Source organism: Zeugodacus cucurbitae, chromosome 5 (genome assembly GCF_028554725.1).
Source record: "Zeugodacus cucurbitae isolate PBARC_wt_2022May chromosome 5, idZeuCucr1.2, whole genome shotgun sequence".
Classification (NCBI taxonomy): domain Eukaryota; kingdom Metazoa; phylum Arthropoda; class Insecta; order Diptera; family Tephritidae; genus Zeugodacus; species Zeugodacus cucurbitae.
This window is the reverse complement of record NC_071670.1, coordinates 40,649,757-40,710,704: the sequence shown is the minus strand read 5'-3', so window position 1 is coordinate 40,710,704 and position 60,948 is coordinate 40,649,757. Positions and strand designations below refer to the sequence as shown.

The 60,948-nt window shown below is 37.5% G+C and overlaps 14 protein-coding genes across 15 annotated transcripts in view; 1 reads left to right on the top strand and 13 right to left on the bottom strand.

The window, feature by feature from the left end:
• Positions 1–4,000: 4,000 nt before the first annotated feature.
• LOC105214656 (estradiol 17-beta-dehydrogenase 8) lies at positions 4,001–5,656 on the bottom strand. The gene is made up of 3 exons (XM_011188206.3): positions 5,172–5,656; positions 4,855–4,974; positions 4,001–4,791 (listed from the first exon to the last, which is right to left on the bottom strand). Exons 1-3 carry the CDS (start codon positions 5,203–5,205, stop codon positions 4,205–4,207), a joined length of 741 nt encoding a protein of 246 aa, XP_011186508.2. The 5' UTR covers positions 5,206–5,656; the 3' UTR covers positions 4,001–4,204.
• A 2,219-nt stretch (positions 5,657–7,875) lies between these two features.
• LOC105214657 (uncharacterized) lies at positions 7,876–8,810 on the bottom strand. The gene is made up of 2 exons (XM_054231889.1): positions 8,594–8,810; positions 7,876–8,532 (listed from the first exon to the last, which is right to left on the bottom strand). Exons 1-2 carry the CDS (start codon positions 8,658–8,660, stop codon positions 8,057–8,059), a joined length of 543 nt encoding a protein of 180 aa, XP_054087864.1. The 5' UTR covers positions 8,661–8,810; the 3' UTR covers positions 7,876–8,056.
• Positions 8,811–11,901: 3,091 nt separating this feature from the next.
• LOC105214683 (uncharacterized) lies at positions 11,902–13,019 on the bottom strand. The gene is made up of 2 exons (XM_011188239.3): positions 12,808–13,019; positions 11,902–12,741 (listed from the first exon to the last, which is right to left on the bottom strand). The coding sequence occupies exons 1-2, from the start codon at positions 12,908–12,910 to the stop codon at positions 11,996–11,998; spliced, it is 849 nt and encodes a 282-aa protein (XP_011186541.2). The 5' UTR covers positions 12,911–13,019; the 3' UTR covers positions 11,902–11,995.
• Positions 13,020–15,903: 2,884 nt separating this feature from the next.
• Positions 15,904–17,752, bottom strand: LOC114804279 (prostatic spermine-binding protein-like). The gene is made up of 2 exons (XM_029041937.2): positions 16,485–17,752; positions 15,904–16,413 (listed from the first exon to the last, which is right to left on the bottom strand). The coding sequence occupies exons 1-2, from the start codon at positions 16,540–16,542 to the stop codon at positions 16,043–16,045; spliced, it is 429 nt and encodes a 142-aa protein (XP_028897770.2). The 5' UTR covers positions 16,543–17,752; the 3' UTR covers positions 15,904–16,042.
• Positions 17,753–18,186: 434 nt separating this feature from the next.
• On the bottom strand, positions 18,187–19,504 carry LOC128922184 (uncharacterized). Its single transcript, XM_054231888.1, has 2 exons — positions 19,241–19,504; positions 18,187–19,181 (listed from the first exon to the last, which is right to left on the bottom strand). The coding sequence occupies exons 1-2, from the start codon at positions 19,308–19,310 to the stop codon at positions 18,664–18,666; spliced, it is 588 nt and encodes a 195-aa protein (XP_054087863.1). The 5' UTR covers positions 19,311–19,504; the 3' UTR covers positions 18,187–18,663.
• A 1,506-nt stretch (positions 19,505–21,010) lies between these two features.
• Positions 21,011–22,349, bottom strand: LOC114804278 (WW domain-binding protein 11-like). Its single transcript, XM_029041936.2, has 2 exons — positions 22,177–22,349; positions 21,011–22,108 (listed from the first exon to the last, which is right to left on the bottom strand). The coding sequence occupies exons 1-2, from the start codon at positions 22,247–22,249 to the stop codon at positions 21,075–21,077; spliced, it is 1,107 nt and encodes a 368-aa protein (XP_028897769.2). The 5' UTR covers positions 22,250–22,349; the 3' UTR covers positions 21,011–21,074.
• A 1,127-nt stretch (positions 22,350–23,476) lies between these two features.
• Positions 23,477–24,614, bottom strand: LOC128922183 (uncharacterized). Its single transcript, XM_054231887.1, has 2 exons — positions 24,403–24,614; positions 23,477–24,325 (listed from the first exon to the last, which is right to left on the bottom strand). The coding sequence occupies exons 1-2, from the start codon at positions 24,464–24,466 to the stop codon at positions 23,547–23,549; spliced, it is 843 nt and encodes a 280-aa protein (XP_054087862.1). The 5' UTR covers positions 24,467–24,614; the 3' UTR covers positions 23,477–23,546.
• Positions 24,615–28,098: 3,484 nt separating this feature from the next.
• LOC105214681 (uncharacterized protein DDB_G0284459) lies at positions 28,099–32,531 on the bottom strand. The gene is made up of 4 exons (XM_054231772.1): positions 32,407–32,531; positions 31,345–32,324; positions 29,028–29,130; positions 28,099–28,950 (listed from the first exon to the last, which is right to left on the bottom strand). The coding sequence occupies exons 1-4, from the start codon at positions 32,462–32,464 to the stop codon at positions 28,169–28,171; spliced, it is 1,923 nt and encodes a 640-aa protein (XP_054087747.1). The 5' UTR covers positions 32,465–32,531; the 3' UTR covers positions 28,099–28,168.
• A 4,068-nt stretch (positions 32,532–36,599) lies between these two features.
• On the bottom strand, positions 36,600–37,945 carry LOC105214680 (E3 ubiquitin-protein ligase Topors-like). 2 transcript variants are annotated; one of them, XM_011188236.2, is made up of 3 exons: positions 37,749–37,945; positions 37,371–37,672; positions 36,600–37,293 (listed from the first exon to the last, which is right to left on the bottom strand). In XM_011188236.2, exons 1-3 carry the CDS (start codon positions 37,819–37,821, stop codon positions 36,700–36,702), a joined length of 969 nt encoding a protein of 322 aa, XP_011186538.2. In that variant the 5' UTR covers positions 37,822–37,945; the 3' UTR covers positions 36,600–36,699. The 2 variants fall into 2 exon arrangements, with proteins under 2 accessions (XP_011186538.2, XP_054087860.1); XM_054231885.1 differs by having other exon boundaries at positions 37,371–37,684; positions 37,749–37,939.
• A 667-nt stretch (positions 37,946–38,612) lies between these two features.
• LOC105214679 (protein zntA) lies at positions 38,613–40,548 on the bottom strand. Its single transcript, XM_011188235.3, has 2 exons — positions 40,329–40,548; positions 38,613–39,723 (listed from the first exon to the last, which is right to left on the bottom strand). Exons 1-2 carry the CDS (start codon positions 40,387–40,389, stop codon positions 38,768–38,770), a joined length of 1,017 nt encoding a protein of 338 aa, XP_011186537.2. The 5' UTR covers positions 40,390–40,548; the 3' UTR covers positions 38,613–38,767.
• A 6,364-nt stretch (positions 40,549–46,912) lies between these two features.
• Positions 46,913–49,818, bottom strand: LOC105214678 (probable serine/threonine-protein kinase kinX). The gene is made up of 2 exons (XM_029041934.2): positions 49,443–49,818; positions 46,913–49,382 (listed from the first exon to the last, which is right to left on the bottom strand). The coding sequence occupies exons 1-2, from the start codon at positions 49,573–49,575 to the stop codon at positions 47,041–47,043; spliced, it is 2,475 nt and encodes an 824-aa protein (XP_028897767.1). The 5' UTR covers positions 49,576–49,818; the 3' UTR covers positions 46,913–47,040.
• Positions 49,819–55,383: 5,565 nt separating this feature from the next.
• On the top strand, positions 55,384–57,391 carry LOC105214653 (uncharacterized). Its single transcript, XM_011188202.3, has 2 exons — positions 55,384–55,545; positions 56,513–57,391. The coding sequence occupies exons 1-2, from the start codon at positions 55,482–55,484 to the stop codon at positions 57,313–57,315; spliced, it is 867 nt and encodes a 288-aa protein (XP_011186504.1). The 5' UTR covers positions 55,384–55,481; the 3' UTR covers positions 57,316–57,391.
• Positions 57,289–59,827, bottom strand: LOC105214677 (alpha-protein kinase 1-like). The gene has a single exon (XM_054231886.1). It carries the CDS (start codon positions 59,186–59,188, stop codon positions 58,292–58,294), a length of 897 nt encoding a protein of 298 aa, XP_054087861.1. The 5' UTR covers positions 59,189–59,827; the 3' UTR covers positions 57,289–58,291.
• Positions 59,828–59,981: 154 nt separating this feature from the next.
• LOC105214652 (uncharacterized transmembrane protein DDB_G0289901) overlaps positions 59,982–60,948 on the bottom strand; it is a 4,749-nt gene continuing 3,782 nt past the window's right edge. Inside the window, exon 2 of the mRNA XM_011188201.3 lies at positions 59,982–60,948. This exon is cut by the window's right edge and continues 755 nt beyond it. Coding sequence (XP_011186503.1) covers positions 60,091–60,948 — 858 coding nt within the window. The 3' untranslated portion in view covers positions 59,982–60,090.

Here is a 60,948-nt window from a genome sequence, read left to right as displayed (position 1 = left end):
ATTATTCCCTTGATTTTAGCCTGAAACCCACCTAACCTTTTAAGGGTTGTATGGCTTCAAAAAGTAAATTTTTTATAGTCTTTATGCCGCGATGTCTGAATTTGGTATCCCTGCAAAACTAATACGGCTATGTAAGCTGACGTTGAGTAACACCAAAAGCTCCGTCAGGATCGGGAAGGACCTCTCCGAGCCGTTCGATATCAAACGAGGCTTCAGACAGGGTGACTCACTATCGTGCGACTTCTTCAATCTATTGCTGGAAAAAATAATACGAGCTGCAGAACTAAATAGAGAGGGTACAATCTTCTACAAGAGTGTACAGCTCCTGGCGTATGCCGATGATATTGATATCATCGGAAGCAACAACCGCGCCGTTTGTTCTGCGTTTTCCAGACTAGATAAAGAAGCGAAGCGTATGGGTCTGGTGGTGAATGAGGACAAGACGAAATATCTCCTGTCATCAAACAAACAGTCAGCGCACTCGCGTCTTGGCTCCCACGTCACTGTTGACAGTCATAACTTTGAAGTTGTAGATAATTTCGTTTATCTGGGAACCAGCATTAACAACACCAACAATGTCAGCCTTGAAATCCAACGCAGAATCACTCTTGCCAACAGGTGCTACTTTGGACTGAGTAGGCAATTTAAAAGTAAAGTCCTCTCTCGACGAACCAAAATCAAACTCTATAAGTCGCTCATTATTCCCGTCCTGATGTATGGCGCTGAAGCGTGGACGATGACAACATCCGATGAGACGACTCTTGGGGTTTTCGAGAGAAAGGTTTTGCGCAAGATTTATGGTCCTCTAAACATTGGCAACGGCGAATACCGCAGACGATGGAATGATGTGCTGTACGATTTATACGACGACATTGACATAGTTCAGCGAATAAAAAGACAGCGGCTACGCTGGCTAGGTCATGTTGTACGGATGGAAGAAAACACTCCAGCTCTGAAAGTATTCGATGCAGTACCCGCTGGAGGAAGCCGCGGAAGAGGACGACCTCCACTCCGGTGGAAAGACCAAGTGCAAAGTGACCTGGCTTCACTTGGTGTTTCCAGTTGGCGCCAAAAAGCAAAAAGGAGGAATGAGTGGCGCGCTCTGGTGGATTCCGCTATAATCGCTTAAAGCGGTTTCTACGCCAAATATATATATATATATAAGATTTCAAGTCGATGCGATTAATAATTTAGGGGATACAGTCTGAAGAAATTGCGCACTATAGTGCAGTTGTGTGATTCAAAGCGAATTCTCGAGAAATATTCAACCGATTTAGATTTAACTTTGGTCAGGTCTTCCAAAATTAATTTACAAGAACTTAGAAGAAGGATTACTTGTTTCAATCAAACTCAGCCAAAAATCCAAGAAGAAAAGACTCTTCTGACTGCAATGAACAATTTCATTTTAGCACCAAAGCACATTGTACTTCAGAACGACTGGAGGGTATCGTCACATTCGCATATTCGGCCAATTACTACTACTACTACTGGATCAGAAATCTATCATTAAGGTAGTTACACAGTAATTAATGATATTATATTCGAAAGTTAAGAAGATTTCGCATTCAAAAAGGTATTTCATCGAAGGTTTACTTGATTGCCCAAATTTATATTTAAAAAAAAGCATTTATACCGAGTAAACAATAAAAATAATGACATTGTTGTGAATAAAATAAAAAAATATATTACTTATATCACATAACATATTCAACACACTCAACTATTTAAAACAACTACCAACACAGTACCGAACACAGTTATCGTTAACAGCTCCGCCCATAATTACTGCTACCCAACAGAGTGGCCGACACGCATCGGCTATCACCCGCCAAGTGCGCGTGCTACTCAGTTAGTTTTTAAGTGTCAATCACTTGTTTGTTTATGTGACGCAACATAAAGTTTGTTGATAAGCGTCTAGGGTATAATGTTTAACCCCCTTTGATACGCCTTGAACCGCCTACTACGACTACCCTTCGGCACTGCGCACTCCTACATACGCATACACACAAATGTGTGTGCCTAGTAATATTAGCCACGTCATCTGGTGACACTGACAAATATTTAACCCAAACAATAACAGCAACAACAACTACAACAATGAGGTGCATGGCAACATGCTGCACTTTCACCCGTCGCACTTGGAAAAGCGATTTAGTAAATAAATAAATAGCTAAGAGCAATCGTCAAGGGGCAAGCAGCAGACTGCTGCCAGCGCGCAACAAACTAGTAAAAAAGTTGAGAGCACTGAAACCACCACCCGCTAAATCTACAAATAAACAAAAGTTCACTTAGTCAGCGCTAATCACCCTCGCACGCATTCAGGCACCGCACCGCACCGAAGAGTACGGCGGGCAAGTGAACAAAACTGTAAACTTCCGGTTATGCGTCACCAGATGCAAGCAAATAAAGCTGATTGCCAGCTGTTCGGCTACTTTGGCTGGCGGCAAATTTCAAGTTCGCGTGTTGGTCGCTATTAGAAGAGTTCAGTTGCATTCAACAACAAATATTTATGTGGCAGCCGTGGGAGGTTGAATACACCCCCACTAGATGACTTCTAATCAGTGGCAAAGAGTCAATGCTCCGTCGTAGAAACGTTGCGCGTTCGTTTGTGTTTTCATCAATCGTTTAAATGCGCGCTTTTTCGTCCCTGTCAGCTGTCATTGCCATTGCAACCCACTTTCATTATTCTACTTTGGATTTTGTTTTTGTTAGTGAGTAATTACTCACTTTGCGTTCAAATGTCCAATTTATTCAAAAGGTATGAAGTACATAAATATAATAAATACACGGCAAATGAATCATAATCCGACAATTACACCACACACAAGCTACTTAAACTATTTTATTAGTTGTTCATAAGGAAAGGAACACTTAATTTGTTGAGTAAAAACCATTTAATTATTAAAAAATATTAACGTTGTCCCTCTGAATCCTTTCATGGTGATCTATTCCGTTTTGGACATGATTGCGAGGTTGCCAATATCAACAGTCGGACAGACGGATGGATGTATGGACGGGCAGATGGATGGATGAACGGACGGACAGACGGATTGATAAAAGGACAGACGGACAGACAGACAGACAGACGGACGGATGGATGCACGGCCAAACGGATGGATGGACGGATAGATGAAGAGATGGATGGATGGATGGATGCACGGACAGACGGATAGATGGACGGACAGTCGGATGGATGGACGGACAGATGAAGAGGTGGATGGATGAATCGACAGACAGATGGATGGATGGACGGACAGACGGATAGATGGATGGACGGACAGACGGATGGATGGATGGACGGACAGACGGATGGATAGATGGATGGACAGACGGATGGATGGACGGACAGACGGATGGGTGGATGGACAGACAGATGGATGGAAGGACATACATATGGATGGATAGATGGATGGATGGACGGTGAGAGAACTGAACATAAAATGTACGGAGACATGCGAACGTACATACGTAAATCTTTACACTGCTTTTAGGTGTTACAAACAACCGCAAGGTGAACTAAACTTATATTGCGAGACAGCAAAAATGTTTAAGTTTAAAAATTAAAACAATTGAATATACGATATGATTAACCCTGGAAAGTCATGCCTCGTCGTTTCGACGACGCGAGTGTTTATTTTGTACAAAAGCCGAATGAATCAGAGCTGTGAAAATTTTATTTATTTAATAAAAAATGTAAGAAAAACTGTTTGATATTGTTTAATTTAGAAGATATATAAACCAGGTAATGTGAATATATTGATTTTAGTAGGTTTTGATAGGTAGGATAATAAATTAAGGATTTTGAGTAATGCCGTCGTCGAATCGACGAGGCGGATTCTCAACGTTATAAAAATGATGATGATCTTCTAGGGTTAATAAGGATTAATAAAGCTGCCGAGATAATCAGCAATTCCCGGTAACCACATGCATATACATTTGTCATAAACAAATGCTTGTTATAGGATGAATTTTTGTAATAATAACAATAAAACTTCAATGAAAAAAATTTAACAACAATATACAATGTATTTTTTAAATTTTGACACTAAAATTTGAGAACAATAAATGCACAATTCTTGTATGAATATCAATTTCGAATATCACTGAAATAAATCATTTTATACACTTTACTGAAGAACGATCATCACTGCAGAGTTTGTTAATTTAAAATGCCCCAAAAAGCATCAAAATCTCTATCACTTTTTTATTTTAATCCACCGGTTACCTCGATCGCTGAACCATTTACATATGACGACTTCTCAGACGCCAAGAATGCAATGACCTCGGCAATCTCCTCAGGGCGACCCAGGCGACCCATTGGACAACGCCGCATAACATCTTCCTTAATCTTATCCGGTACTACTTCAACCATGGGCGTATTAATAAAGCCAGGCAATATCGCGTTTACACGTATGCCAAATTTGCCAAATTCCTTGGCCGCAATTTCCGTAAGTGAAATGACACCAGCTTTTGTGGCCGCATAATTAGCTTGGCCGGGATTACTAATGCGTGCCACAATACTCGATATATTCACTATGCTACCATTACGCACATGATGTTCAATCATGGCGCGCGCAAATTGTTGAGCCATCATGAAGGTACCCTTCAAATTCACCTTGTACACATCATCATAGTCCTTCTCGGTCAATTTGAGCAGATAACCGTCACGTGTGATACCCGCAGAATTGACAACAATCGAAGGTGGTTGCTTGAATTGCGCAATGGACGCAGCAACCGCATTGCTAACGCTCTCCAATGACGCCACATCTACCTCCAATGCTACGACATGATCTGTGCATGGTGAAGAAATGTTTAAAATATTTAGCATACTTATAGGCTTATGCAGATACTCACCAATGCCAATGTCTTTGGCTGTCTGTTCAGCGGCTTTCAAATTGTGATCAGCTGCGATCACTCGAGCGCCATCTCTTGCTAGCACACGACAGGTGGCGCGCCCAATGCCAGAACCAGCGCCTACAGAAAATTACATGCCGTACATGTGTGTGTGTGTGTGTGATATTTAACACATGTGCCGGCAAAGCGCAGTGCGAATTGCATCGAAAGTAATGAAACAAAACAACAATATATTACAAACATTATATAAAAGATGAATTCGATAAGAAATTTTTATATAGTTATCCTTTTTGTTTCAATTTATTTTCAATACTCACCAGTAACAATTGCTAATTTTCCCAGCAACACCATGTTGGAGTCCAAAAACAATGCTCAGCTGATCGCACTCGTAAACAAATGTAAGAAGACCAAAACAGGTTTAACTCTTACGTACGTATGTATGTATGTGTGTGTGTGTGTATATTATCGCTGAACACTCCCACTTAAACGCCACGAATATTCTATTATAAAATGTAAATAAATGCCGAAAACCTTTGCCAAAAACGCCAAACGATAAAAATTATGGGTTGACACACACAACACAACAACAACAATAATACACGACGGCAGATATTGTTTTATAAAAGTAATCGCAAAAAGCAAAAACAAACAAATCGCAGTGCAAAGCTCAAATTTTGGCGACAAGAACTCAAACAAAACACGCGACAAGCGTACCAACAATCAACCAAACACCCGAATTCGGAACGGCACGAGTGTCGAGTACTTTAGTAGATAGCGAATTGTCAACTGAGCGACCGTAGCTTTTGCTAACTAATATCAATCACAGAGATAAGCAATGTGGAATAAACTTTTTGTATAATCACTCACTCACTTATTCACTCGGTATTAAAGTAGCTTATTACTCAATGTGTGATATATTTGAGCTTTTTTCTTTTAGTTATTCATCAAAATGTGCTTTAATTAATACACAAAATGCCCAAAAGTATGCTATGAAATATTAATGTCGAGTGCCGAGCATAACAATAGCTTTTTCTAAGTTAACTCAAGAGCTGTAAACCGATCGGCAACGATCGAGTAAAGATATGTAAAATGTTTTTGTCTTCTTAAGAGGTTAGGTGGATTTCAAAGGTTAAAAACAAGGGTATTTTTAAAAACAATTCAGCGTATCTAAGATACATGTTTAAACAGTATTTTGTGAAATTTTTATTTAAAAATTCCGTAAACTCCGTAAATCTCCCATGATGTGTCCAAAAAATGTCTTTCGGTGGACATCATAATTGGTTATGATTATAGGTTAGTTAATGAACGAAGGAAAAAGAAAATATTCAAATTTGAATTTTTGACATAATTTAAACCAAATAACTCCCTTTCGCCATATATGTATTTGCTCCAAAAAAATAGTTATAGTTACAATAAAAAAAATCCTTCGTTTATTAACTAAACAATAAAATTTTGTTTTCTTATTTTTAAACCCACCTAACCCCTTAATTTGATAACGCAGTCTCTGTGATTGATAGCACTGAATGTATAAAATGGGTTTGTACATATATATTTTTTGATTATTCTCACAAGATTATGGAAGATTTAAGACAGTTTTGCTCACATAACTGTTGTTTGTAACACCTTAAAGTATTCGAGATAGATATATATATGTATATGTTCATTTGGTATGAGTATAAAATGATCAAGACAATGAGAGAATAAAATCTCCGTCTATTCGCTTATTGAACCTAATATTTTTTCAGAGGATCATAGTAGGACGGGACATCTAAGTAAGTAAACATTTCCACAAACTTCTAAAACGGTATCAACATAACCTTCCGAAAAAATTTAATTTCTGTACAGTGTGAAAATTCGTTCAGGTCCACACATTAGGCCTATAACTATATTCTGCATTTATTTTCAAAAGCGTTCGGGTCTGCATAACAGGAACAGATCAGATTTTTTATCCGACCATGAACTATTAACTCGGCCACATTGTTCAAACGTGTTTGGAATTTTTTTTCTGTCACTACAACAACAATAACCGTATGAAAATTGGTGAAAACGTGTAATAACAAAAACAAATAAAATGTGCTGCCTGCTGAAAACCCTTAGGAACACTCATTTTAATCGACAAAGGGTGCCTATGCCCTCTATTTTTTAGTTACATTTTGCTAATATTATAAAGATTTAGCAATTTCCATTTCATAAGGGATCGAAATCGGTAGTACCCACACACGGAAAATGAACACTCCTTACTGCCCATAGCTGATCTTATTATATTACAAAAATATCGGTCAATCTGAGAGATATCCAAATAAAATTAAGTGAATGCCTTTTCAACATAATAATAAGTCCATGAAATATTTATTTTTATTAAATAAAAAAAAATAGATTTGTAAGAAATAGAGACGTTAAAAAGAAATTCACTGAGAGGAGGGACAGAGAAATGTTTAACGCAATCATAGTGTATTGTAAAAAATATGGTATAGTATTGTATTTCTCAAATTTCACCTCACATCGCATCACATCACATTACACCATATCAAATCATATCACATCACATAACAACACCTCACATCACATCACCTCACCACACACATCACTACCCATGGACGCATCATACACAGCACCTAACTTAGCTCACCACCCACATCACATCACATCATATCGCATCACGTCATATCATAACACATCATATCACAACACATAACAACACCTCACATCACATCACATCACCTCACCGCACACATCACTACCCATGGACGCATCACACACAGCACCTAACTTAACTCACCACCCACCACACCACAAACCATTTAAAGATGTCGATCCGAACGGGAGCACTCTCTATTCGCTTCTATAAGTGAACCAAGAGGTTCAGTCGTTATATACACGTTTATCGTCTTTTTACAAGGATTCGCAGTCCGTCCATCAGCAACAATAAGGATGCGGAGAAGTCTTTTCGCGCTGTGTGTGGTGAAAACCACAAACCCAAAGTTTTATAAATAATTTTAGAAACAATATTGTATATTGAATAAAAAATTTGGCTTCTAATTTCAGAGAGAGTATACATGTGTCACATAAATATGAAGGATATTCAAAAGGGAAAACAAAAACAATTACATAAGTTAAAAAAGTCCTTTATTTTGTTGTAAATAGTTCAAAAATCCGTTCCCCCTTACACTTCATCAAAATACGCACATGTATTCTCCGTCGCTCAACCGATTTGATGAGCAATTTTTTTGAAATAACGCTTTGGCTGCTTCAACAGCTGTCGTCGTATAATACGTTGAATTTTACGCCAAGGACGCTTTTTCGAGCGTTCATCGTCAGCAACCCAATCGTCCGCATCCTCATTGTACACCTGTCCGACTGAGCTGGCACCAGCATTCTCCACTAACTGCAGTTTACCGCTGTCAATAAGTTGCTGCAATTGCGCTTTGTTGAGCTCAACAAGCTTGAAACCGATTGGTTTATGCGCGTCATCAATTTCTTCATCGTCTTCTTCGCTTACTTCCATATTCGTTTCTTCCTCTGCTAATTCTTCATCGTCTGCTTCGTCCAATGAGGGTTGTGACACACGTAATAGCACGAGCGGTTTTTGTAATGGTTCTGATTGTACAGCTAAAGGACACTTTGGTTTCGCACTGGCATCCTTCATGAAGGCAATGTGGGATATAGTTGCGGCGTTTACTGAAAAGTTTATTCTGTTTTGTTTTAATTTATCATTAAAGCTTTAGAATTATTTAATTACCATCTCCTGTCAGCGAATTAAACACACAAAGCACTAATAAAAGCCACACACAATTTCTTTTATACATATTTTTCTGTTTTTGTAATAAATTTATTATTATTATGGTGATGTTCCATTCACCTTTAGTAGTCGTTTTCAAGTGAGAATCAAGCGGAACGTTTACAGAAATTTATAGAAAATCAAAAAATAAATTTCTATTTATCTTTTTTGCAAATCATGTTCTTTGCACGTGGTTCAAGTACTCAGTCGGACACTTGTCTCTGTATTTTTACATTCAAATATGGTACGTGTAATAACGCATGTTTAACACTTGGAAGACAGAGCTGTCAAATTTTGGCCACTGTTTTTCTCTGATTTTACGTTATAAAGGTTGGCGACTGTAATTTCACGACTCATATATCTATGTATGTACTCGTATGTATGAATATATGTATATCTGGAATATTTTTTATTTCAGTCACTTATGAAACAATGTACTTGTATTTTACGCAACTGTAGTGGTGGCTATTGACCTATATTTACGATGAGATTAAGTAGCAATCAAGTCAATTATAACATTGAGTATTTTACAGATTGCGTTAATTTTGAATATTTTTATTTTATTCTGGAATATACGCAGGGCAACAAACATTTTGACCGCACCGAGAGAGAGAAAATCTCCAACCGACCTAAATAAATTGTCCTAACAACCGGAGGCCCAGGAAACGAGCTGTTTCGATGGGGTAGAAACAAAGAGAAAGGAGTTTTAGCTGATTAATTAGGCATGCCAAGAGGTGGTTAGAACCGGGTTCTCCTTGCATGCAGAACATATATTGGATATTAGATAGGATTTTAAACTGATATAGCATCCAGAACGAAGTTGCAACTCCAAAAATAGCCGGTTCTACTATACAGAGCGGTATTGACCCGGATTTTATCCGGCCAAAGACTTTTATATCGACGATCTAAATCTGTTTGGATCGGTAAGTCATAGATAAATTTTGCAAAATTTCTTCGTAACCGATCCTGTAAAATCGCAATCGTTCGAATATATCGCGAAAATGTATGAAATTATGCTGGATAGCCGCAGAATTAAAATTAAAGGATCGCGTAGAATTTTTACAAATTAAAGGGCACTGGGTGTTATGGTTATCGCGTTTCTTGAAATCTTGAGAAACATGTCTCCTAATCCACTATTTTCGCCAGATTTGTTTCGCAGCCATTATTTGGTCTTCCCAAAAATCAAAACTGGCTCGGTGAAAAAGTAGTTTCCTTCCGCCTGTTCATATTAATAATTAATAATTAAGTAAACGAAAATATCTTCATTAAGCTTGGCAATAATTTTCTCACTGAATAACAAAAGAGCAAGAGGGCGAAATGGAATAATTACCACGTCCTTAAAACCGTATTTTTCAAATATACATACATACAACTTCATCGGCAATTAAGTTAAGTTAAATAAGATACAAAGCGACACAAATTAGAATATACAAACGTGAGATTAAATTTTTGGAAATGTGGGTGTGGTTGTGTTCTTTCGATTTTATAAAAATATAAATATATATGTTCAACAATTCGCTAAACAAAACAAAATAAAAAATTACATTACTTAAAATGTTGATATATAGGAATATATCCATAATCCGAATCACAATTGGTATATCATCATATCAAGATATCATATGATATCTTCCTAACATAGTTTTTTCCCAAACATACTACAAAACTATTTCGAAGCAATCTACTCGATCTTTCTCTAGGTTACACAAGCACCAAGAAGAACGACAAAACAGGATATAGACCATATAGCTCAGCTAGTATTTGGCAAACTTCTTCCTGACTTCAAAATAGATTCGTTGCACCCTAAATCATATGAAACACAAGTCATGTTTTTACACCTGGCGATTATAGTTGTTTTCAACAAGTGAATTAAATGATAAAACATCTAAAAAATAATATATACTGATTTTTCAATAGATGTCTCCAGGGTCAAGCACTGGTCGATTAAATGGATTAAATCGTTTTATATCGATCTTGGACATTTATGTCAACCCAACAAAATATTTGTAGAGATCTGTTTGCATCCCACTTATTCTCGACATTTGCAGGAAATTTTGCTTATATTTTTTAATTCCAAGAAAAATGCGGCCGAGGCTCATCGACATTTGTAACCGTTTTTATACAAAAAAAAACTTAAATTTACGACAGAAGCAAAGTTTTAGACCTAATACATATATCACTTAGAATTTATGCCATATTTTATCAAATGATTTTCGTACTTTGTAGGATGCACATGAATTAAAATGAATTCAATTGAAAGAATTACTACTTAGCGTTACGTCTTGTGGAAATTCGTTATGGTTATGAATAGATTTAAAAAATGAAGAATTGAAGAATTGAACTCACCCTTTTCCGAAAAAAATGTAGCAAAAATGTTATGGAAAGGGGACCATCAGTGTTGATATGAAGTCCTGGAAGAAATAAATAGAAAATGTTTAAATAATATAATAAGCATTATACTTGGATAACATAATGTAATAATTGTTTAATATCTTTACTAAGAAATAAGGTAGTAAATAAGAAAAATTAAAAAAATATAGGAATAGCAAAGAAATGCTAAAATTGTTTGGAAGAATGGAAGTTAAAAATCGAACAGTTCCTGGACGAGTTTGTCCAGATGTGAAGTTCTACCACATCGGAGATCGGCAAGTTAGGAATTACACATCGCACTGTATGTATACTCGAGCCCTATTACAACTCAACTTCATATCAGTAGTAATTGTACTATTGGCTATTAACCATAAATATCATAATAAAGAGCTAGTGCGGTTGTTCATCAGGTAAAAAACTGACAACTCATTAAATGTTGAAAAACATAAAATGTGTTAACAAACCATTCTAAGCTACTTTTAGTGCTTCAAAGTTTAGTTGTTTTAAAGTTGAGTTGTTAAAAAACAACTTCAACTTAGTCAAATTGTAAATAGTAAAAAATTTCAAATATTTCGGAAAACCTATATTACCTAAATCAGGTGAAGCGATTAGTATGAAACAAATATGTTAGAATATTAGTACATATTTGTCTCGTACTAAGCTACAAGTCGGATAAGTTTTCGAATATTTTTAAAATCATCAATTACGCCAGCAGAAACATGTTTCTACAACATGAAAAAGTATTTATATTCACTTTATATAGACGATTACGAACCCAATTCGAAAATATTTTGAACCCACCACTACATAAAAACTTCACGTTTACTCTAAAAATTATTAATTTATTTAAGTTTTAATACAAAATAATAAATAAGTTAATCGCAACATTTCCAGAGCATTTCATTATACACTATAATGCAAGATTTTGACTCCTTTCTATAGCATTTACTCATATGTACGTGTATTGTACACACTTTGATTGATTGCTTGAATTTAGTTGTTGACGCGACGTCTTTTGCCGCCAACCTTGCGCCTGCGTACACGATTGATGCGTTTCTTCTGCACGCCACGTCGCTTGTTTGGCCGGTTGCTAGTGTTCAGCATCACTTTCTGACCGTTCTTGAAGTATTTACGATATTTCGCTGGAATGCGCACTGTCACCATTTGACCCTTCTTACCGCCAGGGCGACGAAGATTCACACGTGCTGGAGCTTTGGAAGCCTTCGATTCCGAAGTGCCGCGGATCTCCTGATCTGTCACGACATACTCTTGTGCGCCGGCAGCGAGTGCTGCTTGCAATTCCTGTTCATCCACCGCAGCTGCAGCGTCTTCCAGCGCCTGTTCCTCATGACGTTCGAGTGGATCGTTACGTCCGGATGATGTGGGTGAGGTGCTGATTGTACCCGTTGCTGTTGGTATGGAACCGGTGGAGGTGACTGTGGTGTATGATGGTGAAGTGCCGTATGTTGGGGAACCAGTGCCAGTACCTTGACCGCCGGCAATGATAATTGGAATGACGGGCTGTTGTTGTTGTTGACCGAACATGTTCTTAAAGAGTAAGAATTTCTTCAAAAACAAACGGCCACTGGAGGCGTTCGAACCCTTATTAGGCGCGGCATTTTCATTGGCATTAGCATCGACATCGGCTTCGGCGTCACTTTCATCCTCAACATTTGCGGTGTTGCGAGCTTCTTTCACATCAACGGCAGAACGGAAGCGTGGGAAAGCAGCGCGTTGACCTAAGAAATAATTATATTTTTCATAATTATATATAATTTAAATGCAGATCGCTGTGGAGTACATACCTTTGGCGGGTTCTGGCTCTGGTTTGGGTTCGGGTTCAGGTTCGGCTTGGGCGCACAGCACCAAGGCAGCCAGCAGGACAAATATGAATGCGTTATACTTCATTTGGAACTACTTTTCCTACGCCGTACGGTAAAAGAACTTTCCAATGTATGTGATCGGCAAGAAAGTTAAATGAACTTTGATAGATAATCGAGCCCAGGGAGTCGCTTTTATACGACAGCTTAGAATAATCGATATGCCACTGCATAAGTAACGGGCAATTGCCAATTGCCAATAAGCAATGACAGAGCATTTGCGGCGTCTAGTTACAAGAAATAACTACCATTATACCGCGCTTTCGAGGCGCAACAATGGATCTTACATACCATACAGTCGAAAGTTGGCTAGGGTACCACTCCAAGTGTCCAAAGCTATGTACTCGCGCTTAGATAGAAAAAAATCTGCTTTATTTGAAAAATAAAAAGCGTGCAACGAAAACAGTTAGATTGCCAACAGCTATTTGCTTAGTACGCGACCACAATGTGTATAGCACAACAACAACAACCATAAGGGCCTTAGTGATAGATCACCCCCTTAACAGCTCATCTAGCAATTATCGGCAATGACAACGGCTCACATGTGCGTCGCTTTCGGATGAAATTCATTACAAATGTGCCGAAATGCGTGCAAAATATATTCAAATTCGTAGGTCCCATTCATTATTGTTTACCTTTTCTTCACGTTCAGCATTGAAGTATAAAGCGAAGCAAGAACAACAAGTCACCAGCCCCTTGCTGGCTGGCAAACCTTGACGAGCATATTTGTACGCACATATGTACATACATACATATCTGTATAAGCAAAGTAACGCCTGAATGCATAAAGCACTTGAGATAATTGAAGAAATCTCGCACAGAAATTATAGAAGTGCAGAAGTGAAAAAGTGAAATTCACGCATGCGTATATACGAAAAAGTGGAAGAATTCAAATGAAAGCAGTAAATATTAAATGCTATAGTACAGTGTAAATACTTGCTCAAATCTTTCGAAATTTCACTTGTCTACCATAGAAGTTTGATTGAAAAATGTTATACATCACTGAAAAAAGAGGAAATGTGGATAACATTTATATTTTTTTTTTCATTTCAGTAGTTTAAATCTAGTATGTAATACTTATGACTAAAATAAGACCAATTTTGAAATTCGAAGTTAAATATTTCTATTTCAGCAGACTAAGTGCGAAAAACGCAGAAAAATTCTTTTAATATTTCAACTCTTAAGCTTAACCTTTTGAAACAATTTAGTCGAAAAGTCGGTGTTACCGTATAAGATAATTATACAGCGCACCCTCGAAAACGTGAACTAGTAAAACCAGTAAGGGATATGATAGGAAATGCAATTAAGTCAGTGTAAGACAAGTCAGAGAGGGTACACTAGCAACATTGGCACTGGAGTGGAAACGTGTGGGTAGTCCGTGGTCCACTTGCGCTAGAGCGCTGGACACACAGCTTTCCAGTGAATTCGCCAAACGCTGGAGAACAACTAGAACCTGCGCAGTAGTTTTTTTGTGAATTTTGGTGATTTGAGTTAGAGAAGTTCCACTGTATTTGGCTCTTGCCGTCTGTATCCCATCCCTTGGTGTCTTGATTTATGCAATCCATAAGGGTGATATTATATTTTTTGTTTGCCTCCAAACGAGATGGATGGAGTCTTTTAAAATTCTGCGGCGATACTAAAATTTAAAATTTTGTATCTTGTCCTGGGCGAAAAGTTCGATTTATGGAAGGTAATTTGTATTAAATTTTGACTTCAATTGCCAATTCAAGAGTTGGAGTTATGAAGAACTTCGAGTTGAGGAAATTTGAGTTATGGAAGGTAATTTGTATGAAATTTGATTTCTAAACGCTATTGCCAATTCAAATACCCGAGTTATGGAGATCTTCGAGTTATAGAAGTTCTAGTTATGAAAGTTCCACTGTATATGTAAATAATATGAATATAATTAAGAGAATTTACAGGTTAATTAGTTCAAAAAACTCATCCCTGGAATATGTAACATAATAGATTTATATATATGTAAACTATTTGATTCAAAGCATGCGGTCAGGATTTCAAAGGAATACTCTAAGAATAAAGCATTGTATGTATGTATACTTTTCACTCAGTTTGTAAGATATTTAAATGAAGCATAAACAGCATTTTAAGCTCCCCTATAAAAACAGACCAAAAACCTTTGTATATTTAACTGCAGTTAACCACTTTTGCTACTAAGTTTTTAATAACAAAGGAACTCTCCTCATCAGTTAAATAAACTCTAACTGATTCACTTATAAAATATGGTACAGCAAGCAAATGTGTAGCGCATTGCTTCAAGAATGGCATAAATAGATTAACGCGATTTTGATGTTTTGCTTTATAACTCTGATTTTTCAGTTCATGTTGCATACTTTTAGGCATACAAAATGCTATCGATCGCTGCAGAGATCGAACACTTTGCCTAACGCTTTTATTCGCGGACAAACAAAATTTTAAATTAATTCCTAGAATACTTATATATTTAAGTATAAATAGTTTTCAATAAAATAATAATAACGGTATTTTAAAATATGTTAGAAATAGTGATCAAGTAAGCAAAGTAGACTTTTCGAGATAGCAAACTATTTGTGATATCTGAAACATAAATATTTTTGGAAAGCATTAAGTACATTTCGCTACCACTTAAGTAAATTACATTTTGTTGGAGTTATACGTTATACGAAGCTAAACTAGGTCAATTAGCCTAGTCAATTAAGAATTTTATTAGTTCTGACCATAAATACTAAACTTTTATGGGCAATAAGAGAAAGAAATAAAATTAAAATATTTTTTTTTCTTTTAATATACTCTACTACTATTTTATCTATTCGCTAGAAAAAAACAAGTAGCAAATTTCACAAGCATGTATGATAACAATTTGTAGTCAATTAAGTACAGATTGTGTAATTAGTTAATTGGTAAATAGAAAACAATTAAGGGTTCAATACTGCTTAATGTGGAATATATTTAGATTTAATATTAGTTATGAAAACTCAAAGTAAACAAAAATGTTTGATTTTATTATCTAATATTTACGTTACATATGTATGTACATTGCATTAATACTTAGGTGCTACCACTTTAACACATTAATTAAATTTAAATCTTATTAAAACCAACTTAAAAATATAAATAACAAAATTAATTATTTCAGTACAAGCACTACTAATGTTATATGTGTCTAATTATAATACTCGAAGGGACTTGTCAAAGCTACATCAGGTCGATAACCAGTTATGCGACCTATATCATCATCATCATCATCTGAAGCATTATTTTCCTCAAACGCTGCATTGTGACGATCAACATCATTATCGTTAAACGCCACTTCATTATCATCATGATCAACATTGTCGTTTAAATCATTTACATCATCATAGTCATCATAGATCTTATCGTTATCATCAATATCCTCATCATGCCGCAAGTGATCGATTCTATCATTGCTATCGTCATCATTATCATCAACATCATAATCATCAAATTCACTATCTTCAAGCGCTGCATATTGTTTGGCCAGCGAAGCGACGCGTATGCCAAGTGGATGGCTTACTGTGGAAAACAAAAAAAAAGTATTATTAACAAAAAAATGTATCAACTGAGTATAAAATGCACAAACTTACCGCATGAACGAAGTGCTGTTATCAAAAATAACAGCACACACCACTGAAAGCACTGCATTGCTTTTTGGTTTAAGCTCTACTAGAGTACACAGAAGAAAAATTCGAAAAAGTCTTCCAATTGTTATACTTTAGAAAATCGCTACCGCCGTCAATGGTCGCAATCAACTGAGCGGCGCGATCGTTTAGATCACGCTTTATATAAGTATGTTAACTATAGGTTTCGATAAATATCCAACCATTTTAGTTACTACTTTGGTAGTAAAAATACTTGTATATACATAGATTTACCAGTTGAAATAGCAGACAAAAGAACCTAAAGTTATGAAATCACCAACACTACGAGTTCAATAAATAGCAACACGTACACATGCAAAGCTTGTAAGAATATACTACCAAAGTAGCCTAACGAAAGAGTGCATAAAAAAGTGACGATGCACAAAAGCTAAAAGAAATGCAAAAACAAAAAAACTGTGCGATTAGAACTCGCAGATTACTCGTAGTATGTAAGCCATAATAACTAACAAAAGAAAGGTTAGCACAAAGAACGCCAAAGGAGATGCAAAAACAAATGAGTATAAAGAGCACGTGATAAAATCGCAAACACTAAGAGCCACAAGAGAATATAAGACCGTCATTTAATGTTGAAGAAATCTCATTAATATGCATATTCGCATCAAATGGCTTTTATTTATGACAATTTCTTTATTCTTTGCAGAACCCATTACTATAATCACTGAAGGTTTCTGTAGCAAATTTCTTCTAGAGTCTACTAAAGAGTCAGAGAAGCAAGTGTACATACATATCTTCTTTGTGCTGAGCATGAAGTTTGTGGCTTAAGTCTTTTGTTGTTCTATGCAGCTTTCGCACTGAAAAAGCAGTATTATGCTTTTCGAAGTCTTAAGAGACTCGAGACTCTGAATTGACAAAAAAAATATATATATATATAAATGTGTTTAAGAATGTATTTAAGTGGAGAAGCTTCGCTTTAAGCTTAAAGTAAAATTTAAAAGAAGTATTATTTTAAAACTTAAGGGGTTACATGGGTTTCGTAGATTCAAAAAATCGGGTTTTTGTTTTTTTTTGGCTTATCAATTTCTACAACATCTCAAGAATATTGTCCTAAATAGTTTCGGAGATACAGCCTTTGGAAGGTGTGTGCTCCAAGTCAAGTACTTTTGTTACACAAAACTTTAAACGCGTTTTTCTCGGAACAGTGTTTACAAAGTCGGTTGTCCAATTTTCTCGAAAACTACTCAACCGATCTTGATGAAATTTTGCATATGTAGGTGTTCGAGATACAATTTACTCGTACTTGAACGAAGGATTTTTTTTTTCAATTACAACTATTTAAAAAAAAAAAAACAAAATGTCAAGCAAATTTGATCGAAATTTTTATTTTTTTTTTTGGAAAAATGTCTGCCAAAATTCCAATTTTCACTTTTTTTGTCTTTACTACGTTCAAGCACGAGTTTATGGTCTTAATTAAAACACTTATTTTTGTTATTTCAAGTTAGAAGATCCTGTCCCCTATTTTCCGAGGGGTCACCGGAAATGACGTCCCAATGGAGGAGTTTAAATTTTTTTTTTTTGAAATTTCAGACATTATTCTTTAAATATGTATCTATAAGACAGAAAAAAATTTGAACAAAAGAAATATTTTTTTACATGAAAAAAAAAATAAATATTGCAAATAGCCCATTTTTAGGCGACAAAACCCATGTAACCCCTTAACAAGTACACAAGTCTCCTATCGACGCTAAAATTTTATTAACTCAGCTTTAGAGTGCTAAATTAGTTGTAAAATAATGCCGAAAATGTCTAGCATAAGCTGCGCAACGTGCACTAAAGTGTTTTCGCAGGAATCTTGGCATCTTCATATAATATTAAATGCTTTAACGCTTGTTTTTGTAAATAGTTTGTAAACTGTAAAAGTAGTAGTGGTTTTATAATATAATTATCGGAATAAAAGTGTTTGTAGTTTCAAAAAATATTTACAAAATTCAGTGATATTCATTACATAAGACTCATGAAGGAATACTTTAGCACAGTAAACATCAGTAATCATTTTAAATTGCTCGACATATTTTCAATTAATATTAATTAATGGCTGTCTCCATCTCTTTTCCGCAAAGTAATAACACTTTACGGCTTATCGATTGCCAATAATTTGCGAATGTTATCACAACTCCTGATCCCGCACTTTGTGTTTGACAAGTATCTGCTGGCGTTGTCGTTTTTGCCGCTTCTGCCTCTTGCGGAGTTTATTACGGCCTCGATGACGTTGTGTGCGCTGCACTTTTCCGTATGCTGGAAATTCAGCAACATTGGCAGTTGTATACGGTATAAAATCGTCGTCGTCTTCGTCTTCCTCAATTTTGCGTATATGCTTCGCATCACCACCACCACCAGCCACAGCAACGCTATGCAAGGCGCGTGTTACCGTTGAAGGCGCGGTTAGTGGTGGCGAAAAAGGTGTTATGGTCGTTGGTCCAGTTATTGATTGAGATGACGTTGGCGATACATCATCCATTGGTTTAACGGTTGTTGTTGTAGTTTTGCTCTTCAAATCAACGAGTCTGTGCAAAAAGGCTGTGCTTACAAAGCGTACTTCAGCTCCATTGTCACGATCGAGCGCTGGTTCTATTCGTTTTCTTGCGCCACGAAATAGTTGATATTTATCCTTGTGCTCAGCGACAACTGTAAATTTAGTATTATTTCAAAATAGCATAAATCTGTAGTGTTAAATAGCGACATACCAACAACTTCGGTTAGCTGTAAAACTGTTGCTGTATATAGCAGCAGTAAGCTTAGGATTGGCATATTCATACTAAACAGTTGTATTCGATTTGTTTATTCGCGTTAACCCAGTTTTAGTGTGCAAAAATATTAGTGCGCTTATAAAACAAAAGCCACTGGTATCACAGACTTATGCAGATTATCTGTGAGTCGCACATGTAGCGTTTGCCAGTTTTATACGTTGCTTCTAATATACATATATGCAAATAAATACAAACATATAGGTAAATGCACATATTAAAGTGTCTATGTAGTGGCTAGTCAAACGTCATTACTTATCGAAGAATTTCGATTGTTTCGTCTAAGCTAGAAGATTAGTTTTCAGAAGTCAACAAGCGCGGCCTGTCCAATAGTTAGTGCGTGCAAGCGTTATCTTGAATAATTATTATAGATTGCTCGATCTGTTTGAATCAAATCCATGTAAAATCTATTCTCTAGACATCCTTATATTACAATTTCAACGACAACCACACATATATGATACCATTTTGAAATTCATTAGGTCCTTTCACTTTATAATAGATAGATAAAGCACTGATGAAGATATCGGTATAAAACTTTAATTTAAAAATAGTTTAGATTAGTTTAGGTCCCATGGGTGTTCTCTACAAGAGGAACTCGCATTCCAGCAGCATCTGCAGCTTTAAATAAGGCCTAAGTGGGATCATAACATGCCGAGATGCCGAAACTGAAAAACTCCGAAATTATGGAGGACATTGTACTGAAGATATCGGAAAATTTTTAACATGTGGCCTAGTACTCAAGACGCACAAATGAAATCGGATTAAGTCTACAAGACTAGCCCTCATATACTCAATTTAAGGATTACCGCATATTTGCCTTTACTATATATGTGTAATGAAGATTATATTATATCGAAAAAATTGTACCTATGACATGTGGAAACTCTCAACTAAAAATGTGAAACATCGGTTCATACCTTTTCTAGATCTCTTATATCAACTCTGAAGACCCTAGTGTCTATGATTGACTTTATATCGAAAATATTGGTAAGTTACTGAGATATATTAATGAAATTGACGGTACATATTTTCACAGTTATATTGACCTTTGTTGTAAATTGTATTTCCAATATCGTTTAGCACGTTACACTTGACCCGACCACTTTAAATACTCCGTTCTAAAAAATATGTTTTCTGGAGGTATGCTATGGGATTAATATACATATATAATTATGGAGGAGCCAAATATGGAAACCTTTTCTACAATTCGCCGTCAAATCGGACCAAACACTCAATAAAAGCAGTAGAGCACTGTCAGAGTTTTTCACGTCTTCGCGTAGTCCCACCCTGTAAGTTCCAGAAATCGTCGTTCCAGTCTTCGTCTGTTTAGGAGTAGGTGCGTTGAGACTTTCCACAGCTCCTTCAGTCTGTTCCCATGTTTTAATCCAGCGATATATATATATATATATATATATATATATTCATTATTTATGGCGAGAATCAAACGACAAATGGGGTATCAAGGGCTCGGCATCATCTAATAGGATTTGGTCGATTCCGGTTCATAAAAATGGAATTGCATGACCAATGAAAGAATAAGAGTATACAATTTTACAAAAGTCTAAATTATAAAACATAACAAGACTTTCTTTCTTCTCTATACATAGCATGCAAATATGACGCCGTAGTATACTTCTCGTTAGATTTGTGAGATAGTAATACCTATAGTAAGTCAAAAGTAAAAACAACATGAAACATTTTATTGTAAATACAAGTTAATATCGTTTATTTTTTACTTTTTCCAATTCTATCGAGATGTATATTTTTTTGTTCACTTCTTTGCATTTAAAAGAATGCGACGATTTGGTCTACGTCTTGAGCCTCGTCGTCGTACACCGCTATTGCCTCTGTGATAGTGTCGTCGTATAAAACGCCTTCTACCATTTAATCTCTTTATTTGTTGACGGAGCCTTTGTTGACGACGTCTACGCTGCCTGGCTGCGCGCCTACGTTGCAAACGACGACGCCGAATAAGATTTCGTCGTCGTTGATAATCCGATTGTTGATCGCGTGCTGCTCTGCCGAAATTATTGTCAATGAGAGCATTGTCCTGGACTTCTAAGGATGATTCTGGCTGGCTAACCGAGCTTACATGACCGGCACCGAATTGTCCACGTGGTAATAAACGACGCCCAGCACTGATTGTTGCAACATCATCTTCATCATCGTTATCGTCACGATTGGCCTCGCTGTAGCTGTCGTTGCCGTCATCATCGTCGTCGTCGTCATCGTCGTCGTCCTCATTATCACTATAATTGTCGTTGTTGGTATAGTCATAATCATCTTCATCATATTCATCGTCGCTATTGAATCCGATATAAATTGGATTACCAACTGGTGGACGACGTGTTGGAGGAGGTGGTGGAGGAGGTGGAGGTGGTGGTGTTGCTGGAGGTGTGGCGGGAGGTGTTGCTGGAGGTGTTGCTGGAGGTGTTGCTGGTGGTGTTGCTGGAGGTGTTGCTGGAGGTGTTGCTGGAGGTGTTGCTGGAGGTGTTGCTGGAGGTGTTGCTGGAGGTGGTCCTAATGTTGGGGTCAGTAAGTCATCATCATCAGGAGGAAAAAGATTAGTTGGTATATTAATTATAATATCATCTGGCGGCAATTCCTCCGAATCAGTGTAATCAACATCTGGACATGGTGGGGCTTGCGGTTGACCCTTTAACGCTATGAATCTGTTGAAAAAATCAGGTGACGCAAAACGAGCGGAAGGCAAAATATCATCCTCATCTCTAGCGATTGAACGGTGATGTTTCCGAAAAACTCTATATCTACCGTTATTGGCGCCATAGTCAATATCTCGCGCAACTAGAAAATATTAAAGAAAAACGATGTAAAAAACAAAAAAAAAAAAAGAAACTTGCTAGCTTACTTACCAACAGTGTCCAGTGCCACTACTGTGATCAGTAGCAACACGGGTAATAAACGTGACCAGATGAGCTTCATCATTGATTGCTCACCACCGAAGATTTATATATATATATATATATATATATATATATATTGATTTTAAATTAAGAACGAAATAACAGTTTCGACTGTTCAATTCAACAAACTGCGGTGAACTGCATCTTTCGGTTGATATCGGAGGGACTTTTATACCGTTCGCAGGGGTTCTCTAATATACTTTATAGTTAATTAAACCAACCCAATATGTTTATAGTCGTATTTGTTGTTGTTGCTCAGAATAATATATATGAATATATGCAGATTAATTGTATTATTCTAACTGTGCAAAGAAATTCGCAAAACGCAGAAATTTGCAAAACATAGATACTAACTATAAGCTACATGTTAGTAGCAATTTTTTAGTGGAAGAAGTAAACAATTTACATAAAATTTGCATGACGGTGATCGTCTGCTGATGAACTTGGGCAAAACATAATGCGAAATATCATGCTTAAATTTTAAATGTGCCAATAAAATTTGTGTTTTATTTTTTTATTATTTTGCATAACGAGAAGTATTAAGCTAAAAATAAAAATACTGTAAGCTTTTGGAGTTCTTCCCATTACTTCTAACGGCATTTAAAAAAGGCGTGTAACAGTGTGACCGCAAAAAATTTCACTGCCTTTCTGACTAAATACCATCAATATTAATTTCTGCATTCTTTTTTCTTTCGAGATATTAACTAGAGATGATGAGTGAACACTGGACACAGTCCAAGTCAAGTATACGTAACCGAAATGCATCCCAGGACTGTCAACACGGCTATATTTTTGTCTGTCAATATCACAATAACAATAATACTAGATTCTAATTTCGATCACATACAAATGCTTTGAATGTGTTCAATAAGTTACAGTTTTGTCTAAAAGTGTGTCGATATTTTGGCGACAACGTAGCAATTGTTAACTTTTCTTGTCTTCGATACAAGATTTGAAATAAATAATAATTGTCTATATTTTATGGACGCTTTAGAAGAAAAAGTAGGATGTAAGAAATTATTTTATATCCCGTTTTGAAGTATTTCTCCAACACAGAAGCGCCCAAGCGTCAGAGGAGCGGCTGGTATAGTATGTTCGATTGGCTACTCTCTACTAACGCTTCAGAACTAGTAGTATACACTATTTTCGGAAACCTACCAAATGGGAATAGCGTAGTAATTAAAGACGAACTATGAACAGGCCAAAGATCTATTGATAGCTGAGTTATAAAAATAATGAGCTCTATATATACTATTCAAATTGTTTGTTTCTTTATTTCACTTGCATTATCCGTTGTGTTACATGTCGAGGGCTGATTTTTAAACCTTTACTCGTACAATGCGTCTACGTTTGTGGGAGCGACGCGACTTTTTGCCGACACGACGATGACGACGCTGCTGCTTCTTAACCTGTTGGCGTTGCTGTTGACGACGGCGTTGTTGACGACGTGCCTTAACCATAGCCTGGCGACGACGTCTGTTTAGTTTTCGCTGGCGTTGACGTTGACGTTGTAGGCGACGTTGCGCCTGACGGCGACGCCAATTCGATGGGCGAGCACGTGCTGCGCGACCTGCCTCCTCAGCGGAGTCATCTTCGATGGCGGCAACATGGACATTTTCGCTTTCTTCCTCCTGTTCGTAATTGTCAATGAAATTCCTATTGGGTTGGTGCAATGCCAAGACGAAATCGTCATCTTCATTTTCGAAATCCTCATTGAAATTGGAGTAAACTCGTACACGCTTTCGGGTAGCGGGTGGAGAGGGGCCTGGTTCTTCATTCGCTGGTGGTGGCGGTGGTGGAGGTGGTGGTGGTGGTGGTGGCGGCGGAGGTGGTGGTGGTGGTGATATTGGTGCTGTTCCCGTTGGTATAAGAGTAACAGTTGTTGTTGTGGGAGTAGATGGTTCAAAAGATGTTGTCGATGTAATAACCGAAGTGGTGGTAGAAGTGGGATTCTTCAGTGCAGCGATCCTATTAATAAGATCCTGTGAGATTACACGTCCACTGCCGACATCTTCATTAGCACGTCTTCCGGCATGTGCTCGTTGTTTATTGAACAACTGATATTTTTGGTCGGCACCAGATTCAGGAATCTGCTTACCTTTGTAAGACAAGCACAAAAGAAATTGGTGATATTTCCATTTCCAATGCGGGACGTTGTGTAGCGTTATTTCTTACCTGTTGCTGGCAGCGTCACGGCGGCTAAGCCGAGCACCAAGAGTGCAATTTTGAACAAATACATGGTGGTGATTAACTTAATTGCGTAAACCGTTACTCCTATCTAAGAGGACACCTCAGTGATGCGTTCCTAATTAGGAGAATATTAACTTATAAAGAAATTGTTTGATTTTCTCTGTAATATTCTGTTACTCCAAGTGTTTGGAGCTCACTGATCGATAAACTTGACAAACGCAACATTTATATGTTGAACCATGGCAAAACAGGCCTATCAAATTAAGCCTAAATTCTGTTCTCTTCACAGATAAACAACAACAATATAAATTATCATCAATAGGCTGTTTAGAAATTTACAATAACCACTATAGGCGTAGCCAGCACTCGTTTAGCTACATTTACATTTACATAAACATTTATTGTAAGTTAATTTACATAAATCGCATAAAAATGGCAAATTTAAACAGTCGGTTAATCGTAGCCTATATATAGGCCTAAAAGAAAGCAATTTACATAGCGATAGGCAACGTTTATTCTTTCCCGTTATATTACACTAAGAATGTGAATAGAATTTAGACGCACATACTAGTATATGAATATACTAGGTTGGAAATATCTCCTTTCCGCTTTTTTGCTCTTTCTTCAATGCTTTATAAAAAGTGTTACAGTGACCGGATTTAGTTCAGATATGAGCCGTTACCTTTGATAATCTGTTTCCTTCTAGACGGCTACTTCATAATACCCCATCGTAGAAGCCCCCTCCTTATTTGCGAATAACTCGGACAGCCACTTTCAAAAACCTCTTTTGAGGCCCAGCAAAACCTTCCTGGCCGTTAATCCCGGCTTGGCCAATATTTGGGACGATTCACCGGCCTTCGACCACGACCGTTTTCGCTTGATATTGTCGTATATGATCCATTTCATGTCGCCAGTCACCATCCACTTCAAAGATGGGTCGAGTTCGTTCCGTTTCAGCAGCATATCGCAGGCCTTGATTTGGTCCAGAAGGTTTTTTTGCGTCAAATCATGCGACATCCAAACGTCATGTTTTTTTGTGTATCCAGCCTTCTGCAGATAGTTTAAAATGGTTTGGTGACTAACTTCCATCTCCTGGGCGATGTTACGAGATGCCACATATCAGTCTAACTCGATGTTTTCCATGATTTGATCGGTATTCGTCGTCACAGGTCTTCCGCCGGCTGGCTTATCCATGGTGTCGTTTTCACCCGATCTGAATCGTCGAAACCATTCCTCCGCAGTTCGAAGTGAAGGAGTACCATCTCACAAAACACCATTAATCTCACGGAACGTTTCTCTAGCGGATTTGCCTTAAACGAATGAAAACTTTAAAATAGCGCGAAGACAAAAAGGCGGAACACACAAAACGTTCCTATGTATGCATATAGACATATATTCTTTAGTTGCCAAGTCAACATATAGGCGATCTCTAGTTTTCTTACATATCTTTTAGTATTGTGTTATAAAGTACGTTACATTTAGATTGCTGTCAACTTTAAAGCGTTTAGATAAATACTTTGATCGGTATTCGATCTTTTTTTTCAAAAAGATATGTACATGGTTCTGCACCTAAATGCCTCTCTCCCTGCCAAGGATGAGATAAGGAGGCTTTTATGGAGTCAGACCAAACACCTATGAGAAAATGTAGAAGTCATTGCTTGCCTTATACTGCTACTGAAAGTAATGTAAAATTATCTTTACACTTATGATTCTATTTGCCAGATTTTATGAAAAAATGGTTGAAATACTTGTAATCTACGTAATCCGAACGGAACTAGATTTTTACCTGTCCAACCATGAAACGCAAGTTCGCCTTCAAAACGTAGGTAGTAGATATGGTCGAGCATTCACTGAGACTTCATTTTCGTTTTTGGAAAACAAAACTGTATTGTATTGTAGCAATATGTATCTAATGATTTTTTCATATTTCTCATAGTCATATTTTCATCATTTCCTAGTAATAAGTAAATTTTTTTTTATTTTTTGTTCAAAATATAATGGGGTTTTCAATAAGGGACGCCACAAAAGTAGACCAATAGGGACAGCAAACGACGTTTGCCATTTTATCATGGCAAACATGAAATTTATGGTCATCATAATCGTCCTATAAGATCAACAACTGAGCGCCTAGTGGAAAAATTTCAATCCACTGGCACAGTACAAAATTAGAGAATATTGCTGCCGCTAGCGAATTTAATTAAGGAAGACGCAAATCAGTCTGTCACCTGTCGTTCTCAAGCGTTGGGCATTCTATAATGTAGTTGTGCCGAATTTTGTGAAAAGATCTTGGCCTACATCCTTACAATACCAAATTGAAACAAGAACTGAAGCCGCTTGAATGTTCGTGAATTGGGCTGAACAACAACTTGAAAATGATCCGAATTCATCGAATAATCAGCAATGAGACTCATTTCTGGCTGCATGGCTTTGCGTTATTAGACAAGCAGCAATCCACACTTACTACATGAGTCACCATTGCACCCCGAAAAAACGACGGTGGTGCAAATATGTACAAGAACAAACCTCCAGGACCAATATATTCTGCAAAACAAAAAAAAAAACTCTCAAAAAACCATCAGACCTTTCCAGATATCCTAAAGCTCATTCCATTTGGTAGTAATCCACTACAGAACGCGAAACAGAAGCGCGACTAAACACTAAGCAAAGGTGTAAGACAACTTTTTTTTATGCCTCTACCGACCAATTCTCTATTGCAAGTGATTTTAAACTTGTCCCTTGCATAAAGCTCGAGGACGACTTTGCTTTTTTGTCTGGCCGGAGGAGCTGTAAGACCTTTTTGTATCCCTTGTTGTTGATATGACTATTCTCTTGTTTCAAGCAGAAACACATTTCAGTTACATATCGAACTGATTAGTGCGTTATTCTTAATATTCGGATGTGCTACATCCACAGAGTGAGCACGAGATAAAAGTAACAAAAGTGTATAGCGAATACGAGATACTTCAGTCGTACATAAGTACATAGTAAATTCTTTAGAAATATCGACGGTTATTGTTAGTTTTCTGTCGTCGAACTTGCTTGCGTCTTCGTTGTAAGCGGCGACGTTTCATTTGCTTACGTCTAAATGAAGTTCTCAATGTCTCTGTTGACGACGACGACGGCGTAGTATCTATGGCACGAAGACGCTTCAATTTGGAGCGGCGTTTAGCAGTCAGTTGACGACGCCTCAGACGTCGGCGACGTACTTGCGTACGTTGGCGTTGCTGTTGACGAAGACGTTGATTGCGTCGACGCATCTGACGTAACTGCCACTGGCTGGGACGAGCGCGAGTAGCACGTCTTAGTTCTTCATGATTACATGGTGCCGTAAATTACGCTCTTCACGGTCATCGTTACGGTCATCTTCGCCGCCATCATTATAGTAATCTTGTTCAAGTTAATCATTTCATCATTGTCGTTATCGATTTTATTTCTATTAATTTTGTATGTTCTGAAAGAATAATAATGGGTTCATCGTCGAGGTCTGGATACGTCAAACTCGGACTTAACGAATTTGTATCAAGGTAAATCGTGTCTGGAGTTGTTAAACCTGAATAAGTGGAATCCGGATAAGTTTTATGCGGATGGTTTGAATCTGGATAAGTAGGAGAAGTGTATCCGCCAGATCAGATCTGATAGAACTATTGATAGTTGAGTTATAAAAATAATGATCTCTATATATACTATTCAAATTGTTTGTTTCTTTATTTCACTTGCATTATCCGTTGTGTTACATGTCGAGGGCTGATTTTTAAACCTTTACTCGTACAATGCGTCTACGTTTGTTGGAGCGACGCGACTTTTTGCCGCCACGACGATGACGACGATGCTGCTTCTTAACCTGTTGGCGTTGCTGTTGACGACGGCGTTGTTGACGACGTGCCTTAACCATAGCCTGGCGACGACGTCTGTTTAGTTTTCGCTGGCGTTGACGTTGACGTTGTAGGCGACGTTGCGCCTGACGGCGACGCCAATTCGATGGGCGAGCACGTGCTGCGCGACCTGCCTCCTCAGCGGAGTCATCTTCGATGGCGGCAACATGGACATTTTCGCTTTCTTCCTCCTGTTCGTAATTGTCAATGAAATTCCTATTGGGTTGGTGCAATGCCAAGACGAAATCGTCATCTTCATTTTCGAAATCCTCATTGAAATTGGAGTAAACTCGTACACGCTTTCGGGTAGCGGGTGGAGAGGGGCCTGGTTCTTCATTCGCTGGTGGTGGCGGTGGTGGAGGTGGTGGTGGTGGTGGTGGTGGCGGCGGAGGTGGTGGTGGTGGTGATATTGGTGCTGTTCCCGTTGGTATAAGAGTAACAGTTGTTGTTGTGGGAGTAGATGGTTCAAAAGATGTTGTCGATGTAATAACCGAAGTGGTGGTAGAAGTGGGATTCTTCAGTGCAGCGATCCTATTAATAAGATCCTGTGAGATTACACGTCCACTGCCGACATCTTCATTAGCACGTCTTCCGGCATGTGCTCGTTGTTTATTGAACAACTGATATTTTTGGTCGGCACCAGATTCAGGAATCTGCTTACCTATGTAAGACAAGCACAAAAGAAATTGGTGATATTTCCATTTCCATTGCGGGACGTTGTGTAGCGTTATTTCTTACCTGTTGCTGGCAGCGTCACGGCGGCTAAGCCGAGCACCAAGAGTGTAATTTTGAACAAATACATGGTGGTGGTTAACTTAATTGCGTAAACCGTTACTCCTATCTAAGAGGACACCTCAGTGATGCGTTCCTAATTAGGAGAATATTAATTTATAAAGAAGTTGTTTGCTTTTCTCTGTAATATTCTGTTACTCCAAGTGTTTGGAGCTCACTGATCGTTAAGCCTGGCAAACGCAATATTTATATGATGAACCATGGCAAAAACAGCCTAACAAATTAAGCCTAAATTCCTAAATTATGTTTTCTTCACAGATAAACAACAACAATATAAATTATCATCACTAGGCTGTTTAGAAATTTACAACAACCGCTATAGGCGTAGCCAGCACTCGTTTAGCTACATTTACATTTACAGAACGTTGTAAGTTAATTTACATAAATCGCAAAAAAATGGCAAATTTAAACATTCGATTAATCGTAGCCTAAGGCCTAAAGGAAAGCAATTTACATAGCGGTAGGCAGCGTTTATTTTTTCTCCTTATATTACACTAACAATGTGGATAGAATTTAGATGCATATACTCGTATATGAATATATAAATAGCATAAGGTTGTATATACTGTATATTTAGCATACAAAATGTTCGTATGTATATACATAGACATATATTCCTTAGTTGCCATGTCAACATATAGGCTATCTCTAGTTTTCTTACATAGTTTTCAATGTTGTATTATAAAGTAAGTGACCTTTAGATTGCTGTCAACTTCTAATTGATGTCTCTAGGGTAAAGCACTGGTAGATTAAATCGATTTTTTTTATATCGATATTTTATATCGATCATTGTGTCAACATTAACCCAACAAAATTTTGTAGAGATCTGTTTGCATCCCAAACTGAAAATGTCACTTTTTGAGCCGAATTCTCGACATTTGCGAACAAATTTTGCTTTTCTTTTTTAATTCCAAGAAAAGTGTGGCGGAGGCGGTGAGGCTGAGTAAAAAATCCTTAAATTTACACACAAAAAAAAAAAACAGCGGAAACAAAGTTGTAGGCCCAACACTTGTTATCTATGTATAACCCGTTCCAATGACTGGTGAGTCTATGTAATCAGAACGGAACTAGATTTATACCTGACCATCCATGAAACGCAAGTTCGCCGACAAAACGTAGGTAGTAGATACGCTCGAGTATTTACAGAGGATTCATTTTCGATTTTGAAAAACAAAACTATATTCCTTACTTGCTTATATGTATTATAGCAATTTGTAATGACTTTTTCTTATGAAAAATCATCATTCAATCAACAGTTACCTCGATAGTGGTCATATTTTTTACCTCTTCTTAGCTTTCTACAAACTTCATGATCTCAAAATTCTTGTAATTCCAGCAGAATTTTTAAGTTTCACATCGCTTCATGAGTTTTCTATTGGATTCAGGTCAGAACTATGCATTGATCAATCCAAAACCATTATTTATTTTGTCATAAACCAATACTTTGAGTCGCTTATTGTGGGCTTAAGGTCGTTATCCTGCATAGAAGTCCATCGGAGTGGCAATCAATTAGAAATAAATGTTTCCATTTCGTTTCTTAATATGTTTAAATATTAAAACCGACCGATTCTCCCATTTATTCGAAAAATTGGGCCACCTCTGTGCCAGGCAAGAGCACTCAATTTCATAAAATTTTGCGTCTGTATGTTTTATTGTCGTTTTTTGGGACGATGAACAATACATTTTCTATCACAACTCATTCTATTGATTTGTAATTAATCAATTCACAGCCACACATGGATGTGGCTTTTTGGCAGGCTTGGCATTTTTCCACTCAGGCTTCCAAGAAGTTGTGGGCTATTTAAACGTCTTCCTACTGTGTCCCGTAATATATTTATTTTTATTTATTTGTATTTAGTCCATATTATTAATTAATTTCTTTAATTTTTTGTTCTCCACACTTAAAAGGATCGACCTCGCCTTTTCAGAAATTTTTGTTTTTGCGGTTATTGTGCTTTTTTATGATTCCTTTTAAAATTCCTTCCCAACGACGGTGTTTCGAACACGTGCAAGAACAAACCCCAAGACCAACCTCTTTTGCAAACAAAACTCTCAAAAACCATCAAACCTTTCCAGATATCCTAACGCACGGATTTGTTGTAGGTGGAACCATTAAGCGCCGGTGAGACAAACTTCATTCGTACATATGTACATAGTAAATTCTTTAGAAATTATATATCTTTTTATATTTCTTTTATTTGTGTACCATTAATAATGCTTCATTCTTAAATCATGTTTCATTGCGATTTGTTAACTTTTAGACATTTAAACGTACAATACGTCTCCTGTTGGAACCACGTCTCTTACGGAAACGTCTCAAGCGACGGTTATTGCTAGCTTTCTGTCGTCGAACTTGCTTGCGTCTTCGTTGTAAACGGCGACGTTTCATTTGCTTACGTCTACGTGAAGATCTCAATTTCTGTTGACGACGACGACGGCGTAGTATGGCACGACGACGCTTCAATTTGGAGCGGCGTTTAGCAGCCAGTTGACGACGCCTCAGACGTCGGCGACGTATTTGCGTTCGTTGACGTTGCAGTTGACGAATACGTTGATTGCGTCGACGCATCTGACGTAACTGCCACTGGCTGGGACGAGCGCGAGCAGCACGTCCTAATTCTTCATGATTACCATGGTGCCGTAAACTACGCTCTTCGGAAGCATCATCTTCAGCGCTGTCCAGTGCATTATATTCACCATCATCGTTACGGTCATCTTCGCCATCATCAGCATCTTCATCATCATCATCATCATCAACATCGTCATCATTATAGTACTCTTGTTCAAGTTTACTATTCTTTTTTTTGTGTGTCTTTTGACCCTTAATCATTTCATCATTGTCGTTATCGATTTTATTTCTGTTAACTTTGTATGTTCTGAAAGATGAGTTATCAGGTACAATAATCGGTTCATCGCCGAGATCTGGATACGTTAAACTCGGACTTAACGAATTTGTATCAGGGTAAGTTGTGTCTGGAGTTGTTAAACCTGAATAAGTGGAGTCTGGATAACTTGTATCCGGATAAGTCGAGTCCGGATAGCTTGAATCTGGATAAGTAGGGGAAGTTGTATCGTCCGGTGACGTCACTGTCGTAGTGTCGGTATCCGGTAGTACCGTAGTTGTCGTTGTATCACCCTTCAAAGTATTCAGTTGATTCAAAAATTTACTGGTGAAACGACCTTCAGGCTTCACGTTCTCATAACGTCCCACTGACGCAATGGATTGACGTCCATTTGCAGCATCTGTTTAATGTTAACCACAAAATTGCAATAAATTCACCAGGATGTCTTCACAGTGTGGGCAAATTGTATGTGATTAGCTTACCTGCGAATTGTAGAGTCAGGAAAAACACTAGCACAAGGGCTAGTTCGAGTAAACGCATTGTTCCGTTAACTTGACTTCGAATATTGAAAGTTCACAATATACTGATTTGAAAAACGTTCCCAAAGAATTTATATAGCAAAAACTGAAAATTGCCAAACTAGACGTCTAATTGTACTGGCTGCAATGCCCGATAATTAGAAAATTGAAATTACGCATTTTAACGGGTTACCTCGAGGCTGAATAATTAAATGTAATTTCTCCATACGGCAAAAGCAGTGAGAGTCGAAAGCCTAAATAATAGTGCTAGTTTGTAAAAATATTGGTCATGAACTTCGTAAATGCAAAAACTATTAATCATCTCATCTGCCGATCTGAATTCTATGAATTTTTCAGATTAATAGCATTTTTTCTGCGAGCATTTATCTTCGAATGTAAGCACGAAACAGCGCTGCGTTGTTTGTCTAGCTGCTGCTTTACTCCAAAATAAAATTAGCGGCAATTCAAGAATTTCATTTACAGTTATCGCGCCAATATGCACACAAATTATTTCTAACAATTTGCTTTAATTACAGCGTACCATTCGAGAGTGCAAAATTGCCGCAGTGATCAAAGCGTAGCAGAAGAAATCAACACTTCGCTAAAATATATGTACGATGCAAAGCATAATGTAGAGATCGTTTTGCTTTCAACCATACTGATTAATGCTATAAATGTAGAACGCCACAAGGTTTGAGCCACCTACAAATTACTATTTCTTTTCTGTTTCTTTACGAGAAGACTCGTCTAAGCGAGAAATTGTTCGTACTTTATGTTTATTTTGTTATTTTCTTACTGTGGGAATCGAACATGCGATCAGAAGTGCGATATTCACTCACTTATGCACCGGCTAACGGAACGGAAAAGCGTTTCATTGAAAAATCGCAGAAAACCATTTAAAATAATAATTGGAAAGTAAAAGTTAGTCTATATAGTGTGACTTCAGACATTCACATGTCTGTTGTTGTAATATGAAACCACACAGTAGTAGTAGTTGTAATTAAGTGAATAATTGATTTAGCGACGGCAATCTGTTTGTCAACCTACCGGGTCTGTAATTATGCTACCGGGCAGCCAATTATGGCATGGAACTCAAATGACAAGAAGGTCACAGAGCAAGACCGGCACGTGTGGTTTTGAAATTTTGCACAGACGACGCTACGTTGTCCCTTTAAGAGGTTTAATATGAACATTGTCAGGCCCACATTTATTAAAACAGCATAGTGAAAAACTACTAAACAAGCCATAACTATCTGAAGCATAAATCCAGACATATGCAAAAAAAAAATAATAATTTCTATATCACACACCCCCTATATCAACAAAATATCCGAAAAAATATTTACTATGTCTCACAGATCCAAAATATGACGAATTCTGTCTTTCAGGTTTTTATACTCTCGCAACAAAGTTGCTAAGAGAGGGTCAAAACCCATATCTCAGAAACTACTTGATTTCAATGAGATTCGGTACATAATATTTTCTTGACACCCTGAAATGGGCGAAATCGGTTCACAACCACGCCTAATTTACATATAACCCAATTTTCAATTCCAACTGATTCGTTCTTTTTATAATACATATATATATATTGGGAACCAATGAAGATAGCGGAAAAAAACTTTACACAAATACTGTATATGATCTGTGGCATCACTTGTGGAAAATTTGTCGAAATTGGATTATAATTTTTCTATGCCCCGGATATCGAACATGAAGAACTAAGTTTCTAAGAGGGAATAATTTTCAAATTAAGTGAGCATATAGTCCTAGTAATAGTGTACCTTAGTGGTGAAAATGGGTGAAATTGGTTGATATATATATATATATTATATATACTATATATGACGATTTTCGTTATTCTAGTGGACTTTTTGCCGAATGTATATGTCAATTGTTTGTTATCTTAATAAAACTATATGACTTAATTTGTGTGTATAAAATGTTCGGTTGCACCCGAACTTAGCCTTTCCTTACTTGATTCATCTATCTTATATCAATCAGTTTAAGAGATACTTTAATAAATACTTGCGGTAAGGCACTTATATTGATAATATTGATAAATTTACGTGAATATTTAATTTTCTGCTTCCTAAACTTATATATGTAGTATAATGACGACCAAACGGAGTTCGGGATACTCGACTTTCCGTATAAACGATAAACATTATATAAAGTTTATATTTAAGTCTATAAGTCCGATAAGTTTCAGAACAGTTAACATGACGAAGAAGACTTTATATCAAACATCCTAATATACAAATGTGAACAAAGACAAGGCAACATATTCTTTTAGAATGGATTTCAGACTTCATCAACCACTCAGTAGGTTTTTGCTCTTTACAATAAATAAATCACTTTACATAGATGAAAAGATCTAAATAACCATAATCTCTACCATAATCTCAAAATGATCGAAATTTGAATATATTTTTTCAAGCCCCCAGTTGCCGAATGGAGAAATTCAAAGTAAATTCCGGACATAATTCTGCAAATAATATCAGCCAATTTGTTTTGCAAATATGATACTAATGTAGCCGCGAGCTAAAAATACCTCATATGTATATCTAATGACAAATTCCACCCACTATTCTATCTATTGATTTTACTTAATAATAATGAAACAATCTGATATGCAACGCTTTTCATTAAAAAAAAAAATGTGTTAATTTGCAGAGTTACACTGATCAGTCCCAGTCCCAAAATAGGTTTTTTGTACATATCTTGTAACTACTAAAGCTATATTAACCAAACTCTCTTCAGTCGTTCCTTTTAGGTACTACCTTATACAATCCAAAAATGGAGGAAATCGGATTATAATCACGCCCACCTCCCATAAAAAAGTTATGTTGAAAACCAATAAAAATGCTTTAATTCTGCAAGAAAAAACACCAGAAAACTTAAATTTCATCATAGAAAAGGTACATGCATTCAAATTGGTATACAAAATTTAAAATGGGCGTGGTTTCGCCTACTTATGGGTCAAAAACCATATCTCCGAAACTACTCGACCAATTTCAGCGAAAATCGGTTTGTAATATTTTCCTTGCATTCCAATGATATGTTGTGAAAATAGGCCAAATTCGGTTTGAAGTCGATCTGTATCGTTTACTTTACAATATATAAAGTAAGCACTAGTGAAGATATCGGAAAATAATTTTGTACAAATAACTTTATAGTGTGGCACCCTCTTTCTAAAAATCGCCATAATCGGATTATACGTTTTCAAGGCCCTTATATCGAACATGTAATCAGTGCTTGTAATCTTTTTTTTTGCCGAAAATATAGATATTTTGAAGAAATTTGTAGGGAATATTTTTCTTCTAATAATATGTCTACGTGCCAAAAATACTAGCGCCCATATACGTAAAGTTAGGGTTTTCAAACTTTCAATGGACTTTATACCATATATGTATATGACGAATATCTTTGTCAAACTGTGTATTTAAAATATTAATTTTAATTAAATAAATAAATTTCGAGAGTATAAGATGTTCGGTAACAACCGAACTCATATATTAAGTGTAATACTAATCGTCTTCTGTTGGATATTATATCATTACTTTATAATTTGTAAGATGTTTTAATCAAATTGAGTGTTTATATTTTATTCGGATACTTAAAATGAGTTATCCCACTCCCATATTCGTATATAAAATTAAATGGTTTTCGATCTGCCTTTCTAGTTGTATTTCGACCATAATTATGGTTAAAATTTAAACTTCGCCAGTATCAATATTAAATTAATTAGTAATTATCAAATAAGAAGTTCCTTTCTGTGGTTAGTTATAGCTTTCTGATTATTCAGATGACAAGTTAACAAAAAACTTTGAAAATCTTTAAAAAATGTTGAAATACATTTTTAGATAGCGTATATATGTAGGTTAGTTAGGTAGAGCCGGTTATAATAGAGAAAACATAGTCCTTCCAAAGTGACTTATGCCTCTGATAAAGCTTTAAGTGTTTTGAGCGCATAATGCCGAAATGACAGGTCACTCAAGTTTGCAAATGTAAGTAATGAGAAGAAAACTCCGTTCATTTTCAAGAAAACTGCTTATATGTACAATTTATTATAAAGTGACTGCCTACAGGAAAATCGTAATTATTTCTGTGGTCAAACGGGGTTTCTTTAACAAAAACTACACTAGTTTGCAAGACTTTTCTTAAACATAGTTTATTAAATCGAAAATAAATAGCATACATTAAACGTGATATTTAAATACTTAAAATATACATTTTCAAACGAATTTATCAGTTTCAGGCAGCTTGACCGACAATTGCAGTTTCAGCCTTATCACCATCCAGAATGACGATCATCTGTGGCACGCTGTTCACCGATTGCAATTGGGCGGTGTTAAGATCCTGCTCGTCCTCGAAATGCTGCCGACCGCTATTGTAGTTATTCTTGTTGCGTTTCTTCAGTGATGATTTGCGTTTGGTTTTACGTGAACCTTTTTTCGATGAACGGCGCTTCTTATTGGCGCTCGAAGACTTTCTCTGCTTCTTTTTGCTGCTACCACGACGGGTATTGCCACCGTTGTTGACACGACGACGACGCACTGCTGCGTTCTTCATATTTCGCCGACGTACTGACTGGACGCGTTGGTTCTGACGTTTGGCACTATTCTGACGATTGGCGATATTCTTTCTGTGATGTGTGCGACGTACATTGTTGTTGGTCTTACGCTTACGTATACGCTTACGACGACGTACAGCGCGTTCTTCGGGCTCTACGCCATCATCTTCTTCCGCATCGTCAATGCTGTTGGCAGCGCGTTGTAAACCGGCAGCTTTTTGAGCGCGATACACCTGATAGTTGTGGAAGCTTCTAAGATGACGCGCTAGGCGGGCCTGCGATATAGTGATACATATTGTTGCAAATAAGTTTTATAGAAAAAAAACCGTGATTTGTATTGTGGTTAACGCACCATTTCTGGTTTTTCCAAAATCTCGGCATTCATTGCGAGTTCCAGATTTTCCGTTTTACTATCCTCAGCGCCGATAGCAGCATTCTCACCTTCAGCCACATCCGCATCACCGGCTGGCTTACCTTGTTCCTCCTCATCTGTCTTATCTTCCACCTCTACAGGCAAAATTGCGGGACTTTCAGACAATTCGGATTTAACTGGTAATGGGTCACTAAGGACCTTATCAGCCTCAGGCTGAGGTAGGTCGACTGCGACTTCAACATTTCGCGCCTCAACAACAGCATCATCGGAGAAAGTTCTCTCTAAAAGGTCGTCTGAGTTAGAATACGAAATTAATATAGTTCTGTTGCTTTCACTTAAGAAGTAGGTAGTACGTACCAGCTGTGACGCTGCCAAGCAACGCGACGGCGCATAGGAGCGCCAATAAAACACACAATTTGGACGTGGCCATTGTGTGTTTACAACAAAAAAGTTAATAAATTAAGTGGCGTATTTGCTTTCGGGACTTCAGCACGCGTTTAGTTGCCAAGACGTTATGCGAACCACAGACGCGCTGCTTACGCTCTTATATCGCCATTTGTAAAAGTATGCATTACATATGTATATTGAAACGTCAGCGATATCAGCTATAAGCTAAATAAATTTCAATTTGAACATCACTTTTTTACATGACTAATCTTGTTGGTGCGTTGCTGGCTGTACGCCATGATATTATCATATACCGCTAACCGCCTAAGCCAAGACTTTCGTCGAGCACACTAATCGTTTTCTCTAAATATTTAGTTGTTACCGTCCAATGCGGAGAAAAGTATGGCTTTGACAGTTGAATGCAAAATTTATGATCACAAGCGGTGAAATTTAGGCAAAAAGAAAGAAATGGTTGGCTTCGAAGCAAAAAGCGGACTTGAAACGATGATACATGTGTAAGACAATGGATAGTGGTGCGATCTTGATTAATAGTTGAAGTTTTTTGTTCGTCATTTAACTTTCGCAGAAGCTACGATCGTAGCAGGATTGAAAGAAGTGAAGAGGAAAATTGACGAGCGTGTGCATTTTGACGAGCATAACGATTAATATCATTAATAGTTCTGTCTTTGTATACAATTCTTCATTTTCGAAATAATCTATCCACTAACTTTTCGTTCTCTTCCCAATTTCATTCAATGTGTCTATTCATTTACTCATACTATATTTTCCACATACTATATTCGCCCACAATAAGTAAAAATACAACACACTTTATTTCCAATACATATATTTTATTTAATCCGTTTCTTTTTCGCCATCAGTAGACATACATACATAATTCAAGTAGCATCGAAAGCTGTCGTTGGTTTTTTAGTTTAGTTAACCTATAATACTAATACATTTCACGTGTTGTCGATTAGCGCTTCAAATCAACCCTGTACAACTACAGGACGTGCAACACGGCGATTACCGCGTCTACGTTTAGCACCGCCACCCACTTGATAGACGCGCACATTCTTGCGTTTGTTGCTAACACGGCGACGACGATTGCCTCCAACACGACGACGACGATTACCGCCACGACGGCGCACCACATTGCGACGCGAACCCTTGCGACGACGACGCACTAACACCCGATTGGCACGTGCCTCTTCGCTATCGGTCGCCGAACGTTCCATCAGTGCGACAACGCTGCCATCTGGTATGGCATCGAGCGCAGCACGCGGCACCAACAGCGCAGTCTTGCCCGTCTTCTCGTCCACCACACTTTGTCCTTCGATCTCGATAATTCCATCGGGCACCATAATAGCACCGGCATGTTCGCGCGACACCATCATATTCGTCGGTTTGGCATTCTTCAAAACGAGTTGTGCATTCAATTGATTGACACCATTACCATCGGCGCTGATGATGGCACCTTGATTTTTCAATTGGCTACGCAGGCGTGGTGTATGTGGTGCACGCGAACGCAGGTACACCAAATTGTTGGTGACATCGTTTTCATCATTCTGATTATCCGCATCGTCATCGTCATTCGAGTTATACTCGAATACGTCCTCATCCTCATCATCGTTGCTAACTTCAACATTATTGCTGCGTACAACATCCTCATCTTCGTCGTCATCATCGTTTGCTGCATTGACATTGTCGTCATCATCATCCTCATCGCCATCATTAATTTCTTGGTTGTTTTCAACTTTGGTTTTAGATTCTTCTTCATCATCATCGTCCTCAAGCTCGACAACTTTGAAGCCTTGCACTTCATGTCCATTGCCGTTGGCACGTGGCACGGTGAGGAAGAGATACGGATGGTTTGGTGAGGCGACGGCAGCGCCGGAACGTAGTTGTCTCTGTACAACTTGCTGTTGCAGTCCTTGGCGAGGATCTGAGGATAGTTAGGATTATGTTGTAATGAGTGCTATCAAACATTTTTTCGAGAACTGCCTGGCATATGCCTACGTTATCCTATTAGTGAGGGACCTTACTAATTTTACATCCTCATATGTATACTGCAGATAAACTCTGATAATGTCATGAAAATATTTTTAAAACAACACTCAGACACACGAGACTTGAAAGCACTCTATACATATTCTTTAACAGAATATTCATATATGGGGTTTAAAATGTTGTTCTACTTTAAGGATTCTTTTAAAAGGACAGACTAAACAGCAATATCTAAGAAAAAAAAAAGACTTTGAAAAGACGTTTTATACACCAAGATCGTCAACTCTGTTCCTATAAATAGACGCAAACACTTTCTCTTAGTGCCTATTTTCTTACACTTGGAGATCTGGAGCTATCGAAAATATTTTTTATCTCATTAATTAAAAAATCTGACTACGAATTCAGCCTTTTTACCGACAGTTTTTGGTGATATGAATTTGTGTGGTCGATCCTATTTACTCTGCAATATCTTCTTACGTCTCAAGTCCAGTAATTAATGTTCAAAGTAAGGAAAAATTGGGTTTCCCCGCCTCAGATACGCACCTGCACAAGCCAAAGCCACGAAGAGCAGCACTACTGCTACACTTACTGTTGCCTTCAACATACTGTTGTACTGTACTATCGATCTGTGCCGATCAATCAATCAATCCGTTTAATTTATGATAAATATCAGACAACAAACGCGTTACCAAGAAAAAGTGTCCTAATTGTAAGCAATGTCCCGCAGAACTGTAAAGAACACATTGATTGCTTTACGTTTTTATGCAAAAACCCAGCTGCGCGCCAGCGGTAGTGAAAGAATACACACAGCTAATGGCCAAGAATGGTCAAAGAACCAAATTAAACTATCTGCAGAGGTTCGACAAATAAAAAAGAAAAATTTGGCAAAAAATAGGTAAAGAAGCATAGAGATGAAGAATAGCAGCCAGAATCTAAAAAAAAGTCGGCAAATAACCGCTGAAGAGTTGTAAAACAAATATGGTATAATAAGTGTAGAATTCTTATTTACTCATTTGCTTGGCCACATTTTAATGATGTAGATGTATGAATTTAGATGCCCCAAAGAAAGCACAGATATGTAACTCAGATAGCGGTTTGACATCATGAATTGTGTTGTGACTTGCGCACGCGTTCGTCTGCGCCTACATGTGTATCGCTTTGTGCTGGATGCGCCGCTGTTGACAAAACAATGATGTGGCGGCGACGCGACACGACGTGTTTTGTCTTCTCACCTCATTAGTGGCACTGATGAAGGCATACGAGAGGTACAGATACATTTCTAATTAATAACATGCGTGTTGGTCCCTCTATGCATGTGTTTGTGTGGCGTAAACACTTCAACCACTCACCGGTAGCACAATTCTCTGGGTGCTATGAAATTAGAATTCTTTTTGTACCGCTTTTTGGCACTTTTAATTTGGTGCGACGGCGTACGGGACATTTTTGTGGCTGCTGTGCCGCTCGTTAGGCATTGCTGCTGGCATCACAATGACCACAAACTAATACGCATGATTGCTTATAACCCCGCCAGCTAGTGACTGGAAGTTCAGCGACCTCTATCTCAAAGTGTATACGAATCAAGCATATAATTATTATAATTGTTTGTTTTTTATGCATAATATAATATATGGAGGTGATAGCTTCTGCTTAAAAAATTTAAAAAACATTTCTCCAAAGAGTTTCAAAATACCTAACCCTAATTGTGTGAGAGTCTAGCTTTGTACTAGGTTATGTTAAGCATTCAATAGATTAATTTTTAACTGAATGAAAAAATAAAGGTTAAGTAATCCATAAATATTGGAAATTATATAAGTATGCGATTTAGAAAATCATGTTTACTATTTCATTAACTTCACAAAGTTGTTTACAAAGAAGTTGAGGAATGTCAAAGGTCAGATGCAGCCGAACCTATTTGAACAGATATGTATATGAACAACAATGTACGACATTTTTCGATTAATGACGAATTGGAGAGACCTATACCCGAATATCAAATCTCCTCATGGGGATAATTTCATTTTTTTCTATCTCGACAAATATCTATATTAAATAACTCAACATTTTGTGACAATCTGAAAATACCAAAAATTGCTAACACCCTGTTTAGAAATCATCCAAAAACGTTGACACCATACAATCAGATCGTCAGCATATTCAAGAATTAAGCTGTCAGTTTATTGACAATTCTTACGAGTATAATGACATATGAATGCCTATGGCGAGGTACTCACAAGAGCTTTGATTGATTAAATAATTATGATGTTCTATGCGCAGAACTGAGAAGCAAACAATATTACAAAAGGAAATGAAGAGTACTGAAGTATAAATACAATACTTTTAAGGAATAAATTAATATGTTTGCTAAAGAAATGATATTTATAAAAAAAATGTAAAGCATACTTCAACCAAAAAGTTATAGTCATGTTATAATATTGGGTGGCAAATAACTCCCTTACGCCTTTTTATCTTTGGAATTTCTCGGCTATGTATAAAGCGCTACAGAGCTCGTATCTGGCAAAACTATACATCTTTGAAAGGTCTTGACATAACCTACGAAATGACACTATGCAATATTAAAAACATGGAGTTAGCCCGCATGTGGCATCTCGTGACATCGCCCAGAAGATGGGAGTTAGTCACCAAACTATTTTAATTAAACCACTTGCAGAAGGCTGGATACACAAACAAGTTTGATGTTTGGGTGCCGCATGATTTGACTCAAAAAAAAAAAAAAACTCCTGGACCGTACCAACGCCTGCGATATGCTGCTGAAACGGAACGAACTCGACCCATTTTTAAAGCGGATAGTGACTGGCGACGAAAAATAGAGCACATACTACAATATAAAGCGAAGACGGTCGTGGTCGAAGGCCGGTGAATCGTCCCAAACAGTGGCCAAGCCGGGATTGACGTCCAGGAAGGTTTTGCTGTGTGGTTGGTGGGATTGGAAGGGAATCATCCGCTATGAGCTGCTCCCATATGGCCAGACGCTTAATTCTACCATCTACTGCGAACACCTGAACCGCTTGAAGCAGGCGATTGACCAGAAGCGTCCAGAATTGACCAATAGGAAAGGTTGAAGTGTTCCACCAGGACAACACAAGACCACTTCGTTGATGACTCGTCAGAAGCTACGGGTGCTCGGATGGGAGGTTTTATCGCATCCACCATATAGTCCGGACATAGCGCCAAGTGATTACCACCTGTTCCCATACATGGCGAAAGCCCTTGGTGGTGTAAAGTTGAACTCAAAAGAGGTTTGTGAGAGTTCTTCGCAAATAAGGAGGGGTCATTATGAAGATGCCGTCTAGATGGACGATCACTGTAACACTTTTTATAAAGCATTGAATGAAGAGCAAAAAAGCGGAAGGGAGAACCTAAGATTTAATATTTTCTTTTGTATTAGGACGTCTTGCGGAATTTAACTGTACTGTACGGTACTGTTTAAATTCTTCCCACACTCTCTGCTAAACAGGTTAGCTCTGCAAAGAATTTCACTTTGCTTGGAATTTTCGTAAAATTGCCTTCTTAAATCGGTCGAATTGTGTCAAATTTTTTGTGTTTAAAAAAGTTTCTCAAATATCAAACATACACACATACATATGTACATATTTTAAATTTAGAAACGGAAAGACTGAGTCTTAGCACGTCTCTGCTTATGATACAAACTTGTACACTAAGCAATAGACCAATGAAAGTTAATTTCTCCTTAGAAATCATTTCGCGCTTACACATTTCTTTCATTGGTATCGCTATATAAATATGTATTTTTTTATAACTTTTTTTTTTTGGCGAATAATAATTACCAATTTCTAATCATTTCGTATGCAAATATTTTTGAAAATGGTATTTTACGCCACCTGTGCTCTTACTATTGTGGTGAACACACGCGAACACTAAATAATGTTTAGTTGAAACAAACCTGGTAGGAATATTTCTAATTTTCGTACCATTTGCATTTGGGATTTTGACATCATAATATTTAATTTTGACGTTTGTCAAGACGTTTACTTCATAATATAGATTCCTTTTTAATTGATTTTACTTGAGATCTATACAAGATGCTTAATGTCAATAATTATTGTGTTACTCAAAAGCAAAAAAGTCAAGAACACAAAGAGGCTAGTGGAATTTAAAATGACGAGTTGGTGATGAATTGGTTCTTACTAAATCAAGATTCATCTATATGTATTACCGAATTTTTGTTCAAGTTAATTCTAGTCTAAGAGACACATAGACCTCAATTAGAGCTTCAAAGAGCAAACGCTTATTTTCCCTACAGGGCATACAACAGACATTTTTGTTGTTTTTTATGAAACTATCTTGTTGGCCACTTTTTAATGTTGTTATTGCTTATGTTGGACCTGTTCGATAAGCACTCTTGCTAAAATTGATTATTCGATTTTTATTTGCTTCAAAAGTTGAAAGTTCATCGAACTATGTCGGTTGTGGTTTTTGGTAATTTGGTACATATGTATGTATAAATGTGTTTATCCGTAGACAAAAACGAATACAATTTAAATATATTTCGGTGTGTAATAAATACGCAATTCATTCATTGAATATTTCCAAATTTTGGCAATTCAGTCACATAGGTTGTTGAGACCACTTTAATAGTTTATTAAAGGTGGCAAAATGATTTTTGTTTTTAGTATACGAGTAGTTGATGTTGATGACAACGGTTCATGAATCAGCCATTTCTGCTTAATTGAATTGGAGTATGTCTTACAAACTTTGATTTTAAGTAGAAATTTAACAAGAAACAAAAATACAAATTATTAATTCAACAGTCCACATGGATTTCAAGATTACGAATCTTTCAACGTGGACTTCAAGACTAGACATCAAAAGTTAAAATTATACACAAAGAAAGTTAGTCAGTCGGAAGAATAAAATACGAACAGACCAATCAGTAAAAACGGCGATCATTTCTATGGTTTTCACAATTTGGGTACTATTGATATGTTTAGTAATTCAATAAACGAATTCATGGGATGTTGGACAGTCCAAAGGACTAAGATCCCATAAGACTACAAGAAATTCCTTTCCTTCGGCGTTACATACATATATACATGACACGAGGGAAGCTTTACTATGCCACAACAAACGGCGTTGCAATACACAGAAGGTATTGAAACATGAGATGTCCAAGGCTATAACGACGACACCTGGACCATCAAATTCTCAATTAAGAAACATTTCTTTACTACCTCATCTATCCTTCGAATTATGAACCTGTTTTTATTGAAGAATTATTTTTACAACGAATAACCAAAGTATCGATCAGGGGACAGAACTAATAAGTTGTTAGTTATAGATAGTATATATTTGTACGGAGGGATTATCATATAGCTGAGGCTCAAAATCAAGTAGTAAATAGAGATATGTTGAACTACATAAGAACGAGGTTATATTATCTCATCAGCATTGCAATTTTCTTATCGCTTAAGGCTAAAATAAATATTTGGAAGAAACAATATAATTAGGTGAGCAAATGGTTGTCAAAGTATATGAGCTACCGGTGTAAAACATGGTAGTCATTATTAGAAAAAAAAAATATAATTTCTTGTGGCGCATATTATCGAGAATGTTAATAGTTCCGAAAGAATGTCGTTAACCTTTGTTTCGTGTTTTTTTTTTTGAGAAAAAATACATTTTTTCAAGTTAATTGTTCACCACAAGAGTTCGTATAAGAATTTCTTACAAAGAACTAAACTGAGTTGTTAGGTGGTCAAAGGAATAATGTAGTCACGCTAAGATTATGATAATCGTAGAAAGCTGCTATTTAAAGTTAGCATGAATACTTTAGCATAGCTAATTTATAAACAAGCCAAAAACAAATAGTTATTTAAGAAATTTTAGTCTAACCAACAACAAGTTGTGCCCATTTCTTCAACTTACACTATGTAATATATGAAGAAGCGGTTAAAAATTAAGCGGCAGGCGGCAGTTAGAAGGAGAAACAGTATGAAAGAAGGCGTAAGTTTAAAGACTTGACTGAAATTCGCTAGTATTTCTCCGCTCGTTTTTCGCCGGCTAATCTCCATAAATATGTATACAGAGAATGCCGCCATTGAGTCCTCTTCAAAACACGCGCGTCTGCTCCAAATACTTTAGGGCGATTAATACCTATCGTGGATAACGGTATTGTCGCGGCTTATTTTCACAACGAACAGGTTATGTTGAAGCGTGTCAAATTCAAAATAAAACTCGCTAACCACTTGAACTCAGTTAACCTGTGCAAAATTAGTCAAATATTTACATACATAAGTAGCTTTATAGACTATACAATAGTATAGTAAACAGATAAATGACGATACATATGTAGCTAAATACATATTAAAAAAGAAACGCTTAGTGGGCGCCGCCGGGCAAGCTGGTTGATGATGTTCCGATGATTACCGCTTGAACACGGCTGACCGGCGAATATGTATTAATTAATTATTCGTATTCATGGCGAGTTGGCGAGATGGCATGCCGAAAGAAGGCGGAAGATGGTAGAGAAGAAGGCGGTTAGCAGCAAAAACTGAATATATTCAAAATTGTTAAAACTTGATCATTTAATGGCAATAAACTTGAATGAGGTTAGTAGGTGAATTGAATAGAATTTCGTTGATTTTTATCTAACGTAAATATACAAAAGTTTAAAGGAGAAGCGAAACGTGTCAGATAATAGGTAATACAAAAAAGGATTGCAAAAGAGACTCGACTTTTATTGTAAAAATATTTATAATTGATATTCGATAGAATGTGTGCAATCCCAAGATTATTCATCCACATCTTTATATATTTTAATACATTGCTCTTTTAATTGTACTATTAATAAGTAAGAGCGACTAGCAAAAAGAAAGTTTAACAACTTAAAATAATCATGCTTTCGAAATCGCCATTTAAAGAAGAGGAGAAATCAATTTGAAGATTTGAAGCAGAAAGCGAATTTAGATGAGAGAAAGTTGCATTTAAATGCAAATTGGCAAATTCGAGAAATATTTTGTGTAATTCCAACGACTTTCGCTAATTTTAAAACCAACTACAAAGAAATTTTGAAAACAATACACAAAAAGTGTCTCAGTATTTTCAAGCTTCTCCAAAGAAAACAACAATACAGAGTTTACACTGCTTTTCAATTGTATTTTATTAAATAAATAATTTATTTGTCTTCGTTTTGTTTTTATGGAAATAAATTAGACACTATCAATTAAACTTATATTTATGAAATCTCCTAGCTAATTTAGTCTTTCGACTGCCCAATCATTTACGCAGCCTCTACAGGTTCGTTACCCTTATTCTCTTCAACTGGCACATTCGCTGGCAAAACATCCTCAACCGATTGTTGTTGAACTTCTATGAGTGGTTCGGCTTGTACGTCATGCAACTTAGATTGTGGTGCCACAACTGGTTCTACAGCAGATTCCACAACTGGTTCCATAGCTAGTTCTACAGCTGGTTCTACAACTGGCTCCACAATTGGTTCTACAGCAGATTCCACAACTGGTTCCACAGCTGGTTCTACAGCTGGTTCTACAACTGGTTCCACAGCTGGCTCAACAATTGGCAGTGCCGCCACTGCATCCTGCTGTGGTTGTGTCGTCACTTCTGGTTCACTGATAATTTCCACTGGTATCAATTGTTCACCATTTACGGGCTGCAGTTGGCTGTTGACATTCGATTCACCAGCTTCGGGTATTTCGAGTTCACGTCCAGCTCTGCGTAAAGCATAACGTCCGTTATATCCGTAGACATAACGCGGTTCACCATATGCGGGTTTCACATGACGTGTCACACCCGGTTTGTTATCCTCGCCGACGAATATATATTCATTTTCAAGATTACGCACAGATTCTTGTGCAGCTGCTTCTTCGGAAGCTTCTTGTGGACTATCAGCGCTGCTGGGTGCCTTCTCGACGACGGTGCCTGGACGTATGCGTTGTGGCAGTATGGCGTGTGTGGCAGTGTTTTCAGCGCTTGGTTTTATTTGAGACGCTATGATGATGGGCCGACCAACTGTGATGGCTGTTTGAGTTGCCGAATCAGTGGTATGACGATCGTTTGGAATTTTTGGTGGTTTGAAAATATCCATTATAGATGCTTCAGCCAAGAGTGGCACAGCTTCGGCGGTGAGGACGGGTTGCTTCTTTCGTGTGAGGCTTTGCTTCTCCATTGTTTGAAGAGCGCTGGCTGGGATATTAAGGATAAGTGGTTGGGTTTGTATACCTTCGGTTACTGAATGCAATTGATCGGGTGGTGAAATGCCCAATTGGGACCAAGGTATGGTTATGTATTGTGTTGGTGCATTCTTGCGCTTAACTGGTGCACTCAAGGGTGGTTGTGGGAATTTAGTAGCTCCTTGTTTGAGGTATTGCACTTGTGGATTAACCAGTTGGAAGTCGGCATTCAAAAGTTCAGGCGCTAAGTATACAGTTTGTCCATTGCGATTAACAAAGAGGGTCGTTTGTTGACGTCGCTTCTGTGCATTGCCCGACTGCTGGGCGGTCTTACGTACTAAAGCGCCAACTTCTGCGGGTGTACGACCGCCGGTCAGCTGACGTAGCTGGTTTATTATGTTTTCTTGGCCACGCTGAAAAAAATTTGCTTCACTTTGAGAACGTTTCGTTGAGGGGCGACCACTCTGGCTGCCATAGTAGAACTTCTGATCAACATTATCTTCTTCGACCTCTTCGCTTTCAGCGGGATTTTGTACACGGCGCACAACGAAGCGTTGGTTGCCAACATTTATGCGGCGTCGTTGTTGTTGCTGGCGTGGGCGATCTTCATCCTCTTCCAGTTCTTCTTCATCGTCATTTTCAACAGAGCCATCATCGTCATACTCCTCTTCTTCCGAGAAATCATCAATTACGACTGGACGGCGGCGACGATTTTGTTGTGGACGTTTTTGTTGTTGACGACGTACTGGACGTACAATTTCCTCTTCTTCTTCATCATCGATATCTTCTTCATCACGATTTGGCTTACGTTTGTTTTTCTGGTTTTTGTTGTTGTTTTTACGTTTGTTCTTTTTCTTGTTAGCTTGCTCAAACTCATCATCATCGAAATCATCATCATCATCGTCTTCGTTCGACAGGGAAGTCAACCTATTGTTGTTGTGGAAACGTTGTGGACGGTTGCCATTGGTGATGGAAATAAGTGGCCGACGAGTCGAACCTCTATGTTGCACACGCACCACTACATCGGGACGTTGTGTAGTGGTTGTTGTAGTACTCGTGCTGGTAGTAGTTGACTCACGTACAGGCGATTCAACCAAACCAGGCAATTGTATGCGATCGGTCAACCAACCACTGACGGATCCAGCCAGAGACGAGACTGAATTCGAGACCGATGAACCCAAACCTTGACCGGCATTGAAGCCGAATAGTGTCCAGGGAGAAGGTGTCGTCGACGAAGCACCGCCGGCTTGCTTACCAGCCGCGTCTTCTTCTGGTGCACGTGGTTTGAAAGCAATCAAAGGATGAATAATAAAGTCTGCGACGGTGTGAGGCTGCACATTTTGTGGCTGCTCACTCTTTAAGGCTGGCGTTGCCTTTTCGGGTGTCATGGCTGCGATTGGTGGACGTTCAGTTGAGGCTTTGAGTTCAGAGTCTGCGAATAAATGTTCCTTTTGACGACTTCAATTTCTAATTTAACAGCAAAGTTACTTACCAATAACCGCGAAATCGGCGACAGGTGACTGAGTGGAATCCTCCATAATAGCTTCCGTTTTCATCTCGGCCGCCATGGCGCTCATAACTAGCGCCAAAGCCATAAAGGCGTAGATTGTGTACTTGGAATACATGTTTGCTGCGTTAGAGGCTTTATCAGGCCTATTCTCTAAATTTGTGGATCACCGCAAAATAAACACTTTCTATGGCAATTAAACTATTCCACTTTTTTTCGTAAAAAAAAACCGTATCTCGGTTCTTCTTCCGTTTCAATATTACACTTGAAAGCCCGAGTTCCTATTCAAAATAACGCCCAACACTTCTTTTGACAACCACAACTTTTCAACAACTGGTCGAACGCTCGCAACAACATGAGCTTTTTATGTGACGCTCAACAGTGTTGTTGTTGTGCGCACTGTCAGCGCCATTTCGCTGTTGATGTTGATGCCGTTAACAGCTAGCCGCAGCTTTTGGTGCGTTTCCATATTCGCTGTCTTGTTTACAACGCTTTACCATAAGTATGTTACATAGCGGAGAATTTGCGTGTAGGTACATCGCTTTGTTCCATATTGTAAAGTCGCTTAGAGTGTTCTGTGAGAGATGTGTGAGTCTTAGTCGGTTAGATATTTAATATTAGGTGGCCTTAACCCAAGTGTGGGCAATGATAATCAGCAGAAACAGAACAGAAATTATAAAACGAAGTGGCTCCGTAAGATCCGTACTTAAGTTAACACATGATCCATTCTTTGAAACATTTTCCATACTCAGACATAGTTAGTTCGCTGACAGATCTGTTTTCGTTTTTTCCATTGCGTCCTCTTGACTACTAAGATGTGATCATCGAAGTCTTTCCAGCAGGAAATAATTGAAAAAACCGTAACAGAACAATTTAATTGTTGTTAGATATTATTTATGATATTTTGGTTCATAAAACCCTCAAATATGGTCTTTTCGATCCAATTGATTGAGTATAACATTTGAACGGAAGCAAATTATCTATCATATTCATCATCATTTGGCTCTACAGCTCTCTTTGAGCTTAGGCCTGTTGAATAATACGCCTCCAAACTACTCTGTGTTTTGCGGTCTCTCTCCTGTTTTCCAATCGGAGCTTCTGCAGATCTTCGTTTAATTCGTCCCTCCATCTTGTTCTTAGCCTTCCTATTGCTCTGCCGATGTATGTTTTCGCGTTCATTGCCTTCTTTTGGGCTGTTTTCTCTCATATATTATTATATATTATATTACTCTGATTTTCTCATAATTTTATCAATGTTATCGGTTTCGATAAACTCGTCATTCTCGACACCTTATTTTAAAAACATTTCAACACTTCATTAGCACGGTGTGACGTTTTTAAATTCCTTGTCAATAAGGACAGACAACACTCTTTCGGAATATGGAAAATAGGTACGAGATTTTTATTGAGGAGCCGAAGATCCTCAATCAACCTCAATTCTTTCGTATAATTTTATTTTTGTATTCCTACTACTTCAGAAAATATGAAACGTAAAAGGTCTCCGAAGAACATGACGCTCACAAGAGGGTTAATATTTTTCATATATTGCTAGAAATCCAAAAGTTAAAAATTATATGTATCACCGAGATACCCAAACAAGTAACCAAAGTAGACCGTAAAGGAAGCAACTAAAATTTACTTTCTAAAAAATTCTTCATTTACATAATATCATTTCTAGAAGATAGAAATTGCATAGCCGACCTCTTAATAGAGTCATTAAAGTAAGCATACCTATGTATATACAATGTATTGCTTTACTTGGTTTACATGTCATTAATTATATACAATTGTCCAAAAGTAGCTGCGAAAATGATGGATGGTGGGCGGCCAGTTTTCACACTTCCGCGATCTTAGTTGGCATGGCGATGAAATCGAAAAAAAATTAAGCATCATTCAAAGTGTTGTTACACGCCCCTCATCACAACACTCACACCGTTATGTATATACTTAATATACATATATTAGTTATTCACTAACTTCTTACAGCATTTTCTCCTTACTCACATCTAAACTTTCTTTCATTTGAACTTCCTCTGAGATTCAAACCAGTTGGAAAGTGTTCACTTCGCGAATTTTAACGAAAGGGAGAGTGCACGTAGGCGAATTTGTGTGTCTGCTGTGTATGCTCTAAAATTAGTAGCATCTTCTCTAATCAGCATTACAAACAAAAAAATAAAATAAACTGTTTTATGAAAGATTACTTGATCCAACGCCTTGAATTTATTTCCTGTTTAACTGTTTACTTTCACACGATTTAAGCATAATTCTATTCATACATATGTGAATGTATGTGTGTATATGTATGTACTATATCACAATTAACTAATACCAAATATGAGATATGGCGAAGGATATGACAGACCTTCCATAGATATAATTTAGACATAAAGGAAAGCAAAAACTGTTGATGCAAAAACACTCCTAATGAATCAAACAGATCCTCACGCTTTGACAAAGCGCTTGAAATCTTTCACATAATTCATAAGTCGGCTAATGCAAATTTCAGCCAGTTCCCAAAGTTCCCCGAAGGTATTATATATAAATATTTTTCAAATATTATCCGATTTTACTGAGGTCGTATCAATAATGTTAAACAGGTATTTATCAAAATTTAATAATTTATAGTGGAAGTTCTTATAAAACGAGCATTCATAGCAATGTTTTAAAGCGACCAATACGTGAGTAATCTTATCATCTTATCAAGCGAATGGGTTTCAAATCATCATTATGTTAAAGTTAATTCAAAATATCGTTCTAAAATATTTCGCTAAGGAGATTCTGTGCAAATTGGGTGCCACGAAATTCAATCGAAAGTAATCTGATTGGACTGTACACGATTAACCCAATTCAAAGCGTGAAAAGAGTCAATCAGCTGAAAGATAACACACAAATAGACAAAAATATTCGGCATAAAGTTAACGAGAATAACGAAAATTATCATATATTGTATAGGGAGGGATGAAACGTGTACCGATTTCACTCATTTTCATCATCAATATAAATTATATCTAAGATTATATGCTCATTTAATTTGGCTAAGATATTTGACATATTAACCGATTTATAAGATATAAAGCCCACCGTATTTTTGAAATCCTTGTAATAAGGTATATGGCAGCTAGAGGAAGATTTGAGCCGATTTTAACCAATTTTGTTACAGAGAATCACTAATCCAAGATATGGATTCCCTTTAAAGTACATTAAAATATCTGTGAAATTTAAAAATTTTTCGGTAAAACATTAGCCTCAGACACTTCTTCATGTTCGATAACTGGGACCCTGAAAAGCTATAGTCCGATTTCGACAATTTATGTCACAAGTTATGTCACAGATCACATACAGTATTTGTGACCGCTATCTTCATCTTCAGATGGAATTCAAAATTGAGATATAATGAAAGTAGGAGTAGGGTAATATCAAAATGTCGAAAAAATATTATATACAGAATTTCATTGTAATCGGTCAAGTATTTTATGAGATATGGTTTTTGACGCATAAGTGGACACCGCCACGCCCATTTTACATTTCTGAGTACAACTTCTTTCTGTCATTCCTTCTGTAAAATCTAGTGCTTTTAATGTTATTCGTTAATGAGTTAACGCACTTAATTTTCAACATAACCTTTGTATGGGAGGTGGTCGTGTTGATTATATGATTTCACATATTTTCATAGTTTGCGAGAAAAATATATTTGGACGCGGGTCTACGCCAACTTAAAAAACAATACATTCAAATATGCCCCTCCCTAATGCGATCCATTGTAAACAAATTTACTTTGATAACTTTATTTATGGTTAGTTAGTGGGCGTGGCAATTATCCGATTATGCCCATAGTTCCAAGGAGCCAAGTTTCGTCAAGATTAATTTTTACTCAGGTTAGCCGTTGGGCGGACAGAAGGACGGACTGATTGGCGGACGGACAAACATACGGATCACAACTCATCTCGTCATCCTGATCATCTCGATATATATATTTTATGACTTACAAACAACCTATACCACTCAACAAAACTATAACGCACTCTTTGCAACATGTTGCGAGACTATAAGAAGCTACCAACTATTATGGTGCGTTAGTGGAAAGTTTGAAGGATGAAAATTAAATAATAACTTAGTTTTCTTTAGAATAATATGAACTGTTGAGACTGTCTATTATGTTTAGTAAGATCACTGAGTTCATTACACTTTTCACCTATATTTGACAATTACTATTTTGAAAATACATTGACCTCAAGTACACTTTCTCATATCCGGTCAAACATCAAAATGTGGCCGAACGCACACTTTGCGAATTTTCTTTTTAATATTTTTATAATTTTCTAACAAATATTTATTGAGCATTCGCATGACTTTATGATCACGAAATCTCTCTCTTTCCATACAGCTAATTAAATATTTGGGTGTTAATTAAAGATTTGCCCAAGAGCGCAAACAAAACAAAAAACTGCCAAAATAATAAAAAAAAAATGTTGACGTGTTAATGACTTAATAATTGACTTCAACGGAGGGTGACGATCTCCAACGAGGCGCACAAGTGTGAAAGTGGCGCTCTACCAGGCACCCACGCTGTGCAGTACTAGAGGAAGCAGCTCCAAGTTGTCGACAGTTGGCTGAGAAAGTCTCAGAGCTGTGAGCTTGTGACATTGAAGTATTGTTTACCCCTGCAGTTGATTTATGCGCATCACTAGCACTACTAGCATCACGACTTACGGCAATGATTGTATGATTGTAGCGGTAAAATCAAGCAGTCTTAATGTGGCTTTTTTTCTATAATTAATTATATATTATATGTATGCATATGGGTGGTTTACATATGGACATATACATATTAATAGATATGTATAATGAAAAGCAACCGACATTTTATGGCTTGGCTAAATTTAATGTGAATTTCTCTTGTTTTAGGTCAATCAAAAGCATAAAATGTTAGTATTTTTAATATAACTGTATTCTACGCTTCACCTGTGGCAAAGTTAATTTTATGGATTTTATGTATTCGAGTCAAACGTTGACCTAAATACATAACGTATGTGATTTATGCATTTACGGCATTTATGCGCATAAAACAATACATATTTACATGTAGTTGAATGGCAAAAATAGTTAACTTTCACAAGCGCTCCTTCAATGCCCAGCTTGTTGTTGTCATTTGTTATTCCTTGTTGAAAAAAAATATATGTGGCATCTCCCGCTAACGGTCACTTGTACGCAGCTGAGATTCAAGTAAGGCATGTCCGTTAGCTTCGTGTTGCCAACTGGCTCATTCAACCTGGTCAACGAATTAGTGTCGGCGGAGTTAGGCAACACCTAGATTTGGCCAGTTATATTCATCACTGCGACTTTGTTGCTTTATATTCGCAAAATTTTGCAATTTTTTTTTGCCAGCAGACACATAAATCAGCGCAATTTTGCTTATAAAAATTAGCATTTCTGCAAATTTCTTTCTGTATTCGCGCATTTGATTGTGCCACTTGTTGGCCAAAAACACACACAAACATCTATAAAGAATTAGCTCCTATAACCCCAGATATTTCATATCTAATTATTAATATTCGCATTTTGATTGTGTTGTGTTGCTCTTTTGTTACTTTAGAAATGAACAACAGTTAAATGAACCAACAGTTCTGTGGAGCAAAAGCAGTCTCTGAATAGCTGATTGCCTGCTTAATTGGCAAATGGTTTCTTCTGCATTTCGCTACTTTATTTAATGTTCTTCATACACATATGCATGCACATCTGTAGCTATTTATATTATTAGTTAATGTTAATGTTTTAAATGACCACCATTTGGTCGGTCTTTCATCGATTTCAGAACATTTTGCAAGTCAGTTACAAATATCTTTGTGTTTTATATTTATTTTATTTGTCTACTTCGTTTCCAATTTTGTCCATATAAAAAGTCTATGGGTATTGGTGTCGTAAGGCATTTAGTAATCGCGCTTTAAAGAAGACAGAGTTAAAGACAGCGCCGCTTTCTTGTTTTTAGTATTAACATAGTGACTAAAAGAATTCTAGTGTTGTAAAATGAATCCGAAATCAGTCTTAAGCATTGCTCTTCTTGTGTTGGTGTTGGGCTGCTTTGTGCAAGGTAAGTCGTGAATTGTTTTGGTTTTGGTTTTTGGAGAAGTAACATTTATTTGGAGAAAGCTCAGTTTGCTGAATTTGAAATCTTAATCACGCGCCTTTTTATGGAATATTTTGTGTGTTTTAATACTAATTTGTTGATGGTATTATGGAGCGAAATGTAAATGTTATGCAAATTTTAAACGAAATCAACAGAAAGGCCTACAGATTTTTTATAGAGAAAACACCAAAAAATAATTGTTATTATTGTTGTTGATATTTTCAAAACAAAGAACAATAATTACTATTTTTGAAGCTTTCTCAGCAGCAGTAAATAATCCTTTCTGATATAATTCGAACCTCGATCCCAGAGATACATTGATTTCTTCCTTAACTCCGAAGTAGCTTACAACGTACCGCTTCATATCCTAATTCCTTGATAGACATACTTTTAAAATGTAAATAAGATAAGAAATCTCAAAGTCCAAACTAGGACCTTAGAATTATGTTGCATGAGCTCTATTGAATGAGATTATATGGATTTCGTGATCGTTTCCAGCGCCATGTGCGTATCATAATTTCACCTAGATATAACCTTGTTCGAGCTCCTTCGCCTATTTAGATATTCGTTATAAATTTTCAAGAGGACTCCAGAAGAATATTATAAGATTGTATTATAATTTGTAAATAGGAGACATATAGACAAAGGCTTGACATTATCTATCGAGAGGTCGTTAGTTACTACAAAAACAATTCTTCGTTTTTGGTTCAAAAAGCGGAAACTGAAAACGAATTCAGGAGGTGTTGAGTGGAGCGAACATCTAGTGATTTTACAACGATAGAAGACATCTTGATATATTCACGAACGAATAATTCTTCCTTTTATAAACAGATTAGTTTAAAAATCCTGTCGGTTCTCCAAATCACCTATACTAGATAGTTTTGTAGTTTGTTGTTCATATACTTAATACTTTTCCTAACCTTCCTTACAGCTCGCCATGTGCCACGTCACCAAAATCGTTACGTACAAGTGAACGGCGATGAGGACGATGATTTCTCATCTGCTGAGGAGAGCGCTGTTGCCGGCCGCCTGCCACATCCAAATACACAGCGCGCACTTTCGCACAAACAGGCGCGCGTCTTCCCCGGTGCTTTGGCCATCAAGAAGTTGGTGTTGCTGAAATTCAAGAAAATCGTACCCATCTCTTTGATTTTGCTGAGGGCAAGTGACGAAAACGAAGCCGAATTAGTGCCCGTCTACCCAACCTCTGAAATTCCAGCCGATGTACAATTCATTCCCACACCAAATGGCGTCTCCGGACATCGTGATGTCCAGGCTATTGCTATTCCCAAAGAATTGCATCAACAACTCGAATTGAATGGTCTGGCCAATTTGGAGAGTATCGAATCCCTGCTCAATCAAGCACAAGAGGGTGATGCTGAAACTGAAGCCGATGCCGAAGCTGAAGATTTACCAGTTGCTGTTGTCAATGAACAGCCCAATAATCCAGAAGATGAACCTTTGAATGTGGCCGAAGATGATGTTGATCAATTGTTGGAAAATCTGTCGGTGGATAAAACCAAGATTGCCACAGCAAATGTACAGTCTGTGCGTCGTTTGGCAGCCGATGACCTTGGACGTCCAAGTCTTGTGCGTGCCTCGCAATTGCAAACTGGTGTTGAGGAGATTCCCTTGTTCCTTTACGCAGCCAAGGACACACCACAAATCGTACGTCCCGTCCGCAAGGGTGTACGTCACAGTGTGAAGCAATCTGCACGTCGCTACCACAACTGAGCGGTAGTTGAGGATTTCATTGGGCCATGGTTTATATTAGACGATTAGACTGAATAAATAAATATATATTTGACAAGTTTTTGGTGTTTATTTTCTAGCGAGATTTGACAAATTGCAATTTTCAATTTTTTGATCATTTACACAACTCCTTTGTAGGACGAACATGTATGTATGACACACTTAATGTGTCTTCGATGGGACCTGACTTATCAGCAACACATTGACACAGTTTCAGCAATTCTTTTTTCTTGATTTGTCCTTGCTTTGCCATTGTTTTTCTTTGTTCCATGGAGTTTTTGTAGCTGAGTAGTGTAGCTTTTTGTTTCATTGTTACTTTTTCCCCCACACAGTGTTACTTCAACTGTTCTTGCAGTAATCTCTTCAATGCGCGCAAAAACAATGGCGCTTACGACTCGTTAACGACTCATATCGCACATTTTGCATGCATTCCATGCATTCGCAGCGTTTTCTCCCTTCTTTAATGGTCTTAGTTATGACGCGTGACGTCAACTCGGTGATAAGAACTTTATACACAATTTCGTCTCTGTTCGCGAATTCCTGTCGGGGTGTTCGATTGTAAGTGACTAAGTGTTTTTTTTTTTTACTTTGTTAGACCACTACATTTGATGAGATGACCTCCCGAATAATGTGATATAAGAAGGCAGATTGAACGAAATAAATGCACCAAAGTGAAACAGATGAGATTACTGGGTCAAGCAATCCCAAAACAGTCTGTTTAGTACAACATAATCTCTTTTTAAACGGCATTGGGCGTAACTCGAACAGAATTTACATAATTCATAAGAAACAATAACTCACAAGAAACACGAGACCTAAGTTGCTATATTACTATAGAATTATCTAGATTCATTAGGAAGTATCGAATAATTAAAATCTTTCAATGAGAATCCATTACACTTATTATAACTATTTATTAGTTAAAGACTTAAACAAATTACTCAAACAAATTTTGTAGTTAACCAAATATTGATGGTCGTGGTATTGACAAACTTATTTGACCGCCACCTAAACCGTAACCCAAATTACCACCGATATATAAACCGCCTGGATTACCACCCAGAAAACCGCCGCTACCGAAAAGGCCACCACCGTCTCTTCTTATCACACCACTGCCACCATAATAGCCACAGGGTGGTGGACCAAAGTAACCGTAACTGCAAGCACTGCAACAGCTGATCGGTGGTCTAGGCGGCAACATCGGCGGCGGTGGTGGTGGTGGTGGCGGTGGCATGGGTCTGGGTGGTATTACGGGTGGTTGTGGACGCGGCATCGGATATTGACAGCAAACAGGTGGTTCAGGGTTAACAACAACTATACAACAACGATTCTGATTGTAGGCTTCGAGGGTACAGGGATTGACGCAAGGCGAAGATAAACTCGAGATAAAATCGCTGATGAAACCAAATGTGCGTGCATTACGCTGTGACGGATCGAAACTCTCGAACTGTTCGGCGCTCGACGAGTTAACGGCAACACTATTCTGCGGATAAGAAAAGTTACGTGGTAACTGACTCGGTGTTTGTCCTTGCATTTGTGGCATCCGATTGTTATTGTAATTATTATAGTAGTAGGGATAGTTATTTGGTTGTCTGTTGTTAAATTTTGTTGGTAACTGTGGTGGTTGTGGTTGCGGTGGTGGCGGTGGTATGTTATTGTTGTTATTGTAGATGTTTGGCTTTCGCAAATCGGTGACTTCTGTAGCCAGTCGTTGTTGCTGCCTTTGCATTTGTTGTATTTGTTGCAGCTGCTGCGGTGTGTAAGGAGTTTGCTGCAATACCTGTTGTTGTTCTCTTTGTTGTTGATACGGCTGTTGATTTTGCCACTGTTCCAATGTGATTTGTGTCTTATTCATATTAATTGGCCAACGGGGAGTTATGTCTGTAATAAGCAAAGAGTGAGCACCTAAATGTATGCTAAATTTTTTATGTGCGATCACCGGATGTAGTGAATTATTTAAGCGGTGCCTGTGCGTAGACTTCCAACCGTGCTTTGTGATCTTATTTGGTTTATCTCCAGAATGAGTATTCACAATAGATGTTGTAAAAATAGAAGCTTAACAACAAGACGGTGTTTCAGTGGGTTTTCTTTACAGTTTTTGGTGCTCTGATTTTTTAGAAAATTACTGAATTTTTGGAAAGCTAATAGGATCAATCACATATAGCAGACATACCACTCATCGAAAAACGGATCAACGACACTAGTGTGTCTACTACCGACTAAAACCGATCAATTTACAACGGATCGACGTTTTATAGTAAAACTATAGAAGAATGGACAAGTTTTCTCTACTGTTTCGAAACTTGAAAACGACTGTCAATTAAAAATTCTAAGTTGTAATTCTGTGTTGTAATATGGGTTAAAAGATGAACGATGTCGTTAACAACAATGGTGACTTTCTAACATATTTATTACTGCTTCCGATTTACAGAAATCAATGGCGAAGACGATAATCTCAAATTTACAAGTTTACTATGAATTGGCATTTTGGGATCTGTGGATCGCGGTGAAGGTGAAAATCTCAAGTATATTTAATTTTCAAGTGATTTTACGTGCTTCAAGTGCATTTGGTTCTTCTGAGGACTATTCCACAAAGTGCCACATTAAAAGAAATCAAAATCATAACCACAACAATAACACACAAAAACTAGTATAAATTAATTTATTCGTATTCTAATAAGATTTCAGCAAAAATGAAATAATATCGCCAACATTTATCATTATTCTCCATTTCTCTCTATCCCTCTCTGAACGCACTCATCGACCCCAACCGCCAAAAGCATTGCTAGTTGATTGTGCTCCACCGAAGTTACCAAAGCCGTTACCCCAGCCAAAGTTATTACCACCGAAATTGTTGTAGGGATTGTAACCACCAGCATTGGCATTTGCACCGGCCGATGCACCGCCACCGCCGCCGCCGCTAGAGGACGAAGATGATGACGACGACGATGACGATGAGCTGCCACTACCACCACCTTGACTGGTAGCCGATGAGCTGCTCGTAGCTGAATTACTAACAAATCCATTAGGACCACGCTCAGACTTAACATTCGAACTTGTAGATGCGCCAGCATTTTGACCATTATTGCCTTGGTAGAGAGACTGACCGCTCGAATCGGCTGTGACGCGTTCCGAATTGCCATTGCGCATAACATTCGTTTTCGTATTGGTGGTACTGCTGGATGAACCATCCGGATTGTTGTTTGTCGACTGCGAGCTACCATGTGAGCTAATGTCTTCGCTATCTTTGGTACGGGTGTGTGAGCTGCCCGCATTCGCTGAGGACGCCTGCTGTTGATCCTTATCGAAATTGAGCGCCTGACTCTGTGCACCATTCGAAGTCGAACTACCATCCTTGGTTTGCGAATGCATATTATTCGCATTAGCCGAGCTGACTTGACCGCTGGAACCATCATTAGCCAAATTCGAGCCAATACTGGAGGCACCACTATCCTGGAACGAGCCGCCTTCATTTACCTGGTGGTTTGAGTGTGTATTGGAGCCTGTTTGTTGATTGAAGCTATCATCTTTGCCCTGAGCTGTACCCTGTGCTTGGGCATTGCTTTCGCTGGGGAAAACGAAGCCACCTTCATTACGGTGGTGCGAACGTCTGGC

Excerpts from the sequence above, each read along its gene's own strand:
- LOC105214656 (XM_011188206.3), bottom strand. The coding sequence starts at position 5,205 with ATGGTGTTGCTGGGAAAATTAGCAATTGTTACTG. Across the intron at positions 4,975-5,171 it reads AAAATTAGCAATTGTTACTG|GCGCTGGTTCTGGCATTGGG; the intron begins GTGAGTATTGAA and ends AATTTTCTGTAG. Across the intron at positions 4,792-4,854 it reads AGCCAAAGACATTGGCATTG|ATCATGTCGTAGCATTGGAG; the intron begins GTGAGTATCTGC and ends CACCATGCACAG.
- LOC105214657 (XM_054231889.1), bottom strand. The coding sequence starts at position 8,660 with ATGTATAAAAGAAATTGTGTGTGGCTTTTATTAGTGCTTTGTGTGTTT. Across the intron at positions 8,533-8,593 it reads TAATTCGCTGACAGGAGATG|TAAACGCCGCAACTATATCC; the intron begins GTAATTAAATAA and ends TAAACTTTTCAG.
- LOC105214683 (XM_011188239.3), bottom strand. The coding sequence starts at position 12,910 with ATGAAGTATAACGCATTCATATTTGTCCTGCTGGCTGCCTTGGTGCTG. Across the intron at positions 12,742-12,807 it reads AGAGCCAGAACCCGCCAAAG|GTCAACGCGCTGCTTTCCCA; the intron begins GTATGTACTCCA and ends ATTATTTCTTAG.
- LOC114804279 (XM_029041937.2), bottom strand. The coding sequence starts at position 16,542 with ATGCAGTGCTTTCAGTGGTGTGTGCTGTTATTTTTGATAACAGCACTT. Across the intron at positions 16,414-16,484 it reads AACAGCACTTCGTTCATGCG|TAAGCCATCCACTTGGCATA; the intron begins GTAAGTTTGTGC and ends TGTTTTCCACAG.
- LOC128922184 (XM_054231888.1), bottom strand. The coding sequence starts at position 19,310 with ATGAATATGCCAATCCTAAGCTTACTGCTGCTATATACAGCAACAGTT. Across the intron at positions 19,182-19,240 it reads ACAGCTAACCGAAGTTGTTG|TTGTCGCTGAGCACAAGGAT; the intron begins GTATGTCGCTAT and ends CTAAATTTACAG.
- LOC114804278 (XM_029041936.2), bottom strand. The coding sequence starts at position 22,249 with ATGATGAAGCTCATCTGGTCACGTTTATTACCCGTGTTGCTACTGATC. Across the intron at positions 22,109-22,176 it reads AGTGGCACTGGACACTGTTG|TTGCGCGAGATATTGACTAT; the intron begins GTAAGTAAGCTA and ends AATATTTTCTAG.
- LOC128922183 (XM_054231887.1), bottom strand. The coding sequence starts at position 24,466 with ATGTATTTGTTCAAAATTGCACTCTTGGTGCTCGGCTTAGCCGCCGTG. Across the intron at positions 24,326-24,402 it reads CGTGACGCTGCCAGCAACAG|GTAAGCAGATTCCTGAATCT; the intron begins GTAAGAAATAAC and ends TGTCTTACAAAG.
- LOC105214681 (XM_054231772.1), bottom strand. The coding sequence starts at position 32,464 with ATGCGTTTACTCGAACTAGCCCTTGTGCTAGTGTTTTTCCTGACTCTA. Across the intron at positions 32,325-32,406 it reads CCTGACTCTACAATTCGCAG|ATGCTGCAAATGGACGTCAA; the intron begins GTAAGCTAATCA and ends AACATTAAACAG. Across the intron at positions 28,951-29,027 it reads CGTGACGCTGCCAGCAACAG|GTAAGCAGATTCCTGAATCT; the intron begins GTAAGAAATAAC and ends TGTCTTACATAG.
- LOC105214680 (XM_054231885.1), bottom strand. The coding sequence starts at position 37,821 with ATGGCCACGTCCAAATTGTGTGTTTTATTGGCGCTCCTATGCGCCGTC. Across the intron at positions 37,685-37,748 it reads GCTTGGCAGCGTCACAGCTG|ACGACCTTTTAGAGAGAACT; the intron begins GTACGTACTACC and ends ATTCTAACTCAG. Across the intron at positions 37,294-37,370 it reads TTTTGGAAAAACCAGAAATG|GCCCGCCTAGCGCGTCATCT; the intron begins GTGCGTTAACCA and ends ACTATATCGCAG.
- LOC105214679 (XM_011188235.3), bottom strand. The coding sequence starts at position 40,389 with ATGTTGAAGGCAACAGTAAGTGTAGCAGTAGTGCTGCTCTTCGTGGCT. Across the intron at positions 39,724-40,328 it reads CGTGGCTTTGGCTTGTGCAG|ATCCTCGCCAAGGACTGCAA; the intron begins GTGCGTATCTGA and ends AACTATCCTCAG.
- LOC105214678 (XM_029041934.2), bottom strand. The coding sequence starts at position 49,575 with ATGTATTCCAAGTACACAATCTACGCCTTTATGGCTTTGGCGCTAGTT. Across the intron at positions 49,383-49,442 it reads CGCCGATTTCGCGGTTATTG|ACTCTGAACTCAAAGCCTCA; the intron begins GTAAGTAACTTT and ends ATTTATTCGCAG.
- LOC105214653 (XM_011188202.3), top strand. The coding sequence starts at position 55,482 with ATGAATCCGAAATCAGTCTTAAGCATTGCTCTTCTTGTGTTGGTGTTG. Across the intron at positions 55,546-56,512 it reads GTTGGGCTGCTTTGTGCAAG|CTCGCCATGTGCCACGTCAC; the intron begins GTAAGTCGTGAA and ends CCTTCCTTACAG.
- LOC105214677 (XM_054231886.1), bottom strand. The coding sequence starts at position 59,188 with ATGAATAAGACACAAATCACATTGGAACAGTGGCAAAATCAACAGCCG.